The sequence below is a fragment of the Coffea arabica genome, chromosome 1c (assembly GCF_036785885.1).
Source record: "Coffea arabica cultivar ET-39 chromosome 1c, Coffea Arabica ET-39 HiFi, whole genome shotgun sequence".
NCBI lineage: Eukaryota > Viridiplantae > Streptophyta > Magnoliopsida > Gentianales > Rubiaceae > Coffea > Coffea arabica.
Genome location: NC_092310.1, coordinates 44,339,168 through 44,405,722, shown reverse-complemented (window position 1 = coordinate 44,405,722; position 66,555 = coordinate 44,339,168). Strand labels below are relative to the sequence as shown.

At 36.1% G+C, this 66,555-nt stretch overlaps 3 protein-coding genes across 12 annotated transcripts; 1 reads left to right on the top strand and 2 right to left on the bottom strand.

Annotated features, from left to right (window-relative positions):
* Positions 1-2,794: 2,794 nt before the first annotated feature.
* Positions 2,795-4,622, top strand: LOC113740061 (lysM domain receptor-like kinase 4). The gene has a single exon (XM_027267558.2). It carries the CDS (start codon positions 3,189-3,191, stop codon positions 4,317-4,319), a length of 1,131 nt encoding a protein of 376 aa, XP_027123359.1. The 5' UTR covers positions 2,795-3,188; the 3' UTR covers positions 4,320-4,622.
* A 16,227-nt stretch (positions 4,623-20,849) lies between these two features.
* Positions 20,850-25,234, bottom strand: LOC113724173 (uncharacterized). 4 transcript variants are annotated; one of them, XR_011824048.1, is made up of 4 exons: positions 24,918-25,234; positions 22,226-22,638; positions 21,590-21,826; positions 20,850-21,151 (listed from the first exon to the last, which is right to left on the bottom strand). XR_011824048.1 is itself a non-coding variant. In XM_072071490.1 (3 exons), exons 2-3 carry the CDS (start codon positions 22,560-22,562, stop codon positions 21,654-21,656), a joined length of 510 nt encoding a protein of 169 aa, XP_071927591.1. In that variant the 5' UTR covers positions 22,563-22,638; positions 24,918-25,234; the 3' UTR covers positions 21,472-21,653. The 4 variants fall into 4 exon arrangements, 1 of the variants encoding a protein (XP_071927591.1); XR_011824099.1 differs by having other exon boundaries at positions 20,850-21,143; XR_011824150.1 differs by lacking the exon at positions 20,850-21,151 and having other exon boundaries at positions 21,472-21,769; positions 24,918-25,231.
* Positions 25,235-29,476: 4,242 nt separating this feature from the next.
* On the bottom strand, positions 29,477-59,222 carry LOC113739189 (uncharacterized). Of its 7 annotated transcripts, none has more exons than XM_072071430.1 (32): positions 59,016-59,222; positions 55,332-55,425; positions 55,053-55,175; positions 53,639-53,796; positions 53,045-53,089; positions 51,955-52,033; positions 51,782-51,855; positions 51,215-51,321; positions 48,556-48,738; positions 46,760-46,963; positions 46,447-46,660; positions 46,281-46,355; positions 45,804-46,147; positions 45,170-45,356; positions 44,505-44,757; positions 44,093-44,429; positions 43,651-43,831; positions 43,400-43,540; positions 43,039-43,300; positions 42,489-42,944; positions 41,630-42,093; positions 40,837-40,961; positions 40,548-40,729; positions 40,111-40,470; positions 39,876-40,001; positions 38,423-38,488; positions 36,538-38,333; positions 36,156-36,435; positions 34,137-34,370; positions 32,192-32,695; positions 31,808-31,970; positions 29,477-30,184 (listed from the first exon to the last, which is right to left on the bottom strand). In XM_072071430.1, the coding sequence occupies exons 2-32, from the start codon at positions 55,398-55,400 to the stop codon at positions 29,928-29,930; spliced, it is 8,049 nt and encodes a 2,682-aa protein (XP_071927531.1). In that variant the 5' UTR covers positions 55,401-55,425; positions 59,016-59,222; the 3' UTR covers positions 29,477-29,927. The 7 variants fall into 7 exon arrangements, with proteins under 7 accessions (XP_071927531.1, XP_071927516.1, XP_071927577.1 ...); XM_072071415.1 differs by lacking the exon at positions 59,016-59,222 and adding an exon at positions 56,729-57,011; XM_072071476.1 differs by lacking the exon at positions 59,016-59,222 and adding an exon at positions 56,729-57,011 and having other exon boundaries at positions 45,170-45,347.
* Between the last annotated feature and the right edge of the window lie 7,333 nt (positions 59,223-66,555).

The following is a 66,555-nucleotide window of genomic DNA, read 5'->3' as shown; positions in this document are numbered from 1 at the left end:
GATAATCATCGTGTTCATACTTGATCATGGAATCTAACCAATGATAGTTACGCCATTAGATCTGAAATAAATGCAGACTTACTTTTGTAATGTGAATAGAGAGAGAGAGAGAGAGAGAGAGAGAGTTTTCCATTTTTTTGTCTTCTAAATTTTGTAAGTGGGATAAATTTTGTGTAGACTAGCTTTTGTACACTCTGTAATGTGAATAGAGAGATGGGAGAGAGAGAATTTTTTTTTCTTTTCTCTTTTTTTTTCTGATCTTCCAAATTTTGTAGGTGGGCAAGGTTTTGACTTTTGCGTGGGTGATGGTTAATTTATGTGGTAAAACAAATGATAATTTGTTTAAATATATATATTTTTTAAATAATATTTCGTTTGTATCATAAATATATTTTTAAATTTTTTTTAAATATTATAATAATTATTTTAAATAACTCTGTCCAAAACAGACCAAATTTATATGAATAAAAGGTTTCGAACCAAAATCTCTCATTTACAGTATTTCAATTCATATGTTCCAATCCATCTCTTTGCTACAAATGATAACGTGTGACTCACAAATGGAATTAGGTGAATTGGTCGTACGACTTAAACAACGCGAAGTACAATTGATTGGTGAAAGCATAAAGCAGTGAATTAGATAACAATTGGAATGGATGAGGTGGCGGTGCAACTAATGAGGAACGATGTATAATTCAAAGTCAAGTTGGACAGCTGAGTTGGCAAAATGGCTTGAGTCGGAGCAGAAGGGTAAACGTTGGTGGACGGCTAAACCAACGTACAATGGGATAGGCATATGGTACAACAGGAAAAGCTTGTTGACCATGACGTAAGCGGTAGGCAAAAGTTGGAAATATCTTCGGCAATGGACGAATCCTTTTGCTCTTTTGTAGGATTGTAACGGATGGATTTGTTTGCAAAGTCAACATTGGGAACTACAAACTCACGAAAGAAGGAAAACAATTGCAAACGTTTCTTTTCTTTGTCTCCGAAAGAGGTCAAATTGCTGATTTGGCAAGGAAAAATAAAACTAATTCAATTTGCACCATCGAAATACTAGTTTTCTCGCTTGAACCCCAAACTTTTACTTTGGAAGATGCGAATGGCATGGCATTCCTTTAATTGTTAATGGTACTTGTTCTATTCTCTCTTTGTTTATTTTTTTTTCATCACTGTTTTTAACTTGTGATTGAATAGTAATTATAAGCATAGATAGCTGCCTTGAGCAGCCAATTAATTTTTACCAAATATAGTATTCTTTTTACCATGATACTTTCTTCTTTAATTTTAGAAAAAAATGCAGTTTTAATACCCAAACTTTAATACACGAGCTATTTTAGTCTCCCAACTTTGAACGAAAATAAATCTGTAACTAATCTTACAACTTTTGAGCACATTTAGTACCTTTGACGGATTTTTTTCCAAATTGCTACTACAAAGAATCACCTGACAATCACATGTCTGGCAAGTATTTTGTAAAAATGTCAAAAAAAATCTAAATATCCTTCTGATACTAAATTCCAAGTTTAGCATGTGATTCAATCCTTTAAAAACAAAACAAATTTAACGTAAGAAAAAAACTCTTATAGGCAAATCACATACTGAAAAGGCAAATTTGCAAGGCTAAATTTCACCAATTTTCTTTTGATTTCACGGCTGAATTCATAAAGCGTCAATTGAAATATAGGTGTACAGGTTTTTTTTCATATGAGGATATGTGAAAAAGAAGAGGAGAGGAAAGAAGATGGGGAGTTTTCAATCTGTGATTTGCTTGTAAGAGTTATTTTCTTATATTAAATTTATTTTATTTTTAAACAACTAAATCATTTGCTATTATTAGTCTTTAAACTTGGGACTTAGTTTAAGAAGAATATTTTATGTTTTTTTCATATTTTTATAAAATAGTTGCGGGACATGTAACTATCACATGACTTTTTCTGGTAATAATTTGAAAAAATCCGTCAGATGTACTAAATGTGCCCAAAAGTTGTAAGACTGGGTATTAGATTTGTTTTCATTCAAAGTTTAGAAACTAAAACTACTCATGTATCAAAGTTTGGGTATTAAAACTGTATTTTCTCTTAATTTTAAATTTCTATCTAATGTGATTTTCAAAAGTGACCTTCAAAATCCTAAAAGTTTTTTTTTATTGGCAAAATCCTAAAAGTTGGAATCTTTTACCATGGCATTCTCCGTTACTATCAAGTAGTGTAATTAATTTTTTGTGAATAATTGTTTCTGGGGCAAAAAATGTATAACCCATTGAGGTTTCTCATTAAAATTAGAGAATAGACAGAGCAACACTTGGAGTAAGAAAAACATGGAGTGTGTTTGGAAAAGAAATTATTTAAAATATTATTTAGAATAATTATTGTAGCACTTTTTATAGGGTTAATTTCACTTTGTCCCCCCAAATTTTGGCCGATAACCCACTTCAATCCCTCAACTTCAAAATAGGACACTTAGTCCCTAAACTTATAAATATCTCTCAATTAAGGAAAATTGTTAACAGAATCCTGAATGCCGTTGGTGGTCGAAAAGCATGGCGAACACCAGCCTTTGACCGAGGGCAACAATGAAAATCCCATCCGGCCTTTTCCAATATTCACAAACCCCTTTTTCTTCTTCTTCATAATCAACAATCTCTCCGTCCAATATGGCTTCTAACCCCAGTTCTCTCCTCGGCCCACCAGAGATTTACGACCACCTCTTCCCACACTTCCCCCGCCTTCCTCCTCCTCTGCCAAATCCGAACCCTTCATGGACCTTATGGTCACCAACTTTAACACCCTCACTACCCTCCCCAACTGCCCCCTATGGCCTTCACCGAAAACAACTCGGTAACCTTTCTTTCCAGTGGCAACACTTGTTTGGATTTTTTCTTTCACGTGGAAAAGAAGATGCCTTCCAATGTTTGGCAACAGAGGAGAAGGAGGAAGGACAAGGGCTGCCCCTTTTTCCAGGAAGCCCAAGAGGAGTGGGAACAAGAAGGGCGCCCCTCCCAGGGAGGCCAGAATTCTGGCTAATCTACAACAAGTTGAGATGCAGAAACAAATGGCCAGGAATCAAAGAGAGGAGAAGAAGATTAAGCAGGCCAAAAAGGCCATTGAAAGGTATTGCCACGACCCAGATTACAGATTTTGCCGCTAGGGCATTGTTGCCACATGAGGTTATTGCGGCTTTAAATAATGGCAACGGTGGCAAAGTTGCTGACTAAGAATCAAGCCGACGACGGCGTCAAATATCTGTTGAGTTATTTAGTCACTTGGGGTCAATACGTTTCTGCGATTAGCTCAATGTTTGAGGTGGATACTGGGAAAACTCTCCAAGCCAACGGATTGTCTGAACAAAATTTTAATATTTATCCCTTTACGACTCTCTTTGTTCCTCTTCAGAACTCCCCATCCAGTTCCCAAACTGTGGAGCTGCCTCCGCCACCGTCGCAGCAGTCACCGCCAACTTCAATTGCCCCTCCTCCAACACAGAATTTTAGTCCTAGTAGTTTGATTGGTGGATCGGTTTACGGTGGTACAATCAAAGGGGATTATGCTGCAATTAAGAAAATGAACGGAGATGTGTCTAAGGAAATTAATCTACTGAACAAGATCAACCATTTGAATCTTTTCCGACTTTCCGGGGTTTGTTTCAGCGATGGGTATTGGTATCTTGTTTACGAGTATGATGCCAATGGAGCATTGAGCGATTGGCTCTATGAAAACCACGGCAAACAAAAGAAGAAGTGTCTGGATTGGAAGCAGAGATTACAGATTGGCTTGGATGTGGCCACGGGGCTTAATTATCTTCATAGCTACATTTCCCCTCCCCATGTGCACAAAAATCTAAAAAACAGCAATGTTCTTGTTGATGCTGATTTCAGGGCGAAGATCAGTAATTTTGGGCTAGCAAGATCAGCAGATGGGCAAGGAGGCCAGTTTGCCTTGACTAGGCACATTATTAGGACGAAAGGTTACATGGCTCCCGAGTATTTGGAGAATGGTCTGGTATCCACAATGCTTGATGTTTATTCATTTGGGGTTCTCCTACTAGACATTTTCACTGGCAAAGAAGTCACTATCTTGTATGAAGCTGTGAATGTGAACTTGGCAGAGATTCTGAGCCCTGTGCTTGACGAGAAAGACGGGATCGAGAACTTGAGCCAGATTATGGATTCTTCTCTCGAAGGAAACTATCCTTCCGAACTTGCAATTTTGCTCATCAGATTGATTGCTAGTTGCTTAAAGAAAGATCCATCTGCCGGCCCAACCATGCATGAGATTGTCCAGACTCTATCCACATCCGTCACTACCACAACATCTTGACATTTCAAACAAAGTGCCTAAAGCATATGCCTTCGGATAGATGAGTTGTTTTGGAGTTTTGTAGCTTCATCTTTTTGTCTATTTTTGGAGGATAATGGAGGATTGAACCCAGAGGCCGTTATGGAGGCTGCAATTTCTGGTGAGGAGTATAAGAAGCTAGTGGTGCTGGATTGAGATGGGCTGCTATGGAAAATATATTAGTATTAAATAGCAATAGTTACTTTTTTGACACGTGTACAAATTTTCAGTAACAACATTCCCCAATCTTCATTAACAGAACGTGTTTGCTACGCTCTTTGACCACCAACGGCAATCAGGATTCTGTCAATAATTTTCCTTAATTGGAAGATATTTATAAATTTAGGGACTTAAATGTCCCATTTTGAAGTTGAGGGACTGAAGTGGGTTATCAGCCAAAGTTTGAGGGGACAAAGTGGAATTAACCCCTTTTCATAATGTGATGTAAGCGAGATAAAAAAAAGGGTTGAAAAGATAAAAAAACTAATTGAAAAATGTACTTATGATGCAAGTAAATAATATTTTGCAAATAAGGCTCAATCCAAACAAAATTAATTTTCTTATTGATGTACTACAGTGTTACATACATAATTGTTCACATTTAGACAATTTTATAAACAAATAGCTTTTGTCCATTTTCAAGGCAACTAGGTCAAATGAATATCGACAGCTAAAATTATTAATGCTACCAATTTATCTTCATTATGAGATAGATAGCTGATCCAGATTGTTGAAGTACAAGACAATATGAATGTAGTTTGATTAAAGTAAACATCTTTCCCATACTTTAGTTGTCAAATTGGCGATATTGGTTGGTTAATTAGATAATCATGTAAAATTCTTTTGTGCTCCTCTATAAACCAAATAGTCAAATACAATTGAAAATTTTAGAGATATGAATAAGTTCCAAAACAAATATCATAAATTCTTTGTAATAAAAATTCAACCTAGAAGGCTTTTAGTTGTATTAAAATTAAAATGATAGAAGACCGTAATTACAAAACTACAAAGTTAGAAAAGTACGGTGCTAGGATTGGCAATACTTCATTTATTATTAATGATACTCCATTTCACATATATCTTTTTAACAAAAACAGATGAAGAAATTGGAGAGCCATTAATAAAAAGTAGAGTGCTAATAACACTAGCTTATTACTAAAGTTATTGTTACACTCTATCTCCTTCGTATTTTTTTACAAAAACACATGAAGGAAAGTGAAGTGCAATTATTGTCAACAAGTAAAGTGTCAATAGTCAAGAGAGGGGATGAATGATGGGTTGGGTGGTTTAAGGGGAGAAGTATAAGTGAAAGGTCTTGGGTTTGAATCCTTCTACTTACACTATACAAAAAAAAATGCCAATAATATTAGCTACTCTAATGCCTTTGTATTTTTCTACAAAAGCACATGAAGAAAGTGGAGTGCCATTAGCAAAAAGTATAGTTCCAACGATGTTAGCTAATTAACTAAACTTATTGTTAATGACATTGCATCTCCTTTATAGTTTTATAAAAATATATGAAAAATTGGAGTGCTGTTAAAAAAAAGTGGATGTGGAGATCATTAGTTAATCAACATAAGCTATTGTATATGACACTTAATCTCTTTTGTAATTTTTTTTTTTACAAGAACACATGAAGAAATGGAGAACTATGAATAAAAGGTAGAGTGCCAATAACAAGATTACTAAAAGCATATTTACGGTTTTTTGTTTACAAACATGGTGACATAAATTCTCATTATTCAAAATTTATAATTATGCTCTTATGGAAGATAATTATGGAATTGATAATAAAGGTATTTGATATTTAAGCAACGTATTGTCACTTAAGTAGATAATGAGGTTTACAAGATACGTATTAAATTTCTAAAAATGGTAGTCATTTGCTAATTAAATATTTATTCAATTAAAGCGAATCTTCTTTTGTAGCTGAAAACCAGTCAAAAAATACAATAAAATGTATGCAGTCTTTCTTTTTTTTTTTTTTATAGGTTACAAAAAAAACTTATTGTAATTAAAAAATCATAATTTCACATAATGATTCTTTGGACAATACCCATTCAAATCCAAATTTGAATTGTATTTTTTTTAATAATTATATTTTATTCATAATGAGGACCAAAAACAAGAACAGGAACACAATCTTCTAACCACATGACAAAACTTGCCCTCTCAGGACCTCTTCACTCTCCTAATAGCAGGAGTTCCCCATTTGTCAAGTCGAATTTCCCCTCTCGCCAACAAAGGATTTGCTGGAAGGTTGTCGTAGGTCCGAAGTGATTCTTGGGTGTGCGTGACTCTCTCATTGGCTAAGGCGTCCGTCACTTTGTTCATCTCTCGAAAGCAGTGTGAGAAACAATTCTCCCCCGCCACCAATTGCCATATCTCTTCCACCTCCATTCGAATATACCAAGGACAATGGAACCGTCGCTGAAGGATGCCCACTAAAGTCGCAGAGTCCAATTGAATAAAGGGTGGAGGCATCCCCCTTGCTTTGCACAAACGGAGGCCTACCAGCAATGCTAAAACCTCTGCCCGTAAACTAGTCTGATCACCCAGGAAGGCTGAGAACCCCACCACGAAATCACCGTTGGAATCTCGAAGCACTCCGCCACCACCACTAAGTCCCGGGTTGCCTTTGGAGCACCCATCCGTGTTCAAGGTCAATCGGTCAGTTGAGCTAGGCCTCTAACATACAATGAGAAAATCATACCTCTGGGGGCCAGCCATGGCGATGGTGTCATACATCTCCGGAAACATGCGAACATCCAACCGCTGTTGAAACTGAATCTCAAACGCTGCATTTACATCCTTGAAAATCACTGGGCAAACATCTCGGCCCTGCACCCGAATGCCCTTGAAAACCGCTTTATTTCTCGCCTTCCAAAGATGCCAACATATCCAGTTGGGCAACAAGGCCAACAGGAACTGCCGCTGAGATGACAACGAAGCTAGCTGCCACCAACCCAGTAAGCATGCTCTTAAGCCAGGGGGCTGAGGGTCTATACCACAGGTACCATTGAAGAAAGTCCATACCTCCACTGCTAGTTCTCCAGCGAAGAAAACCTGTTCAATAGTCTCCGCTGCAGGCGCTTCACAACAGAAACATTTGGAAGGCAATTGGAAGCCCATTCTACATAACACCTCATCCATGGATAACCGTCCCCGCAACAGACGAAGCATTAGAAATGAAACCATAAAGGGGAGATTCGGTTGCCAGATTTGAGAGTAGACAAAAGACGTATGTTGAACCTGTTTGACCTCTTGGAATGCCGAGGATAAGGTGAACTTTCCAGTTGAAGTCGACATCCAGACTGCCTCTGTGCCACTGTCCCCACTCGGTATTGCCAGCTTCAGGATGGAGGAAACGATGTTCGGGGTGAAGAACTGCCCCAGTCGCTGGGCATCCCATTGTCCCCGCACTATGAAGTCCTCAAAGGACAAGTTGGGCAGGTCATTAGCTGTTAAATACAATGCCCCAGTTCCTATCCAGTTATCATACCAAAAGTCACAAGGCCCCCTGTGAATCAACCATCGCATGGACAATTCCACATATCTATGAACATTGATCATGTGCCTCCAGACTGCAGACGCAGATGCCTTTATTTTTGCTTGACATGGATGAATTCCTTGGCAATACTTCGCGTGCAGAAACTTAGCCCAAAGGGACGACCTCGTAAGGAAGCTCCACCACAGCTTGTATGAAAATGCATTATAAACGTCCCTAAGCCTTCGAAAGCTAACTCCCCCTTCATTAACTGGATAACACAACTGAGACCAACGTACCCAATGTCGTTTGGGATCCCCCCCACTCGCCCCCCATAGGAACTCTGAGCAGGTCTTCTCGATGACCCTGAAAATTGTTTTTGGCATTACAGCGGCAGACAAGAGATGCATCGGGATCGCTGACAGTACGTGCTTGATGAGGACGATCCTCCCTCCAGGGGAGAGAAACCTCGACTTCCAAGAGAGGATTTTCCCTAGTATGGCCTGACACACTTCCCCATAATGCGCGGCCTTGCTCTTGCCAAAATACAAAGGAAATCCTAGATACCTAATGGGGAAGTATTGTCTTGAAAACCCAGTCAATCTCTCCACCACCCTCCGACGAGCAGGTGACGTGGACGGATGCATGAGGTACCCACACTTCTGGAGATTGACAAGTTGGCCAGAAGCTCTTTAATACCTGTCCAGCATATGCATAATTAGCTTCAAGGCCGCCGAAGACCCATTGACAAAAATTATCGCATCATCTGTGAACGCTAGGTGAGTGACCTGCTCACACCCCCTCGACATTGAAAACCCCCTAAATCCGAGTTGCATAACTAGGCTATTAAGACCCCGAGTCAGGACCTCAGCCGTAATCACAAACAGCGCAGGAGACGGAGGGTCCCCCTGCCGCAAACCTCTACTGGATTTAAAAAAGCCATGAGATCAGCCATTGATAAGCACAGAAAACCAAACATTTGACACCAGCCGCCACACCATATCAATAAACCGTTCTCCAAACCCAAATTTGCGCAAGACATTAACTAGGAAAATCCAGTCCACCCGATCGTAAGCTTTCGACATATCCAATTTTAACACAACATTACCCCCTTTAGCCTTTCTTCCAATACCCGTAATAATCTCTTGGGCAAGCAGAAAATTCTCTGTGATATTCCGATTCTTGATAAAGCCTGTTTGTTGAGAAGACACTATTTTGGGCAAAAGGTAGGCTATCCTATCAGCCAGGATGCATGACAACAACTTGTTAAAAAAATTACACAAGCTAATTGGGCGGAATTGGGAAAAGTCCTGAGGGTGTGACACCTTGGGGATGAGCACAATAGACGTAGAAGTCAGAAAACGAGGCAGCTCTGCCCCACATAAAAAACTTAGTACCCCATTATACACATCCTGAGCCAGAATATCCCACGTAAAAGTAAAGAACTTACCAGTAAATCCATCCGGGCCCGTTGCGCTATCCCCGTTCATCCTGAAAACTGCCCGTTTGACCTCCTCCATCGAAGGAGGCTCCTCCAAGGCCATATTATCCTCCCTTGTAATGAGACGAGGGATAAGATGTAGCAGCTCCACGTCCTCGGTATTTGAACCCGAAAACAAATCGGCGAAATAGCTGACGGCTGCATTTACGATGCCCTCATCATCCTCTATCCAATCCCCATTTATATCCCGCACGCGATGAATCGCCCCTTGGACCCTCCGTTGCCGAACCGCTGCATGAAAGTACTTGGAGTTGCCATCCCCGTATTGTAACCACTTCACCCGCGCCTTTTGACTCCAAAACTGCTCTTCAATTAAAAGAGCAATACGCAACCCTGCTTGAGCTTTGTTCAGCTCGATCTGTGCCTCTGCGGACTCATCATGCTCTACCGTTATCTCCGCGCGGAGGACATTCTCCTCCGCCGTGCGTACAGCCTCAAAAATGTTCCCAAAGGAATTTTTGTTCCATTCTCGTCAATATCGAGTTCGAGCCGAACTCGAACTAATTAAGTCGATCTCGAGTTCGAGCTCGAGTTCAAAAACATTAAACTCGTTGGCTCGCGAGCTCAATTATATATTTTTTTATTTTTTATTTTAATAGTAAAATTACATATATATCCCTAATATTTTATTATTTGTTAAAAAAATTATTATTTTATTCATTTTTAAAAATAAATATTTATTTTTTATTTTTTAAAAATAAAATAATAATAATTATTTTTTATTTTTTAAGCTCGAGCTCGAGCTTGATATTTTGATCTCATCGAGCTCGAGTTTGAGTTCGAGCTTCATAAAATTAACTCGAGCTTGGCTCGATTAGCCAAAACTCGACTCGAGTTCGGCTCGTTTGCACCCCTAAGTAGTACCTTCACCATCTCCAACATCATTAGTTGAAGAATGCAATAGAGAAATTGTTGGAATAATCTTAGTACTATGTATTCCAAATCTAAGTAGGGCACATGCATTTGGGTGAAAGTAATGCCATTAATGAGTGCATACCAAGACTTGCAAACATGCTTAAAGCATACCAATGACTTGCCTGGAAGCCTTAAGAGTATGTTCACCATTATGTCTGGTGGTAAATTGCCTTCTATGAGCATGTTCAAATGTATCTCACAATTTTCCTGTAAAAACTAATAAGACACCATGACAGAACTTAGAGATTTACAATGTATGGTCTATTTTATCATTTATAATAACATACAATTGGCCACAAGTAATATAGTGTTTTAGTTTATCATTTTCATGTAAAATATATACATTTTACTCAATAGAAATATATGTTGCAAATGAATTGACAAACCAAACCATGATACCTATTGTTTGGATTATTAAGTAAACAAAGATAAGAAACATAGTTTTTCAAATAAAGAAATAGTAATTGAACGTAAAGATTGTTTGAAGTGTCCAAAATTCTTCCAATTTTCAAACATCTATTTCCTCAAAAGAAAAATATTGTTCTCAAATCATTCATGCACGGAAAGTTTCTTTACTTTTCCAAATTGCTGAAAACCCTTTTAGCTTTTTATTTGAAGCCTTGAAAAAATCACTAATATATTGAATAAAAAGAATATATCTGAACGAATTTTATTATCACCATATCTATCCAAATGAGCAAAATAAAAACTGATATTCTAACTTACAAAATTCATAAATTTATACTAGTATAAAGTAGAAGGCTTCACCTAAACTCGATCGTGATTAAGCAACTCTATCCAAAAGATATGAGGGATAGTAATCGAGAAAAAATTGAATGACAACGGCTTGAAATGTATTTAATAAAATCATTATACTTATAGATCTAAATAAAATACCTGAGATAGAAAAGTCACCTATATCTCTCATATCACTTGAATATATGGCATTTGTTATCAAGCCACTTTTTGTTAATCCACCACGCCCTAAAACGGTAGATTATTCATTAAAAAAGCTTTCTTGATAAAGAGGTTATATAGTCAAGATAATGACTATAAAGAAGTACTTGTTGGGAGTCAACCCAACTATTTCTATACTTTCATGTCTTTTGAGAATGTTTTAAAGTATGTTTATGTCTACTTTATAGGTTTGAAGAATAAAGCAGAATAAGCACTGTCAATGGAGATTTGAAAAGCAACCAATGGCATGTGACCACTTCCTCGCAGCCCACACATTAGACCAAACATCGCCACTTGATTAGCTTCTTGCAAACAATGCACAGTATGGAGATTGGTCTCCTTTTAACTCCAAAACTCCTCAATCTCAAGCAAGATGGACCAAGGACACTTAAAGACTTTTCAGCAAAATCTGAACCAAAATCAAAGAATCTACCTCAATAAGGAGAATTCCCAAAAATCTATTTTATTTTCTAAAATATATCTTATTTATATCAGTAGTGAGACTTTACCTATTCATCAAAAATTGTACTTAACAATATGAATAAACTCCAAATTCATATAATGCAAGTAACCAAGGATGATTACAATGACATAATTCTAGACGTATAGTAATTTTTTTTTTTGTGGCAAAACCCTGATCACGGGATAGGGAACACTACAATAGAATTGGCCATTTACGGAATGCAGCACATAGCTAATTTGCCGCAATAAAGTGGTATTATTTTGATTATGCCGCAATAAAGTGGTATTTGGCTTTTCATGGCAAATTAACAGCACAACTAAATTCCACCACTAATTGTGCAACAAATGATGTTGTTGTTGTGAGTTATCCAAGTATTAAAAGAATAATTGCTGAACCATATTCATGGTAAGTAATCTTTCCATTTTCTGAGTCCTTCCACTTCTTCTCCCCTCTCAACTTTTCTAAATTTCTTCTATAGTCCGAGAACCCTATGCCCTAAATTTCTCTTCCAAAACTTTCGATTTTGCTTCTGCTCATCCCTAATTTCTCATTCTATCTCTCCATTTCTCATCCAACAGGTAATTACTTAATCCTTTAGCAAATTGACACTGAATGTTTTTATAATTAATAGTGTGAGGACTTGTAAAATCTCTTATATTTTTCTTAAAATCCCCTTGTATTTGGAAATTATTACTTTAGACTAGCCTTACTACTCAATCACCCCACAATAAGTGCAAATGAACATAGAATAAAGGGTTTTCCCTTTCGTTTTCAAGTTATCGCAAATTAGGGTTTTATGCCTTTTCGTAGTGTGACTATTCGGTACGGAGTGTGTAACAAATTTAGTGATTAAGAGTGAGTTTTAGATGATATTAAATGTGGGATTAGAAGTGATAAGAATAAGTTAGTGAATTATAAGATAAAACGCTAGTATACGCGATTTAAGGAAAATTGACTCGAACCGACGGGTATTGTTCACTACCGATTGAACATATCATTAGACCAACATTTTTAGCAAGTTAATCTCATTATTATTAGAGCCAAAATATCAGCTCTAAAGCTGATCAAGGGGGCCGAAATATTTGACCTTAAAAAACCAAAGGAAAAGAAAAAATTGAGATGTGATCTTGTGTGGACAAGTGGAGACCATCCAAGAACCTTTGACCCAAACTATGACTAAGCCTTAAAATCATCTTGAAGTGTTTTTCTTCTTCATTTTTTTAGCTTGTGGCCGAAACCTTGAGAGAGAAAACACAAGGAAAGGAAATTCCATTATCATCTTGTAGCTTAGTTTTTGTGAGTGAAAAACATGATTCTAAACCGATTAAATCGTTCTTTGAGGGCTTAGGAAGCTTGGAGAGCTAAACTTTGCAAGGAGAGGTGAAGGATATCCCTTGTAAGCCTATTATTGAGGTATATTGGCTGTCCATCATCTTTAGTTCCTTTATTCTTGCTTAAGTTGCTATACAATTCATATTTTTGGTTGATTCATAACTATGCAAGTAGTTGTGATGATTTTTGGAGAATTGGTAAGTTAGAGTTTTGTATTGTTCAGCCATACTTCTTCTTGTTTAGATGGAATATGCTATGAATAAGTGTAGACAAGGAGGTGAAGTGGTGTTTCAAGCTAGAATTGTGAAGATTAGCACTTGTATTCATGAATTTCAGTTTTCGGTTTTGTAATTCCCCTGTTCTGATTGGTTCTGTTTGACCATGAGGGAGGCCGAATTAAGCTTAGCACAAAACATGAAATTTGTAGGGAATGATGTATTATAGCTGTTTGTAAAATTTCAGCTCAATCTGAGCACTATAGCACATGAAAAGATAAAAATACCCCTGACTGCCATAGGTAAAACTTTGTGGACAGTGTTGACATCTCACCAATCTGACCGCATCTGTTCACCCTGATACGTACTAAATTAGCATTTGGCCAAAACAATAGAAGTTGTAGTGTTATGTCTTAGCTTTCCAACGGCCCTGAAAAAGCCTCAATCGGACTTCGGTAGCTTGAGTTATTGTCGTTTACGTATAGTGCGGTTAACTAGCATGATTGTGAGATTCTGGTTTTGTAATTTGAAATTTTGGCCTGGATACACTACGAACTGGACTGAGTGGTCTTCATCAAAATTGTAATCGAAACGGTATGAATTGCACACCAATTCAATAAGTGTAGTTTCGGTTGTGTCCGATACGCTAAGCGACGTCAAATCTGTCTTTTGTTTTATGACTTAAACTTCATTTTCGGACATTTTCCTAGCTTGAATTTTGTACTTGTGCGACATTGAACCTATTGAACGGCTATTGAAATGAGATTATTTTGTATGTGACTTTGGGACTGATTGAGAAAAGAATGAAGCCATAAATAGCTGAAAAATAGGTAAATACAAAGGGCGTGCTGTCTAAATTTGCGCTCGAGGGCTAGGTAGATATACTCGCGACTTGCGTAAGGATTTGAGAACGAATACCCCTTGAATTATCTAGAATATTTGCATCTTCTTTTATCAAGTTATATAAGTTAGAATTTGGCCGACCTTGTACCCTTGAAAAAATGAAATTTACGACTAAAAGAAATACATTTTCTCCATTTCTTCGACTCAAATGGTATTTCAAGTATAATTGTTTCAAAGTTTCAAAGTTTTAAGAGCGAGCATGAATTGTTCGGAATTTGATAAGTAACTTGAATACTACTTAAATGAGTTGCATTTACTTGATTTGCTTGAAGCGAAACTCCTATGTTTTGCACTCTAGAGAGTTTTACATTCGTAAATGATATTTTATCGCAGATTTGGACTCCAACCAAGGAGTTGGATCTGAACGTGACTTTTGAGAGGCACTAGACCTTTGATGAGTGCTTCCAGATACCTGATTGAACTGGACGCTTATTTTCAATATTTGATCAATGTGATTTAATGATATGTCATTTGTTTGATGGGACAAGAGTATACTTTATCGCACTTGCTCTAATATGAGATATACTTGTTTATTGTTGCAATGGATTTGATATATTTGTGTATATGATGCGCACTTCCTGGAATTCCAGAACCCTGTGGCGAGTTACTTGAGTCGAGCTGGCAAGGGTTTAATCGATTGGATAACGAACCCTGGGTCTTTTGTTTTTCGAATGGAGTGATATCTTCTCGACTAATCGGTATACTCGAGTATTACCACCAATATTTATTGAGGATTTTGGGCCCAGTAGGAGGTTTAAATAGTGGACGGAGAGTAGTTTAAGTGGTGATCTACTAGATTGGTTACTTACTTGAAAGTTGACGGAGTGTCAACTATTACTTGATCAAACTCTGGTGATGCAATGGAAATTTGGCTCTTGAGAGCCATCCGTATCCTTATAATTTGGAATGATTAGTACTTATCGTGTTATCGTTTCGTTTTAAAAGAAAACTTTATACTCGCTCATTTTGAGATTTGCTAATTGAAGTGTTATTGCCCACTTTTATGAACTTTTCATGCTCATTACTTTGCTACATTGAAACTTGTACTTGTAAACAATGGTTGATTTACTATTTGGAACATCACTGGGTTTTTAGCTCATTTTACGTCATTTATTTTTCTTACAGGGGGTACGAGTTAGGCGTGAGACATGTACAGACTAGCGTAGTCTAGTTGTTTTGAAATTTGAATTTGTACTCATGCTAGTACCCTACCAGGGTTGATTGTACTCGAATTGTAAACAGTTTGAAATATTTTGGTATGTTGAAGATTTGTATCTGGATTTGAGCATCAATATATATATATATAAAATTGAAGTGGATGTGTTATTTATTTTCTATGGATGTACGTTATTTTTCTTAAACTATGAGTGAGTGAGTCCTGGTGAGAGTTGGACAGACGACCTGCCGAACCCTGGGGTATGCCCTAGGGGGAGGTAGGCCCGTCACAGATGGTATCAGAACTCCTATCGAGCTCTTGCCGGGAGAAGGTTCTCGGACTGTAGGGATTGGCTTGATAAGTGTGGCACAAATGTCTATTGTTGGGGACCTTAGATATGTATGTTGGGTAGAAATTTCAAAAGTGATTGGTTTCCTCTTGAGCATAGCTAACTCGAGTGGGGAAATAATCATATTTTTGGATTCTTGTACCCGAATACCAAAGAGTGATATCTTTATGATAAGTCGATATTCCGAGTAATGTGAGAGTAAGTTTGAATAACCAAAACCAAGGCACGGGGGATGCGAATAGTCTGGATTTAGGATATATTGAAGATATTAGTGAGATTGGGAACCCTTATTCTTTACGCGTACGTACTTGGTTGTATTTCGTCAAGTCTTGATTAAGTGTGGTGCTTGAGCAATACCTAGGGTTAATATCCCATAGGATGTGTGAATTGTTATGATATGTATATAAAGAAAATATTTTATTTTCAATGTGTTATATTAGTTCTCATTTTATGATTTGAAAACGCTTTTATCGGCTTTTATAGCTATGTTATTTTGCTTATATTTATACTTATATAGGAAAAGAGGTATGGAGGGTAGACAGAGTCAAAGACGTGGAACTACCTGAGGACGTGGTTCTACCCGTGGCCGTGGGGCTAGACAGGCACAAGAACCAATACGGGAACCGAGAGAGGAGAAAGGTGAAATGGTTAAACCACAACTTGGACCCCGAGCTGAAGGGGGGGACCAAGTAGCAACGGCAATTCAACAAATGACCAATATACTTGCTTGACTAGTATAGCAGCAGGGTCAAACCCCTGTTAATCAACCCAGGGATCCTGAAATGGGACAAGATAGGGCCCTAGAGAGATTCCAAAAATTCTCTCCTCCTAAGTTTCTGGGAGGGTCGGACCCTGAAGCAGCTGAGAGGTGGTTAGAGTCGATGATCAATATTTTCGCTGCTTTAAACTATACAGAGGATAGGCAGGTACATTTCACTGTATTTCAGTTCGAAGGACCAGTTAGGGCCTGGTGGAATGTGATTCGAGCTAAATGGGAGAGAGAGGGAATTGCCTGGACCTGGTTAAATTTCGTGCGGGAGTTTAACGAGAAATATTTGCCGCCGATAGTTCAAGAGAAGAGGGAGGACGATTTTATTAAGTTTCATCAAGGAACTCTGAGTGTATTATAACCGAATATTAGAATCAATACAAGAAGTAAAGTGATAGGAGAAATGTCACTCTTGTCACATGAGTTCCAACCTCTCCATCTTCATCCTCATCTTTTTTTATATTTAGCTACTACAAGAGTGGATGGAAACTATACTACTCTATATTAAACTAATGAACTAATAAAAACTAGTAAAAATTACATTTTAGTAGTATTTCTAGCATTCGAAAGTTTTTGAAATAAGCCCTCCAAGGCCCCTATTTATAGAGGATTCAAACTGCAAATGAGTTGTTAAAGTTGATAAGAAATGCATCTTGAGATTCCCAAAATATGCTTTTACAATTTTTCACACTTTTCTTTATAGCTACAGCTGAAATTTTGAGCTGGAGATAAATTGAAAAAGCTATGTGAATGCAGAACAAGTTGATGTGCAAGTTGCAGGTTCGTTTGAAGAAAACACGGGCACTAAAATGCAAGAATGAGGTCGCATATTGCCCCCCCCCCCGGTTTTGCCTTATTGCAGGTTTCCTCATTTCTGATCAGTTTTCAACTTTACTCTATTTTGTATCAAATTCAACTATTATTTTCTTGATGATAGAGGCTAAACTAGCTTAAGTACAAAACATGAAAGTTGTAATCATTGAGTTAGCTTTCCAATGCTTCAATAATCATCTAATTTGAAGCTCTGTAGACTCATAAATGACCAAAATATCATTGATTTGTCAAAACTCTGTTTCAGCTTTTAACAACAAAAATGGTTGACTGTATTTCAACTTTTTTACTAGGAAACCTCATGAACTGGATTTCGACGTCCTTATAAGAAATGTAGAGCTATGTATTAGTTTGAAAATGGATTAAAAATCACCTCAATCCGATACTTTACCTCAAGATATTGCCAAAATACCAACATGTGTCAAAGCTGTCAAACTCCCTTTCTTTTATACTTGATTGCATTTCAATCTTTTGATCATTGTGTACTTCATATTCTCTTTAACTCATTTCAACTTATCAACAATCCTCCAAATATCTTCTTAATTTACTGCATTTGATGATTGAATAATTGAAACCTACAAATACATGAAATTTTCACCACTTTAGTCCATAAAAATGCAATGTTTCACACTTTGAACCACAAAATGTAAACTTCATTAGAAACCTAGTTAATTAGCTATAAAAATGAATAAAACATACCAAAACTAAGTAATAAAACATACTTAAATTACTCAAAATATACACTTATCAACCTAATCTATCCTATTCGATAGGAAGGGGAGGTTACAAAGGCTGTATAAGGGGTTAGCAGATATACATACCTGACTAGATCAAAAGAGTATTTTGACATCTTCTTTGGATGTTTTTCACTGCAGGTTATAGTGGCAGATTTAAGGTGGGGGCATTGGGGGTACAGGCCCCCACTGTAACCCTTAAATTCCTATAATACGTATAAAATTTCGATATAATTTCAAGTGTGCCCCCGGAGTTTTTTTACGAAGAAAGTGAAAGAATTACGTGGTTCTCTAAGTTAGTTCATGAACTAATATTTTAAAAGGATATATCGATTACAAAGTTCCATTTGAAGTAAGTTAAAAAAAAGGCTTCTCATTTCAACTTATTGGTGAATATTTTTTTTTTGCTTAAAAAGCTAAAAAAAGAGTAGGTAAAAAATTTTAATATTGCTTTTACCCCCATTGAAAATTTTTTCTAGCTCCGCCACTGGCAGATTGTATAATTTAATCTATCCTAATCTCCGTTCTTGTCACGTATTAAATTATTGATTGCAAAACCTTTTGTTTCCCATTGCAGAAGATTAGGGACTTAGTAAGATGCATCTTTCATCTAGTAGTGCTCGCAATACTTGTTTATATTTTCCTATGATAATTGCAGTGGTATTTAGTTTTTAGCTAGCTTTCCTGAAGGACCCAAAATGTGATGCCACAGTCAACTTCTTTTCTTTATGAGGCCTCAAGAACAACACAAAAATTGAATTGACTAGCTTGTTTCTTCTAGACCAAACACAAAAATAGTTGACATCTTTTCTATATAGATTCCTTTGGTTTTGAAATTTTATCCTTCTTTTCATGTCATTTATATGTTGGAACTTGAAAGTTAATTTTTTTTTAATTTTCATCACATTGTCGCTCCATGATAAGCATCTAATAACTACACTCATTATGTACATATCATAGGTTGGTGCATGGAGTATAAGAACTTTTTTGATACCCAAATTACAATTCTATTTAATAACTAGACTTGTTGCATATACATCTCAATTATGGTCCTAATTAAATGAATGATATATTCTCCATTGATAATATTAGTAATTAAGATTGAAAACTTCCCTACTTACAACTATTTGTCAAACCTTTGTTGCATGCTCAATTATTATTTGTACGAAAATTCGTGCTTATAACAATGACAAAAATGTTCATCAATGAGTAAGATTATAAAAAATATCAATGTAAAAAAGTAGATGCTCTAAAGACAAATGAGAAACATGAGAAAAAAAATAGTTCATATTCATTTAGATAATCCTAACAAGAAGATCACAAGTCATTTGCATAATTATGTACTTAATATTAATATTAAAAAAATCCAAAAATATCGATTCGTCAATCAAATTTCAATGAAAATCAAACAGACAATCTCAAATAATCAAAACACTATGTGTCATTAACTCTCTTATTATCTATAGGAGCACTAAAAGAAATACAAACAACTGAACTTCATTAAATAATACAGCTCAATATGATTCGACTTCATGAGAAAAACTACAAAAGTACAAACTAATATTGATAACTAATATTGGGTTTTTTTTATACTTTTTTTTCCATAGAGACAAGCAATAAGTTCCTCTTACATACGCCTAAATTTCCAAACATAAGGCATTCCTAATCTATCCAGTCTGATTGCCTCGCGGGCCAACCTCGGAAACATATGAAAGTAGTCATAGACTTTTACATGCTGCTCAGGATGAGATACACCCACATTGGACAACGCATCAGCTACTGTGTTAGCCTCCCTATAGCAGTGTGAGAATCGAGTAGGATCCTCGACTAACTGCCAAATCTGCCGGACCTCATGTCGGATCTGCCACGGGCTCTGAATTCGCCGCTGGAGAACCCCAATAGTGACTGTGAAAAAATGGTGATTGGCATTGTGAGGCTAAACAGTATCTTTTGTTTTTGTTGCCAAAAAAAAGATATTTTTTGTTATCACTTATTCTTATGTAGGTAGAATAATTTTGATACATGATAGTCTAGTACTTAGACCATTATGCATGAGACTATACGATGTCAAAATAATTCTGCAACCTAATTGATCGGGAGCACTGTAATGTTGATAGACTAATTGTTTCTCCTCATATTAAATTTTTTGGGCTAGAATGAGATTGATTACTTGCTTGTTCAGTTGAGTTTCAATCTCATTAAGAACGTTTTCTTATTCTTGGAAAAAAAGGAATGGAGGACTGACTTAAGGAGTATTTATGTGCATTTCACATTGCAGGTGCACATTTTCTTCACATATGAAAATGTAATGATCATGCGTAAATATCAAAACAATGCAAATTCTATGAAAAACAAAAGAGTCATTAAGTAACTAGTTAATGTGCCAAAAATAGTGGTAAACTAATGCTTTTCAAAGAAGTAAACTTTTCATAGTTCCTTGAGCATTGCTTGATAATCTAATAACTTAAATTAGTAAATGCCTCTTAAATGTAGGACTAATTTCCGATATGCACAAGAATGCCATAAATTAAACTTTGAAAATAGTGATGACCTAATTAAGCAAAAAATTAATTGACTTCACTACCTCGTTGAAAATTTAAAATTTTATTGAGAAACTAATAAAATGTTATGAAAGTTCAAGGTAAATGATATCTTCAACAATCAAAAGGTTCATATATTGGGTATTGTTAAATATGTTTCATAAACTATTATTTAAATATATAGTTCACATAATTAGTTAGTTGTCCTTGAAAAAGATATATAAATTGGTAATGAAAAAAAAATCTTGTTTAAAGTTCATGAATACAAGTTACAAGCTAAAATTTATTAAACAAAATAACCTTTTCTCATCTTATAAATTCTGCTACCTATTTTTTTTAATTCGTTTTGTTCCATCTTAATATTTGAATTGCAGCTCTACTTGTGAAAAACAAGAATCCTTTTTTTTTTTTTTAAACCATCCATTTTTATTCACTAGAAAATGCAGGAGCACATAGCAATTAAACTCTGAGGTAAGGGAAATTCATCCTATCCAGGCTAACAAAGCCTCTAACTCGTCCTGGCAAACTTCGAGGGCAGTAAGTGACCGATGAATAAGCTGCGCTTGCTTGACGAGCTAGGGCATCGGTTGCAGAATTCACCTCCCTGTAGTTGTGCTGTAGCTGAAAGTGTCCGTTCCAAACTATATTCCAGATCTGCCGAACTAAAGCATCAGAAAAACAAGAATCCTTATATATTGATATGGGCATGAAAAGAGACTTAAATACCATCAACATTAAGTTGGGCCTTATAGGGAACTTTGTAAATTGTCTTTTATTGAAAAAATCTCACTCTCAATTTTTTCCTTACATTTTAGATTCTTTGTTGGCTAAGTACATAAATAAATACATAACTACCTTACGTTAATAGTGTTATTTTACCAATGTAATAACTATACAGTGTCTATGTTCATCCAAAAGAGAAGAATCATGAGAGTTCTATTTAAACTTTGTTAGAATATATACTAAAGATGAAACGCTTCGATTTGCAATTGTCAACCAAGAAATTTTTTTTTTCTATTGAATTTATTCATTACAAACATGAATGTTTTTTTTTTTTTTTTACCATGAAAGCTGCTAGTTGTAGCATTTTTTGCACTTGCCTTTTATTCATGATCATCAGCTTCAGCTCTAGCTATGCTAGCCCTTCATACTTCTCATGGAATCTTAATTAACTCGCAATATGAAGGAATAGATGGGACGCACAGTAGAGCCATTCTCTATTGCATTACAAGTCCTTGTACTTATCAATGCACAACTCAGAGCTCCATCTCCCCCTCTTTCTGAAAGCAGCTTGAAAGTGACAATTGTCAGATCTTCGGCACATCCATCTGTTTTGTCTTCAAAAAGCATTACAACAAAGTAATCATTTCCTAAATCAACAAGATCAACAGCAACTCCACATGGCATGCCATCCAATAAAAGTGACATTTTTACTGCTTTCTCATCACAAATTTGAAAGGCACAGACAGGAGGATAGAAGGCAGGCATAGTGCACAACAAGATATTGTCTTTATATAGGATGGCTTTTTTCTCAAAAGGAAATGGAGGACCGCAACCATCTAGGTGTCGCACATATTGTTCGGCAGGTTGAAGCGGGAAATCAGAAAATAACTCACAAGCCTCCCACTCCCACTACACAGTGTCAAAAGCACACGCATATTCCCTAGTCAAAACACACAACCTTGAACCAATCACTACATATGCAAAGAAGCCCCTAAACATAGTGGAGTAACTACCTTTTTTGAGAAAAGGAGGAATCGACAGATCAACCCACCTATCCTCTAAAGGATAATAAACCTCAAAGCCGATGTCAACTATATCAAGAGATCCATAGCTAGGCAGGGGCCCAGATAGAACATAGATGCGACCATCAATTTCCTCTATAAGGGGGAAATACTTTGCCCCATGCATTGGGCACTTAATCTCTGCTCGAGAGTTTTCTAGAGGAGTTGAGAGAGAGATGCAACTGAATTCTCGGGGTAAGCTGCCTGGCTCATACAAGTGCCTCTCTTCCTCATTGCCCTTCACACCACCAACAGGATAGACCAAACTTCCAGCCTGAATCAAACTCATAGCAAAGTAATGTGGGGTGCATGCATCAGATGCATCCTTTATCTCACGCCAGACAAACTCCTCTTTCGGTTTAAGCCTGCTTGAAGAATGGTGAATCAATTTCCGAATTGAAAAAGACTTGAAAGAATAAAACATGGGATCCGCATAACCATCCATTTGCGTGAAGCACACCACGAGGTTTCCTGTTGTTTTTCTTTCATGCTTTCCAAAAATACAGCTAAAGGAAAGTTTCCCACTTCTCGCTTTCTCTGTTGTTCGCGACATGCTTAATCTCTAGTAAAGCGCTCGAGTTAGAACAGAAGAAAAAAGGGCGACGGCTACAAACAAACATGAATGTTTAATATTCTTGATGTTCAGTTAAATGCAATTTGTTTAAATTATAGTAATAAAAAAGGGAATGAACTGACAAGTATTTAAAGCTTGAATGATGCACAACTTGACACTATCTAACATAATTTTTATATTTTCAATGAGAACTAAAAATTATGTTAGATAGTGTCAAGTTGTGCATCATTCAAGCTTTAAATACTTGTCAGTTGATTCCCTTTTTTTCGTCTCTTTTTTACTCTAAAAAAAGTCGTGGATTTCACTCGAGGGAGAAGGATCTAGTAATGAGGTTATTTTTTATTAGTAACTATATGTACCTTCAATTTATAAGATTAAATTTATTCTTATTGCTTTGTTTAACATCTTTTTGGCCAAAAAAGAAAAAACTTTAAAATTTTATGACCAAAACTATTGGCTACTTTTTTGTTTTGATTTATCTCATCTCTATGTTGCTAATTTTCATTACATTTTGAAGGTACGTTGTTTTAATACCTAACTAACTTATATTATTGAAGGTTTTTCAAGAATTGACCATACCCAACTAAAGATGAGCAATAGCAATTGAGTAGACCTAAAGCTGTTATCCAACTAAATAAAATTTTGGTTTCATAACAAAAGAAACCAAATATAGGTATAATATTTTTTGAACTACATGTACTGTAAATTAATGGATTTTCTTATGTTGCTTTCACTTTGAATTATCTGGATGTGTTTTATCTTTACAAAGAAAAAAATGGAGAATGACGCACTTAGAGCAAAAACTTAGAAACTTTATATAGAGAATCATACATGCAAAAGTTTCAAAAAAAAGCCATAGTGGTGCAAAAGATAATCCTAGTCTTGTATACACCTTAGCAAAAGATAATCCTAGTCTTGTAATAATTGCCAAAACTAAAATATACACCTAGTGATGCACGGCTATGAACATTAGTGCTACTAGTTATTCGAGACACGTTATAGTGGATCAATTGTAAATTTAAAATGATTATGATGCATTGCAATAATTTTAGTAGAATCAATGATGCTTAAGACTATTCGTATTTGGGAACTGAAACTGTCACCAAAAGATCTGAAGGGGTTAATGGAGACAATGAAACAACCGTTTAGCCAGAGTGAAGTTAAGTGCCTCATGCTTCAGCTTCTTGAGGGTGTTAAGTATCTTCACGATAACTGGGTTTTGCGTAGAAATTTAAAGACATCAAATATACTTTTAAATAATTGTGGTGAGTTGAAGCACTGTGACTTTGGATTAGCACGTCAATATGGAAGCCCTTTGAAACCATATACTCACTTGGTGGTTACTTTGTGGTATAGGTGAGCGTAGTTTTAAGCACTATTGTCTTTTTTAGTTGAGATAATTAAAATCTTTTATCTGGTTCAGCGAAGCAGCCACTATTCAATGGGAAAACAGAAGTTGATCAACTTGACAAGGTTAACATTTTGACAACTTTCATCTGTCATGTTACTGTAGATTTTTGTATGGATTTCTTTACCAAACCGTCCTTCCACCTAAAACATAGACAGCCTCCACAAAGCACCAGTTACCCTTGTTAAATCTGCCACTTCTCCAACATTTTTCTTTGGGAATAAACTTTCAACCAAACCCCAAACCCCTGAAATACACCTGCAATTGAGCAAATATGTTTTTCAAAACTGAAATTCTATGCAATAATGATCTATTGCAAGTTAGGCGGCAGCATGGACTCCATATTTGTAGGGTTCCTATACTTTCAACAACCAAATTCATTGCAGAAATAAATTAATAAACTACTCCAGCTCCTTTAATCCTTCATTTACTATTTTTTTTCTATCCATCGTTTGCCTCTTTATCTTTTTTGTTTTTCCCTGATTTCCTATCTCTTTGGCACCGACTACTGTCTTATAAGATAGGAGAGGTAAAGGCCGAAGTAGCAGTGCTAGGGAAGGGGTCAAAGTGATGGCTGAAGGCGAGGGGACGGGAGGGAGCATAACCAAAACCCAGTAATCAACAACGAAAGGAAAAAAAAAAGGGAAAAAAGATAAACGAACCTGATATAAGCTTCAATTACAGAGTTTTTTTTGGCTTACAATTCCAGCGGTGAGTAGAAAAACTTCATGCTTCGGTGCTTCCTTTTTGCTGATTGCTATGGATCAAGATTGGAGTTTGGAGAAGGGATTAGGGTTGAGCCATTAAGGGGAGAAGGAAATAGAGATGGCAGGCATAAGGCAACTGGGCAAGGCAATTTCGGCAATTGCAGAGAGAGGAAGAAGGAGCCAGGAAGACCGAAGCGAAGGTTACAAAGTGCGAAGACTGAAGAGTGAACTGAAGATTAGGTTAATTTCGATCAAAATTGAACTGTGACTCAAAAATTGAAAAATCGCGGTTCACCATTCGATCCAATATTAACGGTTTGAACGATTTTTTACGGGTTTGACCGGTTCTTGGTCCAAATCAACACAAGCTATGAACCGGATCGAATACATGGCCAGATTGCGATCGAACCGGTCGAACCGTTCGGTCCGGCCCCCGTTTGAAAACATTGTTTAAGAGGTTAGCTAATTACCGACTTCAGAAGTTGAGATGAGGGTTTAAGGTTTTCAGTTTATTGTTATTCCTTTTTTACCTTTTTTTTGTTTTGATTTTTTGTCAGTTAACTTATTTATATATTTTTCCATCCGACATGGAAAATTAGGTTTTATTGAGTTTACTGACTTTAGGCAAATTAATAGAAATGGACTCTTCAAATCCGTACAAGTTCGGTCCTCTTTTGATCTTTGTTAAAATTTTGAAATTTACAAGCAGTTGGGCAAAGAAGGAATTACGTTTAATTTCAAAAATAATTATAAAAAAAAGATAATAACTATACTTTTTGTGAGGATTTTGTTCTATGTAAATAGATTAATCGTTTTTTCAAGTGAAAGGAATCAAGCATCTTCTACTTATAAATCTTCTTATTTAGTAGCAAAAAAGCCTAATCTAATAATGTGCAAAAAAAGACTAATCTAATTAAATACAAGCAGTATCAAGTATAAAAAAGCAATTCAACATCCAAAACTTTATAAGTAAATAACTTGAACTATAATTGGATATAAGATTTATTGAAAGAATATGTTGGATATAATTGGATATTTCAAAACACACTACTCTTACATACTTGATATTTGAAAAATATAAGATTATTTGAAATAATGCCATATAAGATTATTTAAAATAATGATGTGATATATGTAAAATAAAAAATTAGTTGAAAATTATATTTATGATGTAAGAGGATTTTTTTTTTGACAAAATTATATTGTCCAAAATATAATTGCCTAATTGGGAATGATTTTATAATTACGATAACTTTATGGGAGGTTAACGTAATTTTGTCAAATTGGAAAAGGTACAGAAACCTGTAAATAAGAAACCTGTAATAAGGTACATAAACCTTATTAGATTAGTCTTTTTTTTTGCTACTAAATAAGAAGATTTATAAGTAGAAGATGCTTGATTCCTTTCACTTAAGAAAACGATTAACCTATTTACATAGAACAAAATCCTCACAAAAAGTATAATTATTATCTTTTTTTTACAATTATTTTCGAAGCTAAACGTAATTCCTTCTTTGCCTAACTGCTTGTAAATTTCAAAATTTTAACAAAGATCAAAAGAGGACTGGACTTGTACGGATTTGAAGGGTCCATTTCTATTAATTTGCCTAAAGTCGGTAAAACCTCAATAAAACCTAATTTTTCATGTCGGATGGAAAAATATATGAATAAGTTAATTGACAAAAAATCAAAACAAAAAGAAAAAGGTCAAAAAGGAACAACAATAAACTAAAAACCTTAAATCCTCCTCTCAACTTCTGAAGTCGGTAGTTAGCTAACTTCTTAAAGTTGAACCCTCCCCCCTTCTCCCTCCCTTTTCCAGAGATTGAGCTTGGATAGAGGCATCAATGGCGATGCCCGCGGACGCTCGAGCCGTAAAGTCTCTAAACACAGGCAAGGGAAGCAAGAAATTTGTTGTAAGCTACCTATCTTTCTTAATATTTTTGTATGCATATGAAAAATTGCAGTTCCTTTTATTCAAGTTGTTCATTTTTTTTCCTTATTGGTTGATGAGAGTATTATGGAATTGTTTTTTTTTTAAATTCTAAAGTTTTTTTTGGGGTGGTGCAGTACAAGTCCAATGTTCAACAAATTGCAGAGATTGAAATTAATGTATACTGAAGTTTGGACCCTGTTAAAGCTGAGTCTTCTGAAGGGTCCACGTTTACTCTCCATTCAACTAGGCAATCGAGAAAAAACGTGGACCCTTCAGAAGGCTCAACTTTAATAGGGTCCAAATTTCGGTATACATTAAGTATAAAAGTAAGCTTGGTAATCTAGTACTCGGCTAGAAATAAGCTAATTAATGTTTCTAGATTCAGAACAAGGTAAAGACCATGAGAAATATATGGATAAACATGGAAAGGTATACGTTCTGACTTTTGCATTTCAACAGTTTTACATGGCCTATGGATTTCTCAAATTTTCAAGGTTGAAACAAGTGCTTACTGACTTTCCATCAATAATTGGATTTCACAATTGAAACATGCAAAATCCAGATACTACTCGATAAATGAGGAAACAGACGACATGTCTAGCAGCAGAGTCGATGATTAATAATATCCATGCCTAAAGAACACTATCACCAGCATCGTCTAGTTCATAACTTATTTCACTTTCCACCAAAAGGAAAATTAAAGGAACACAATAGGAACAAACATGGGAAGTGTATGAAGTTTACATACTATATTCTTGTGACTATTTTCAGTGTGCTAGACTTCAAATTCTCCACCTTAGTCCCTGAAAATATCGGCGTACCGTGCATGGGCTGTACTGGACTTCAGAGGTTTATAGAGCTTGCAACAGGTTTATAGAGCTTGCAACGATAAAAATGAATGCCAACTTCTATTATTATTGCTTCTAGCAAGGACTATGTGTTTTCTAAACCTTTGATTGTATAGGCGTCTTCTACAGATTGATAAGGGATTTAAAATCTCTCTTGCTATGAATAGAATATGAAGAAAGTGTCTGTCTTATATTCGTGATCTACAATCTGGAAGCCTAGCTTTTCATCATAATGAGTTATGGGACAACATAATTTGAAAAATGTTGCATACTTTTCTTGGATCTTGTTTAGTCCCTTTGGATTTAGTTTGGGTGAAAAGAGAAGGAATTAGAGTTGCTCATGCACTGAGCAGGCAAGCTAAGAATGTTGATTATCAAAGTGTAATTGGTGCTCATTGCGCCTAATTGCGTCCAACTTTCGTTTTTGGGTCATTCTTACAAACAAATCCTATTCTTTTCTCTCAAAAATTACAGAATTTAAAATAGGAAAATATTAGAAAATAAAATCTAAGTTTTTCTTTCAGATATATTATTTTACTTGCATAATAAATACATTTTTCAATCAATTTATTTATGTTTTCAACTATCTTTTCATCACACACACACACACACAAAAAGTGTTACAATAATCAGTTTGAATGATGTTTCAAATAACATACTATAATTCAATATAATGTCTTCTTGAGAAGAAGATTTTGAACTAAAAACAAGCAAATCTCACACAAAAGCGTTCAGGACCCTCCTAATCCCTCATATTCACATATCTTAATTTTTATTTTCTCATTTAATCAGTATATACCTTGACGGTTATCCTTATGTAGTGTCAATCTAATTTACTACTCCCTCCGTCCCACTTTGATAGTCCTATTTTCCCTTTTCGTCTGTCCCAAATTGTAGTCTACTTTCCAATTGAAAAATGTAGTTGTATTTTAAATTTCCTAACATACGGTTATTCAATATAAGTTGTCGTTAGTATAAACCTACCCCATTCAATGAGTTTATTCTTTTTTTACTATCAATTCAAATTCTCATAAAGTTGTACTCTAATTAATATGAAGGTATTTTAAGAAAATAGCTACCTAAATTGATTGTTCCAACAAAATTAACTACTTTTTCTTAAACCGTGTGAAAAAAGAACCAAGACTATTAAAGTGGGACGGAAGGAATATCATTTTTCTTTTCTAACTTTTAGGTCCTTGAGAATTTGGTCCGAGCACAATTAGGATGTCAGAACATACCTGTAAGATGATAGGAAACATTTTTCACTTTCTCCATTCTCATGGAATGTCTTTTGCTTGCATTTATCAATTTTTTTTAATACAAATTCAAGTACAACATTGTTATAAATGGTCCTGTACTGAAAAAAGGGGAATAAGGATGAATCTATCTAATTTATTGAAAGGCACGAAGGAGTAAAATAACCTTCGGCCAAACTAAAATCTAGATAGGAAACGCAATCAAGTAGTTGAACCCCTTGACTAGTGTCCAGTGAGGAGCTTTAGTTCCTTTTGGTGGCCGCTAGACCAAGAACCAGTAGTTGCATTTATCATGTAAAAACACAATGAAGAAATTAACTTGATATATTTCCTTCTGCATGCACTTAGTTGAGGCGACATAAGGTAGAAGAGATGTTTTAATATCTAACACAGACGAATCAGACAAATCATATGACCCTCCAATCAACTGTTGTAGTGCAATTGCTCGTGCCTTTGATCTCACTGCAGTAACTATTTAGTTAAGGATGTTGCTAAATATCATTACTACTATGAAAGTATCGAGGTTAACAAATGCATGATATCTAAAGATACATTTGCCCAAGTATGCTAAATTCTAAAAGATATTTCACTTTTTTACTAAACCCTAGTTGCATTTACCACAATTTACGCTACCAAAACTTTTTCTGTAAACTCAACATGGTCGTATAACGTATAACACTTGAAACCAGACGCCTGCATGATGCAGAAAATGTCTTCTCAGCTCATTTTACCTGAAATTGAAAATGTTCCGCCCCTGCAGGGCAATAAGCACCAGGCAACACTCCTCACGCCCATCCAAGCCAGTTGCTGGATACATGCCTTTGAGCCAGGAATTTTACAAAAGCATCTATTCCAAAAGTGATGGCACCAGTCCTGTGATTCAGATACGTCTGATCACCCGCATGTATGCCAGTCTTTACAGTTTTCAACGCATCCATCTTCCCATCTTCAAAGTCATTATTTTTCTTTTCTTGTTCGCACGATGCTTAGCTGCAATCCTCAGCTTTCTCTTAGCATTTCGAACAGGATTAACCACAGCCATGAGCTTTTCTTCGTGTTTCCTCCTATCCCTCTTTGCTTTGAGATCTTTCTGTATTTGACTGTAAACTTGAACAAAGTTCTGCATTCCCATGTTATCTCGAATGCTTTCACAAACCTCTTGTGCTAACTGCTTCATATCATCTGCCAGAGATTATTGAATAATGATGTAAAGATACTGTGTTTTAAGAACATCAGCGAGCAAAAGTGATTACAGATAACCTTGCAAGGTGAGATCCATTTACTTCATTTTCCCGTTGAACCAAAAAAACACATGCTTGTGAGAGTATATTTGAAGCCATCAAGATGCAGGGTAATATTTCTTTTTCTTCCCACAAAACCTTTTTGGTTTGTATGGCTTCCCAGCACAGGCATGATTTGATGCTTAAAGACTATCACAGGTACTAGACAAACTTGTTTCATTGTTAACTTTTTGAATAGAAAGCAATCTATTTCACAAAACAACGCCTTCCAATTAACCAGAACAAAATTTTTTCACACAGCAAATCTCCAATGCCTACTTTTGCACTCCCCATAGGTGAATTGAACGTTATTTGATAAACCACTGGAAGCAAGAAAACATTGAAAATACATCAGTTTAGAGAGAGTAGGAAAAATCTTTTCCGACCATATTGCACATTGAATTTCAAGTAGATAGTGTGTAACAATTGTCATGATTCATTCAAATACGGACTTTTAAGTAATTTCCATCTTTTAATTGTCCTGGTGCAGGGAAGATGACTTTATTAATCAGATTAAAAAGGGAAAAAAAAAGATATCGTCTAACATGAAACTAACACCTACAACCATCACTTTTCCCATATAAATTCGGACTCAAACAAATTAATTCTATTTAATGAATATCTTTGCTATTTTTAAGACAGAGATCCTCTTTCAAGTTTCAGGAGTCAATACCATGACATCCAGCTGTATGAAACAGAAAACAAGCAACATAACAACTGTTTATATTGCTACTCAGCACTTTATTACGAACCAATAAATTATGTCAACAACCATTATTTACAAGTCACGCAGTTTAATGAAAAGTTTGCTTCCCAAACACATCTAATCAACAAGAAATTCAATACCTAAAAAAAAAAAACTACTACAACTACTACAGACATTTGAAGGTAATCAAAGACGTGCAACTGGATGGATCCTAAACACAAGGAAAAATCCGTAAAGATTGAATACAACGATAAATCTGTAAGGCATAGGGGACCATTATGCCAATTCTTGAGTTCATCAAAATTTAACACTGGTGGAAAATTTTCCAGATAAAGGAAACCCATCATAAATCATACAGGAGTAAAATAATGCAAGACAATAGTAAAGAAAAAGACAGGAAAAAACTTAAGACTCATCAACCAGAAAAGATTGCTACCGCAAGAAAATCATTTCAATCAACTAGACAAAATTCACAATGAAGTACACAATGCACCTAAACAAGAAGAATATGATCAGACTAAGAACGTATATTTTGTTAGTCTTTTTATATCGAGGAACAATAATCTAGCTAGCAATTTGACAACTGCACTTCCTATATTTTTCACATGGCAAGAATAACATTGATTTTTTCTGAATATAAGTATCAGAATAATGCAAACAAGCTTCGGACTTGTAACCCTTGCAATTATAAGCAATAAAGAAACAGGGTAGAGATGGGGAGAAAGACAGACTGTGTAGAGTCATGGCATTTGGAGGGCAGGCAGGTGGGAAAAGATGGATAATGCACCTCTGTCAAGTAATGGTATCAGAAGAATTTACCTGAAACAACTCTACCGGCATATCCTTCAGAGACTTTGTATAGAGGTACCAGCATCTGGTAAGAATAATTTTGCCCACTATCCTCCAGGACCAGTGTTGTATTCTTGTATTCTCCAAGAAGTGTTGGTGAGATCAACTTGAAACAATGGAATACAACTTTCATCTGCACAAAAACATCACACGGAATTTAAAAATTTAAAAAAAAAAGGAATTCCAAGATACTGAAATTTGAAAACATGGTAATTTGACCTGAACAGACCCGTAATGCAAAAAGGTTCTCATAGATGTTCCATAAATGCTAAACACTACGCTCTTACAAATTCTACAAATACAAGAAGAATGCGAACATCATAAACAAATGAAGAGTTTTGAGATTCAGTGCACCTGTATAGTCTCCATTGCCAGAGATATCCTTCCCATTCTTTTGAGCAGATAAGAAACAATAAAGTATTGTTGGGGCTTATTTTTCTGTTCACTGTGTGGCACACCAAGGTCAGAGGTAAGATATGCTAATGTGCCCCTTCCCTTCCTTGAATCCAGCATATGGAAAGCTTTAAGAAAACAACCTTGCTCTTTATCTTCAAGCTGAGACCAGAACTTTGGAAAATCAACATATTCAATCTGTCGTAGGAGCGAATGCAAATGACAAATTGTAAAGACAAGGTTATGCGTAATCAAGGTGCTGGCAGCATCATCTGGTGGCTGTGTTTTCAGTTGGTAGCAAAGTGAGGCTGCTATGTGGAAAAGTCTAGTTGGTCTCATGAGAAAGCATGCTTCTCTGCAAGATTCAGTTACGTGTGTAAAGTACAATGTCACTAAACGACTTGATATGTTTCGCAACCACAAATGTGGGTGCAATAGGAACTCGCAGATCATCTCCCATATCTCCTGTAAGAAACCATATGTAGAAGACGTCTATAAGATCATCACCATAAAGGATAACGAAAACATAAAGGGAAACCTCAAAGATTCCTAATGTCAGCACAATTTGGCTATTGTCATCTTTAAAGAGGTTCAACTCAACTTCCTAATGGAAGCCATCGAGCATCTTCTGAGTATAATTCAATGGACAGAAAGGAAGTAAACAAGGAACTTTCTTTTGGGAACAGGAAAAGATAAATGTAGGGAAGAGAATACAGACAATAAAACTACAATGGAAAAGATAATGATAATATATCTAGCAGACAGATTAAATCAGTAATTTCACCAATCAAAAGTTGGCATTACAGAATAGGTCAAGCCAACAGGCCATTGGCTAACTTCATTTATCTTTACAAAGTTTACCTTTTGTTTCTCCATTACAAAAGCGGCAGCAGAGATAAAAATATATCGTCAAGTGCCTTCATTAAGACCTCTACGCAACAAGAGAAGATGTTCTTTACAAGTACTCCAATGAAAAATCTCATACTAGTCAGTATTAGGTGCCAGATACATGGTTCAACTTGCATGTCTGACACTTGCAGACATATTAAGATCTAAAACTGAACATACAACAAACACAAAATAGGAAAGTCATTGTGAGAGAGAAATTTTCAAATTCTCCCTTTTGGTCCTCCTCTTCTCTAGATGCAGACTAACATAAGGCATCCATGATCAAGGCTTAATAGACAAGGTAGTTATGGACTTGTTTCTCCAAAGAAAACCAGAAACATCTACAATCTTCAAAGTCTTGCAATTAATCTTAAAAATAAACAAAAAAGGAACCAGCATAGTAATAATTCAAATTCACTATGAGGGACAATGTCTGTTTGGTTCGACAATACTAGACACCAAAATTGCAGGTAGCATAAGGTCAAAGAAACCAAAATAGCTGTAATAACTGAACAAAGAAAAAAAAAGAAAACAAAAATCAGACATTCAAATAATCCACCTAAAAATTTCCTATGGCTTCATCGCCCAAAAGTTAACGGTTTCTTGGTATGATACTTGACGAAAAGAAAAACCTTAACATATAACTTATCATCCATCAGCTCGATAACAACACACTTTTTTAGAGTATGTTCTTTTATAGCTGCGAAGGATAAGAGAAATCTACAGAATCATCTTTTACCCCAAAAAAAAAAATCCTTACAAATTTGACATATTTTCAAGTTTCCAATGTGATAGACATACTAATTAACATCCATAGACTCCATAAAAAATTCTCAGGATGATATATCTCATGGTCTATGCAGTCAACTAGCAGGATGATAAAAGTTGTGCCCTGTGTTGTCGCTGTTCTTCTCACTATAAAAAGATTCAAGTGAATTTAAAGAGTTGTTCCCCGAAAACTGTTCACATAAACACACAAACTAACACACATCCTTGTGCATATTGAAGCAATATGTACCTCAAGATCCTTCTCAAAGCATAGTTTCTGGAATTGGTTCAGTATCTTCTCCAGTAAAACCAGTGAATAATAAGCTTCCTTCCACAAGGGAACCCCTGCTTCATTGGAGACATTCAGTTGGCTAATAGCAATATGATTGACAGCAGACTGAAGAATTCTTCTCATCATTGGCAGTACATCACTAATATGTTTCTGAAATCCTTGCTTCATAACTTCCACCAGTAACCCTAGTACCTACACAAGGGAGAAATGCAATCAGGCCGCGGGGGGGGGGGGGTAAAAAGAAATCTGAAAAGCATGTCAGCAAATACTTCAGGAAAGCTATCTAAGATACATTATATCTAAAGGAATTAAAAATATGTAACAGATTTCATAAAGACTTGAGCCCTTACACTGAAGGATTGCTATATGCAAAAAGGACAATATGTATATGGCTTGTTCATGAGTCCAACTAGACACAGGTAACCTGAAAGGGTCGAAGGCTGCCTGCTAAATGATGATGTTTAGAATTGAAACTTAGCCAATGCCCCCCATGCCAACAAGTTCCTCATTATGTTTTGTTGTGATTAACATGAGAGAGAGAAAGAGAGAGAGCTTCTGCCACCAGACAGTCACTGTCTTATTGCATGTGTCAAATTTGGCAGTCTAGTGAACTCTTTAACCAAGATGCATTCCAACTATGCAAGTCCGTAGTGAAAAGAATTTCATTCTTCTTAGTTCTCTCATATAGGACAAATTGGGTAACTTTAGTTCAGCAATTTTGACGCGAAGTAGGTTTGGAAAAGTATTGTGTCAGAAGTTCTCCAAATTATACATCGTAGTTTGACAAAGCAAGCTAGGAAAATCCTTTTGCTCCAACTTCACTTTTTTCCTGGAATATTTGAAGCAGTAACACAAAACATCCATTTGGTTCATGGGATGATGCAGGATTGGAATACCAACCCATGTCATCCATTTAGTTGGATTTATACACGGGATCAATCATCTTTGTTAGCCAGAATAATGCCATGTCCATGGGATAAAATAATCCATGGGGGAGGTGGTATTATTTATCCTAGGATGACAAATTGATGTGATAAGAAACATTATCATTTTTAAGCTATTTTGCACTAAAAAGGGTACCCACTGGATTAAAGCTACTCTCACCAAACATAAAATTGGACTTTTTATGGGATATCCAATGAATAATCCAATACTAACCAAAATAGAAATAATTATATGAGACATCCAAGTATGAATTATCCATGGAGAACTAATCTCGTTATCTCTTCCCTAATCCCATACATGAACCAAATAAGCCCCAAGGAATTCATCCTTTCAAGTGGTGCCTTTTTAAGATATCTCATAAATTTTCATTTCTATGCATAGAATTTTCAAGAAACTTTTTTTTACCCAATTAATTTGTTAATATGCCCCACTCACAAAAAGAAAATGTACAATTCAAATGTTGTGTTGTAAAAGAATTTCTTTCTACCTTGATATTGATAAAAAATATTAATATAAATATGTACCTATATTTGATCTGGTAACATTTTTAATAAAAGAATCAAGTACCACACATAATCCATCGCTTTAAAGATGTTTCAAAAACTACCTCAATAAATTAATAGTTTAGTTTACTCCTTACTGGTGATTTTTTTTAATACAGAAAAAATTCGTGTTCTACTTTAGTAGGTTCCTTACACCCCCTTGTCATTTTTAATAATAATGCATGCCGCTACTTCATATTTCTTACTATGTGTATTTGTTATTGCCCAATACAATTTGCAGAGCTTTGTTTTCATTGTGCCCCAACTGAAAATTTTCTGGCTCCGCCACTAGTCAGCAGATGGAACCAACTAAAGGTATTTCAACTAAGTATCCATATATTTCCACTGAGGTTTTCTCATTCTCTTAACTGTATCCCATCTCCACATCAATGAAATTTCTCCATTAAACAGACTCATAATTCCTGATAGCACAAAAAAAAAAAAAAAAAAAAAAAAAACTTCACCTATAGAACAGAGTCCACAACTTTACCTGTGCTGCAGCACTCCATAGATGCTGTTTTTCGCCCACATACCAGGAGACACTATACTCAAGAATGGATTTAAGTGAGCGAGAACTGACACGCCCAATAAGCAGCTTTATAGAAGCACCAGTCATGGAACGGACTTTGTTGTCATGGTCATTAGCCAAACAAACCACCAGACGCACAAATATCGTCTGTGACTGCTCATCAAGAATACTTGCTGGAAACTTCATTATAATGGCATGCAGCATTTCAAGTACAGCTTCTCTTCCAGAAGAATGTTCATATCTGCATCCAACACAAAATATCCGTATGAGAAGTCATAACAGAGTAACAACTCCAACAACAAATGACTCTGCCACAAACACTACAAGAATTCAATAAACTTGCCTGAGATTCGCAAGAAAGAAATCAAGATGCTGCTGCAAGCGTTTCTCTGACAGATGATAGTCAAGCAAAAATTGGAGTAAAATTTGACTACATTTCTTACGTATTGATTCCACTTGGCTGGTTATCATCAGCTCTGCAACCCTCTTGACGACATCATATATCTCAGGAACTACCAGCTTCCTATTCACTATTGATTTTAGAAGGGAAAGGGACACAATAGATGGATTTCTTTCTATGTCAACAAATAAAGGAAACTGAATTAACATGTGCAACTGATCTGCTGAAAGTGTAACACCAGTGTTATGAAGAAGCACAGTCAACAGCCTCAAACAAGACTCCACCAAAGGACTGCCAGCATTTGCTGAACGTTGAGCAATAAACAATAAAGAATTCTTTATCTTGTCAGACTGGGATTCAAGGGAGGGCAGAGGTAATCGTACCAGAGGAGAAAGGCATCTGAGTGCTGTCGTCACAATGTTCTCGTATTTTGAACTCAAGCAATCACCCAACAAGTGAACCAAAGGGTCTAACAGTGACAGCTGCTCCTCGTCTTTTCTGTTCAGTTTCATGCCCTTAATGTGATTTTGCAATAATCCAAGTGCAAAACCAGTAATTAAGTGAGAATATCTGGGCTCAAGATTTATTAACCTGTCTGAATTAATCATTTGACTATCCACCAAATCACAGTCTCCTTTCCCTGCCTCTGACATATATACGTGTTTGCGTTCATGATTTACATCATCTATGCCATCCTTAATGAGGCGATATACAAATATAAACAGTTCAGTTTGATCTACAGACGCATTAGACTGAATTCCATCAGCAATGTGATTCAACATATTCTCCAATTTCGATTTCTGTTTTGGAGATAGCTGCTTCTGTAGATGAGCTGTAACAAGAGAAAGGAGCTTCACAGCATGGGTTCTAAATGTGATGTTTTGCGCAACCAATTTGAGGGTTTCAAATGACTTCTGCTTCCGAGTCTCCTTCATTTTTGAAGCAATTTTGTCCACCTCTTTCTGCTCAGAAACATCTCCAAGTATATCAATCTCTATCACCGAAAAAAGATCTTCAAGACAAGAATCCAACTTCCCCCTAATGGGATTGATAAGAAACTTTGACAATATAAAATTCAGGGTATAACCAAGTGTGTGCAATTCAGATCCCCTTTTGAGGGTGCCCCTCAAGACTTTGACCATGAATTGTAGGTGCTCCAACCCTAGCTCCTTTAAACAAGCAGCCAAAGCCAATCTAGCCTCATCTCGAACACTCTCCAAGCGATGCTTAAGGAAGTTGGAGATGCGATGAACAATATTTGGAAGTTGCAAATTCATAATTTCACCAGGAAGTAATTTGAGTAACTTAAGGGCAACTAGACTGATGTTCACATTCACATTATCAGAATCAGATAGCAATTCTTGTATCTTGGGAAGCATTGTCTTCTGAATACACGTCTGTATATCAGAAAATTTAGCTGGCTGTGTGCATCTCCTCAATTCTCTAGAAGATATTCTCTCAAAAGCTTCGGCACGAAGGACACCCTCTGCAGGAGTTTCAGAGAAGTGAAAGTGGTCCAGAATACAGCATATTAATCGCAATATGACCTTCTGCTTCTCTCGTTTAGTCATTTCTCGAAAGCAGTTCATTAATAGTTCATAGTACTGTTTCCAGGTCATGCAACCAGCAATTGATGCAATAGCCTCCATACATGCACTTCTGACATTTTCACCCTTCCCCTCTTGTACACCAAATAACAAATTGAAAAAGAGTGGGATAAACACTTTGGTGCTAACAACCTGGAAGGCAACAGCAGCAAAGAAAATAAAGTCATGCAAATGCAGGAAAATGGTAGGATGTGATGCAGTATAGAGCATATAAGAATTACCTCAGAATGATTTCCTGTACTAATGAACTGCGAAAATCGAGAAAGTGCCCTGGCTCGCCTGTGTTTCTGCATGTAGGAAAGGTGAACATATCAGAAGACAATACGTTTAGATCTCTGAATTGCCTCAAATGAAACTAAAGATCAACCATGCATGTCATACAATCAACCGCACAGAGGTCCAAAGCTACCCATAAACAAGTAATTGCACACTTAACCTCCAAATAAATTACTTGTATCGAATAGTACCAATACTTTAAGATGTTGTCTAGCATGGCCAGAATATTACCGATAGCAAAACATAAGAACTACAAAGTAAGCTTAGAATTAGCATCCAAAAACTCCCTCACTGCAAATATTTCCCACTAGCTCCCTAAACTTTACAACTGACAATTAACCTAAGCCAGTTTGACAAAGCACCATGATAAGCCCTTTGCCAAGATAGTTTTAGTTAGCGATTATCAAATCCGTCGTCAAAGCAACTATAAGCAAAGTGATGGCAGATTTATAGACTAATTCCAACCAGGTAGCATAGACCCAGATGTGGAGTCACTACTGTTCCACCATCCAATTCAGAATCCAGGGGGAGGATGTCCCAATTAAGGGTCTATTCACTGACAATTCAAAAATCTGCCCAGTGGGTGATCCGAACAGGGCAGCAATATTCGAACTGTGACTTCAGATCCTACCAGTTTACAGCCATAAACAGCACCCCTTGGTGCAATGAATAGGTATCATCCCTCGCCATTGCTAACGTGCTATAGCTAGGCGATGTTTTTTAATCGTAAGCATTGGAACAATAATGATCAAATCTACAATGCAATAAATGATTTTAACTTGTACCAAGTTGTGGAAAAATCTAATTGCTCTGCCATAAACAAAAGACATATTCAAGTTGCATCTATGTTAGATCACTTATATTCAAAACTTCTCTCATTTTAGGTTTACTTCTTAAATGCTTTTCAATTTCCAATCTGGTATTGTCTCCTAAGCCAAAGATAACCAGCTATAACCATATATATGATGAGAAAAGATAGAAGAGACACAGTATACAGGACATCAATCAGTTATTTATACTTTAGACACTAAGGAAGGGAAGAACATGGTAGAACAGTTGAAGTGAATGCATAGAGAATAACAGCTTAGAACCCCCTCTATGGTGTTCATCTTGTGTATCTTCCTATGCTCATAAACTTTCACAAAAAAAAAAAGGAGGGGGGCGGGGGGAACAGCACTAGCAACATGTATTTTTCTCCTAAGAAGTGCGTTTAAATTTGACACCCTGTTTTTGCAACATTCTTACTCAAATATATATGTAATACACAAGAAATTTAGCCATACTATCAAAGGAAAGCTATTCATTTTCATAACAGAAAAGGAAAGACGCAAGAACCCAACACCAAGAATAAACTCTGACGTGCATATATTTCCCAGTTAAAACAAACTCATGAATTACCTGTAAATGAATAACATTATTGAAGAAATCCTGCTCTGGATCTTGACTGTACAAAGTTCCATAAGATTCGAGGTTTGCAACCTTTGGAAGCTTCAACACCATTTCTCGCAGTAAATCAATCCAAAGCTGAAACCAAACCCACAAATATTTTAAACAAATACTTCCATCTTATTAAGAAAAGAGACAGAGACAAGCACCCCCAAAAACAATTAACTTTTGACTTAAAGCTTTATACCTTTTGAACAGAAGTTTCCCTATTCATTGCATTTCCCATATGCTTCAAAAGAAAGCTAGTTACAATATGCTGAATAAGAGCTTCAGTCCAGCACCCTTGATCAGATTTATCCTTTGACTCAACAATTTCAGAGGCAAATTCAACAAAGCAGAGCAACAATCTATATGCACTCTGCCGGAAGATCAACTCTTCAGATGACATGTCATATGCAGACTGAGACAAAATGATCAGTGCATGCTCTTTCCCCACCGTGTGGAAAAACTCCCTGTTGATCTTTTCATATGCACCAATTATAGTGTCATAATCAAGGGACCCAATATCCATTGCGGAGGTTGCATTCATTTCATTCAGAAGCTTTGCCTAGACACAAGAAACTGGGGGTTTACTAAAGACAATGATAACCTTGTAACTGAACCAGAAAGAAAAATAAATATTACCACGACAAAGACAGAAGAATCATCTTTAGCAAGAGCATTAAGAACATCACAAATGGACTTCCTGACATCCAGCCCAGCAAATGTAAGCAAGGGAGATACTGAACTCAAAATTTTAGAATTATTTTCACTTCCCACAACTTCAACCACAGATTGAAGTATCTGTAAAATGACAACACAAGAATCTGCCAAGGAGAAATTTAAAGAAAAAATTGGTAGTCAGAATAGGAAGTTGTAAGGAAACAAAAATACATCAAGCAATTATAAGCAAAAGTTAGAAGCAATCTTCAACCAGAGTTTCGGAGTCTCTTTGCGAGAAGTGGAAGCAAGATATCAACAAATTTCTTGGCTGTTAAAGGCTCCGTTATGTACTTCGACAATAATTTGAACACAAAGAGCTCGTTATCTGCAGGATGCCTGACCACATAACAAACGGCATCCACCCCATGATTAGGCAAAAGAAAAAGTGATCTATCAAATATTAGAACATGTTTCATCTGTTTAACATGCAAATCTAAGCAATCTATACAACTTAATTGTGTCTGGTTAACCATCAATTTATTTAACCATAGAAGCAAGGGTTCTCCTATTGATGTTTCAGTGCTCATCACCCGAGCTGCAGTAGTACATTACCCTACAGAAGTTATTTCTTTAGCTTCTTCCACTTTACGGTGTAAATACATTTTCTTGTACTTCTTTTCCTACTCAGTGACAAATGTATCAGTGGCAACTAGATTAGGTGCTTAGAGCACCAAATAAAACCTTTTTCAAGCATTGACATAGAAATTCATGCTCTTTATCAAATCAGTAGTTACAACAAAATCCGGTGTCCAAAAATGCATAGCATACATCATTAAGATAGGTAGCAGCTATTTGTCAACTAACAGAGAGCTATTTGTTCATTAATACGACCAAAATAGAGGTAATAAGAAAACAGAAAGAACTATCATGCTAAAAGACACTTAAACATGAAAAACCTGAGACCTTTCCCTAGAAGCCAAAAGCAAATCAAATCAGAGCACAGGTTTATGAATCAACTAATAATACCTGCCCAAATAATAAATGGATTAGGCAAACTGTAGTACCTCTTTGTTCCACTATCAATAGTGAACAGACAGTGTAGACTATCTACAAGTACGTTGAGGTGAGGAAGCAACACTCTTTTGACAGAACCATCCTCAGTCCCCAGCTGACTGTCAAGATTTAGTAAGTTTTCAACAAACTTAAAAACACAAGATATGATCGCGTCAGATGCGGTCGTGATGGTAAACATCGAAAATATATCGGGAACAAGATTCTTCTTTCTACCCAACAGTGGCACAAACTTGATGCTTCTACTCATAGCAAGGAAGCAAGAGAATAGTGAACTTGGCTTCTCACTACTCGCACCTTCTTGCTTAAAACTGCCTATTAAAGGACTCGCTGCTGTAAAGAAAAGGTCCCAAAACTCGGAATGAAAATCATGATTCTCATACTTAGCAAGAGCAGAAGAAACAATCTTCAGGCATAAAGATCTCAATTCCTTGAATTGCTTCACAGCTGTGCTAGTCTGCAAACCAAGATTACAGGTGAGAACGACTCTCACGGATTACCTTCATAATTCTCCAACGATTAATCTACTCAAACCCAGCTAGGGGACAAAGATATAGTTAACAAATAATTACAAATTGAGCTGAAGCATTTCTTGTTCCTGAATGGAAAACTATAGATGGCAATGCAATTAACAATAATCCTGCTAAAACTCCCATATATGCACCACTGGTTCAGAGGTAGAGATTAGTAACCAAATTTCAAATTCATTTTTCCAATATTAGGTTCAAATACTGCATTAAAATACAAAGGAAAAAGTTTTTAAATTAGGTTCAAATAAGGCATTAAAGTACAAAGGAAAAAGTTCTTAATAAACATACTAACTGAACTAGTTAAGCACAGTTTCAAGCTTACCACAATATCTATTTCCCTGTCAACAATATCATAAGCTGCTGCCACATTGAAGCCAGAATCTGTTAGAGACGGTTCTTTGCATTTTGAGCTCTCTAAAGCAGCCGTGCAGCTTTCGAGTACCCGTACAACACAGCCCATTAGTAGATTAAGAAAAGGATTTATATGGTATTCATCAAAAACAGCTAAAATCTCTTCAATGACATGCAAGAAACCAAATTTCTTCTTCCAAGAAAGCCCCTTTAAGCCATCCACAGTAAATTGCTTCAAGATGCTAATTGAATCAAATTCATCCTTAACGCTCTCTGATGAACTCAAAAGACACTGTCTGCTCACATCAGCTGTTACTGAAGTACCTTGAAGAGGCTTTATCAACAAGAAAAAAAATAGAGGAAGCTCTTGAATGTCAAGCTCAGCTAAGAATCCAAGTATTGCCCTTCTCTGATGTACACTTGCATGCTGGGTTAAAAATAGTACAAAAATCATTAAACCAAATGACATATGTAACAACAGTTAAAAAAAAAAATAAGCATTCCAGAACAAACAAGAATACCTTTCGAGAAGCAAGAGTTTTTAGTTTCTTGACTTTTGGTACCAATATCCGAATGACAATAGGCACAATGAAATCCCTATGATGTTCATCGATTTCATTAGATTCCCTGGACAAGCTCCACGTCGTTAGCTCCTCTCTCAAATTCTTTGCATTGATCAGATCTTTCAGATGCTGACTGTAAGGAAGTAAGAATTCATCCTTCCAGTTTAAAAGGCAATCAAGAACCTTTAACTGTAACTCAGTATCTGTTTCATCCAGAAGCCTAGAAAATCCCAATAAAAACAGCATGAGTGTGAAAAAAATATAAAGTAAACAATACAAATCCAGCAAGCTCTAAAAGAAATTTTGAATAGGTGTAAACCTATATAGAAAAACATCCTTGATGAATTGGCTCTGATAAAAAGACTTTGGATTCCGCAGCAACCTAAACAAGTTTAACAACTCTTTAAGGGCCTCCTTCCACTCTCTGCCCTTGCAACAATGTACATTGTATAACTCAACACTGCATCATCAAACCAACGAATCAAACAAAAGCTTAAAAAAGCAATCTGGAAGAGAACAGGAAATGAGTATATCTCAAGTAGTCTTGCATAAAGCCCAATAAATGGTTACCTCAAAAGATCATCAACACTATATCCCAGAAACTTCAAGAACAAAGGCATTAATTGTCGTGACCGAGTTTCAGCTAGAAATGGAACTTTTTGCAGCGATTGAATCATTAATGAGAAAAGTGTTGCGCACGGCGTACTACCACATGGGGGATTGATAGACAAATTGAAGTATCCAACCAAATCTGAGAGAAATACAAGGCTAATGAACAACGCCTATAATTTACAGCCACAAATGGGAAGCAGGAAAAGAGGAACATCTCAGATCAAGACAACAAAAACTCAAAACCAACATGTTCTGTTGTAAGTAACAATCACCAGTAAGCCATCATCTTCAAAAATTTAAATTTCCATATTAAAATGAAAAGGAAACAAGGATTGCTCCTAGCAAAGATCATAGCATAACATTAGCTCCTAGAGTAAGTATAATACTGTCTGTCGCATACCACTTGACTGATTAAGTGATTTGGTACCACTTCTGCTAGATTGATCACAAGATATCAGAAACAATGACTGACAGTGGTCCAGATATTTCATGTACGGTTCCCATACAATTCCAAAGTTTTGGCTTATTAGAACAGCAAGACACTCCTTAGCTGGAATCCATAAGTTGCTAAGCCGAATGTGGAAGATGCCAATCAAGCCATATAACAGGGCTGGCACATAATTCTCATCTATCCTCCGGGCAGATACATTCACCTGGATCCGGGATAATAGAAGCTCAATTTTTCTATCAGTAGATGAAGGCTCAGTAGTTTCAACTGAAAGGAGAAGCTCTAGAACCTGACACACAAAGTAATCATAGGGTCAACCTACTGACAACATTAAGAAAGGAAGTAACAGAAAAACTGCTCATACATTATCACCACGAACATCAACATTAAAGGTCTGCATAATATCATTTCCAGCAGTTTTCTCATCTGGCTGTGTGTTAAAAGAAGATTCAAACTTCAAAGGTTCATAGTGGCACAAAATTCTGAGGGTCGACCGTCGAAGCATTTGATCACAGTTGCACAGATTTTCAGCCAATATGTCTAATGCATCGATTACATTCCTGGCTGCAAGATCTGGGTGATATCTTCTAAAGCTGGTGCACCCTTTAATCACAGATCTTCATTGCAAATTAAACAAAGTTAAGAAAAGCTGAAGACTTTATAAATCCAAAAGAGAAATAGCAAGGTATTAGAGATTATGGGCCTATTCTTCTTTTCTTCATATCCTTAAAGTTGCTTTAGGCAAAGTGCTGCCCAAAACTCATTAAGTCTAAAAGTGGAATTATGGTAGTGAAGGTCTTCAAAGGAAATAGTTCCTTCCAGTAGCACCTCCTGTGATGCTTTGCAAAACAACTTTTACCTCCAAAATAAGCCAAAAGCAGAAGTCAAAAGCAAACAAGACCACAAAAGTAGCCTTTAGAGGATTAAAAAAAAATTAGAATCAGCTAATTTATGCCACTGCTAACTGGTAGGATGAAACAAAAGCGGGTGTTATGGAGAAATAAATATTCAAAGTACACTTAGGCTTACCCAAAATGTGAATCCAAAATATCAGCTATGGGGGCTAATATTTGAGAAGATGAGTGGTATTTTTTTGCCAGATACAGGAATTTGCTTATTGCAGACTCTTCACATCCAGTTCCACTGCTGGAGAGCATTTCTTTATAAGAACCCAAAGCAGCACCAATTAGGCTCTGCCAAGTAAGATCTGCCAATCCTGTCAAGTGAAAATTTTCAAAATATCATTGATAGCAGACCTAATTCTTCCAACTCTATAGAATAGAAAGAGATTCCATTTCCTAACACATCCCAGGTAATTAAGTTACCAATAATTTTATTCTTCCTGTGATTAATCATGTGGCACAACATAATTAGGATAAAACCGATAGAGGTCTATTATTTAAAACAGAACCATCTCTTAAGGACTAAATCCACGGTATTATTTGTATACATTTCCTGCACAAAAATACCTACATGAGTAGGTTTAGAAGTTTGACATATATATATCTGATCTTAAAACATGTGGCATGGCATAAGTCTAAATGTGCTTGTACAAAGATTGTTTTACACTGAAAATGCACAAGAATTAAAGTGATGTCATGCACCATTGAATCTCTCATTGGCGTTGAATAAATGGAAATGAACAATAGAAGAAAATTTATACCAGATTCAGTCATCAGAAGCTCATCGATAGCATTTACAAGGTCCAACAGTAATGTCAGATTCTCCTGGCCATTGAACAAATAGGGATAGCATTTGACAGTCCCCCACAGGAGAGCCAGCCTGCTCTGTTCCAACTGAAGAGAAGATAAATCTCCATGTAACGAATTACTGATCATTCCTATCCAGTAACTGATGCTTTGCTGAACCAAATCATAAATTCTTGAAAGCTTGTCTTTTGAGATACCATCTAAGAACGAGAAGCTTGGCATTTTAAGATTCTCACACAATCTTAGCAGCAAATATACAGTTTCTTCTTCTGAAATGTTGGTTAAATCATTCAATGCACTGAAATCCAGTTGCACCATGTCAGAATCAACTAAATATAAGCTTCTCAATCATCATTAACTCAAGTCTATGAATAAGCAAGAACACAAAATACAAGATTCACTAAATTATTCAGAAGATGCATGAGTAATACCTTATAATATTAATCCTGAATATTTTGAGAACATTGGAGTCCCTTGACACAAGGTCTTTAAGAAAAGTCAGCAAACTGTAACCAAGTCAGGATTGTCAGACAGAGAGCTCTTTAGATGAAATAAATAGCACTAGAAGTACTAATCTGATAATATTAAAAGGATTACCCAGGATTCTTCAAACTAAATATGGGAACCAACTGACATGAAAAATCAGAGAGAGCTGACAGGTCATTAGCTTTGTGGAGGCCATCAACAATGAACAATGACAGCTGCAAGATTTTAATGACGATGTCTGTAGCTTGTTTTCCACCCTCCTCAGTAACAGGAGGAACATATGTCTGCACTAGCAACCTGACTAGCTTAAACATAGGCTGGTAATCTGCACGATAAAATGGAGTAGCCTCAGAGAAAAGAGTAAGCACCGCAAAGAAGCAGTAGAACAGAACAAGATAAAACCATAAAGCAAATTGTACTGCACCGGAAATTTTCTTCATAAAGCCATTCTCCACAATTAATACGAGTACGGAGAGAAGTCGACTGACGTGCATTGAGTGACCATTGGTTACTGATTCAATTATTTCACCATATAAGCAATCCCAAATCAAATTTAATTCCACAGGCCCTGCCTCATTGCTCAATCTCTGGAAAGTCGATATGACAATTTCAAGAAGGCAGTCTGGATCTGCAAAATGTAAATATCAAGAAAGAGATACGAGACATAAATAACAATAACTGGAAGTCAAGTAAAAAGGAAAATAAATTGTAAAATCACTTGATCTAGATGAATTTCAGGAACCTAACAAACTTTGAGAGATGGATCAGTTAAAAAACATGAAATGCAGAAAACTACGAGTCACATAACATTTATTTGAATCATAAGACAACCTGATACCAAGGATGCACTGTAGTGTCACATTATTAGATTGCCTGGTTGAAAAGAACATCGGGATTACACTCATACCCAATCAAAATGTTAACCCAACATGAATCATAGCAAATCAGGGTTCAAATTCTTGACACCAAAATTGATAATGAACATGACATCAGCATGATCTCAGGTAACACTTTGCCAAATAGATTGGTTTTCAAACGATTTAAGTCCATCAGTTAATAGAAATATCAAAGAAAATTGATCACTCATGTGAACTGCAGTAATGACCTCAAGTAAAGGAGTTGCATAGCTACACCATTTGACTTCACACAATTAAGTTGTGCTCTGAGAACAAGGTCATGCATCTAAATTCGAGAAGAACTAAAAATAAATAAACAAATGATTCAATAAATAAAAGTCTGGAAATAACCGAACTTCCTTTTTTCATGAGAAGGTAAACCGACACAAGAACTTGGGGGACAAGAAAATTGAAACTACAGAACATGCCAGCATATAACCTAAACAAATAGTAAAAAATCTCATATAACATGAATATATGAAACACAGCATATAACACTTCACGATGATGCCCACACTGATAACAGAATATCCTATCCACATAAAGAAAAAGTAATCAATCTCCATAGTTTTATTATTCAGTGCTCTTCACACTGCCACAATCTTAGATATGACAGGAGCAAACTTATTGGACGCCCTCCTGAGCAAGACTAAACCATCTTTAACACACAAATATTCACTCGAGTCTTCACAGAGAACAGTTGACGACACCTTTCAGCCAAGAATTCATAAAGCCATTCTACTGTATCATTTTTACAACCAATAGATTCCGCTTCACCTTTTAATATTTTCCCCTTTGAGGGGGACAGCTTCCTATCTTTTGCAGTCTAGAAGGATCTTCACTTTCAATCAGGATTATCTAAAGGCATTTAATATACAGGTGTAAAAGTAATTGGAAACGTGTTCCTTTCAAGTAAAATGGGTACATAAGTATCAATCTATTGGAGTAACTAAACAGCATTTCTGAAGCAATAACATCACATTTCAAAAGTTCATGAAAGACTATTGGAATATTAAATCAAACAACTAATAAAAAAAATGCACGCAATTCTAGATGCAGGTAAATTAGACAATAATGAGTTGCTTATAGTGATCTAGGAATCCTAAACAAAAATGACTCTTTAAGTGCACTATATCATATGCACTAGTATTATTTCTATCAGTACCAATATCCATACTAAGAGATGCATTAGCATAGAACACAATATATAGAAAGCATATTCAGAATAGTATTGAATAGCTCCAAAGGAAGCAGGATTCAAGCATATGAAGTGACAATACATTACTGAAAAATATGAATAACATGCGAAGGCTGAAAATGTCACCTTCCAAGAGTTGATCACCGATGCTGAATAAGGACTTGTCCAATAGAAGCTGCAACACTTGTGGGGCCCTTGAATGCAATGTTGATGACGAACCTCTTATCACATGCCACAATAATTCAGTAGCACCACTTTTCCTCTCAGCCAATGGATTCTTTACGACCTCAATCATGATTTTCCTAACACCTGCTGAGCTTAAGAAGTTAACCTATTTTTCTATTGTAAATGGAGAGTAAAAACCAACAGAAGACACTCATACGTAACAACATCATATTAGTTTGGCTCTCAACAACTAGGTAAGTAGAACCATTAAGTATAGAGACATGAATATGCCACTTCTGAAATTGATTTCTCATCAGAAGTCCAGTCAACAAAGGAGAAGGGCACATATGTTGAGATGAGAAATACTATTCCACTGATATATGTCAAAACTTGCAAGTGCTAACCAAGAGATAGAAAGCAAACTGGCCCCCAGGACAACAAAACAGGCAATTCACCCTACAAATGCCGTCACTCCTTTCTCAAAACCATAACATCCAAATTGGTAGGCCTGTTTGGACAGCTTGAGGTCTACCTTGGAACTAAAGTTTTAAATGATGCAAGGAAGCATATGACATTAAGAAACTGTAGTTTTCTGCCACAAATGATTTATGAAATAAGAAGTTAGTGCAATCTCTACATCACAGACAAATCAAAGCTTTTCATCCCTACAAAGAACGAGAAAACAAGATCAATATTGTTAAGAATCTGATAATTGAGCAACCAGAGTTCCAAAAAAAGCATCACAGGCAATATGGGAAGCAAAGTAAATCAAATTTATTTTTTTTCCTTTTTTTTTTGGGGGCTGGAGGGGGGGGGAGTTGGAAATGCAAAACGGAGAAGAAACGACATCATGTGGAGCATGATGAGCAGAGGACCGGTGCAGTAGTTGTGAAATATCAAGGTATAGAAGGAGAATCAGAAGAGAAAAAAAGGTGAAGGAAAGAGCAGTGTCTTCCAGAAGAAAGGAATAGCACTTGCCACCAGGGAAAATAGAGGAGGAAAGCCTTTACTTATACCCGATATGATGTCCAATTCTTGTGAAGGCATCTTCCAGTGCAACAAGGTCCATGATGAAGCACTACTACCCTAAAAAACTGAGCCTCATAAAAGTAGGAGCAGTAAGAAACTTCAGATTTGCATTATCTATTTTTCTTTTCTTTTCCCTCTTGTGAAATTTGGCTCAAGTCGAGTTCTGTCAAAGCATTCTGAAAAAGATCCCCTTCTACCCAGTATGGCTGACCTAAATAAGCAAGAGCTAAATGCCATGTCAAAGTATTTGAAGAAGGAACTCCAGCTTCTGATTGGGTGATTTAATCCTATTCATAGTACTAGTACACAACAAATATCTGCATATGCTCTAAACAAGTTCCCCAAAACACTTTGATGGAAGCTCATGACAGGTAGGGACTCAATGTGCAGGGTGTCTATAAGCATGTACACACGTTACAAAGAAAATCTCCAGGTTCTTCTCTAAGAAAAGCCTAAAACCTTTATATCAAAAAGCTTGTTCACAACCTCATAGTAAAGGAGTAATTTTTCCCAACGGTTTTTAACCATCCGAAAATCATCATCCCAAAATTTCATACTCTTGCACTTTGATATTTGTAACGCATCCAAATCATATGGCCTCAGTAGTTTTCATCCATTAGGAAACAAAAAAAAAGTCAAGGAAAAATGTCTATAAAGACCAGTATTTCATGAAAAATGCATCCCCTTAAAAACACTGAAAGCATAATCCTTGTCATATACAAAACTCAATAACAACATTCTTTAAACTATTTTTCATTTAGTTTGTCTTATCCAAATCTCTAGTATGCGACAATCATAAATTTATCGTCGTCATATTTAGACAGGAGAAATGCTTAGTAAACAAGCATAAGACTATTACTTGTGGAAAAAATCAGCTATTACTCGTGCAAGCAAGGAATGTAACAGATGTCACATCAAGCAAAGAGCATTCTTATTCCCAATGGAACATATTTGTTAAAAAAAAAGGAGAGAATTCCAAGTTCCTCTATTTAAGTAAGCCCAAAGGCAAAAGTTCAACAGAATGAAGCACAATAAGTAATTTGCAGAAAAAGACTAGCCATTCAGGTATATTGACATTTTTGTGCATAATCACTTGGCTATATGACCACTAAGACCTTTGGCATTCATAAACCTGTACTTCAGTTCTGCGTCGACTTTTCATAAAATACACCCTAGATACCCCAAAAAAAAAAAAAAGAACAGATCAGACTTAAGATAGTTCCACAATAACATTCTTAGAAGAAGTTGTTCTTATAAATTTATACCCTCCCCATTCAATAACCTTGTCAAACCTACTATACTGGGACATATAAAATCACGTTCACCTTTCCTAAAACATCACTCTAGTACCTTTCTTTTCCAATGTAGAAAACGTACAGAAACATGGCATTTGCTTGATTTGTAACTGGAAAGTGCAGCTCAAAGTTTCCATCCAGAACAACACAAGCCAGTACATGCATATTTCCAACAAGAATATTTGTATCAGTTAGACTATAGATTTTCACTTTTAAATTGTATATCTACAAAACTACTGAACCTGGCCAAGTCAAAAAACTGATAACTCTTTTAACATAATAATTAAAGACAATACCTTTTATAAGCTGCTCAACAGGTGCATTCCTGAGTAAGAAAGAGACGGACTCCGCCACAAATTTTTGTATGCTACCATGTGGATAGTATCTCAGTTTCACTGTTACTCTGTTATACACAGACAGATAGAGCAAGCGAGAGAGAGAGAGAGAGAGAAGAAACATTAGAATTTAAAGTATAGTTCGAGGAATTTTTCTACAAATCAAACCATTTACATGATAAATACAACAGGGAAGACACACTGAATGTGCACCAATAAATCAACAAAGCCAGTCAAGCTTCTTGATTTCCATAGATTTACTTCCAACCCATGTTTGAGTTTACTGTATTCTCTCAGATATAAGTGGATTTCTATAGATTTGTGGCAGCAATAGGTAGTACAAGAACAATTAACCTCAGTTTTCTATACTTTGTTGAGAAATACTCAAGAAATCAAACGAAGTTGTTTAAGAAGCAATTTAAAACCAAAATTTGGCATTCATATTCTCCTTACATCCAATAAAACACTTAACATACATGCACACACATATAAACATGGATAAAAGCAACTTCCATCATATGTACTTACTTTAGCACATGAATGACATCCTTTATCAGATATTTCTGCAGGAACATCATAATGTATGACCATGACGTAAAAATCTGAGGAAGCCAAATTCACAATTTCAGCATCTAGTATTCCGAATTAGATATTGCATCAGAATTCAAAACAAAATAACACAACAAGATACTTGGCTTGACCTGCTTAATTATGTCTGGATCCTTATCACCACCATTTTTCAGAAGAAATACTATAGCATTCACAATCCTCTGGAGAAAGCTGGGACACAGTCAAGGAAACACCCACAAAAAACAAGGACGCATTAGGAGTGACTTAGAAGACAATATTGCTGCGAAAGGGTAGGAATTAAGAATTACCACTGGTCCAGTCACTGAATATCATGCACTTCTAACAAAGACAAACATGCACAACAGGAGCCAGCATACAAGTTAAAATTGTTAAATTAATAAACGTACAAGCATGAGTTGTCCATATTTCTACATGGCCCCAGGAACCCCAGTGCCAAAAAAAATGCCAGAAAGGAGCAAAAGAGAGCTAATTGGGAAACTCTAACTGCTAACAAAAATTGCCTTAAATGTTAAGCGGAGGAAAACTTGGGTAACAGCAAATTCATTACAATTTTTAGCAATCTGCATGCAGAGCTCATGAACTCCATCACGCACATACTGCAACACAGGAGTGTAAGCCAAAAGATTTCTCAAGCACTTGAAAAAAATGAACATAAGACGGTAATGTGATGCAGAAGAAAAATTAGTTGGTATCTATGAGTTAAGGTTGATGAATCTGTATCTGCCATTACTGTAGCAATGTAGGTTTTTAGTTTTTTTCAGGGATTGATTCTCATCATGTTCTTCTCTTAGCTGACCTGGAACTGATTGAGGGACCCATTGGATTCAATTTTTGGGAGGAAAATTTTCTTTATCTAACCCTATACAGTTGGAAATCTATAAAGTACAATGCGTTTCACTAAGTCTTGTTTAATACAAAATGTGACTCTTATATATTTCCTTCTCATAGCACTAAAATATTATGCTAAATTCTGTTTTCCTTATTCTTTTCTCTTGCTTTGGGCTATGTCACGCGAGAAGTGACACTAGCCATAATTATTGATCTCTCATTCTCAGATTCTGAAAATCCCAAATACTGAAAGAAAGGCAACAGGAAAACCTCCACAAATATACATATGGATCTCACTACAAGCATAGTAAACTGTCAGGAAAGAGAAACTTAAAAAACATGAAAGCCTCAGATAACATATATGGAACTTACGGCAAAAAATCCTCCAGAAGATCCCTTGATAATGTGGCTACCAACCTGCCAGAAACAGAAAAGCCACATATGCACCCAGCAATGTTTAACAATAAACCGCAAGGGAATCAATACACACTTAATTAGGAGAATGACAATCTGTAACTAAACAATACTTTATGTCAAAAACTTCCATGGCAAACCAGCCATCCACCTTTACAGTTTACTGAGGTGAGAGTTGAACACGTTGCAATTAAATAAGAAATGAAATAAACTAGAAAACTAGAAAATCCACAAGTGCTTGCTTTTGCATCCGAGATATGATTCAGGATGTGATTAAACCCATTTCACTAACTCAGGCCTCTACAACTACATTAGTGTAGTTCTAAAAGGTATATATTCAGAATAAATCTTCACTCGAAAAATTTTAGTTCCAATATCGAGAACATATGCCTACAATGATCCAAGTTAAAACAACAGGAAACGCTAATAATATTAAAGAACCAAAAAAGAAAAAGGCCTTGAGCATTGATTTGTTTTTCCTTTCCACCATTTTCCAATCTCGATGAGACAATTCTTCAAAAACATACATAAACACCAAATTTGCAAGAATACCTGAGTATTGGCTCCAGTGATAGCCTGCTTTTTATTTGTAATCTAGAAAGCAGTTTTGAAACGATCAATTCCTTTTGCAATATAATTTGTGGTAGGGTTTGTACCAAGGGGAACATTTCTTGATAAAATGAAATAAAATCCTCAGCAGTATTTAATTCCTGCATTTGTCAAAAAAAAAAAGACAACAATATCAGCAGAATTTAAATGTGAGATGGAAGTGTACAAATTTTTGCTCTCTCAAAAAAGGTATAATCATATGAAGTTGGATAGAAAGGACAAAACAAACAGCAATCTAGAAATATCCAAGACACATAATAAATTCCTGACAAGTACACCCAGACAGAAGCAGACAGACCAACCATGCCATACATTAGATCCATAACCTTGTGGATAGTTTCCAGCACAGTAACATAGAGGCTGAAAACCAATATGGAACAATGCCAAGAATCTTCTTTAGACCTTCCTGCCTAGGCAAAAATACCAAAGGAAGAAAACAAGAACTTCCAGAAAATATTCAAAACAACCCTCACTAAACATGATTCTGATCATGTCACCTTCATAAATTACTTATCCTAACACAAACTCCTTTGCCTTGAAAACATTCTTTGGTGCATTAGAAGTAATAGCACTTCCTACGTCAAAAGGATGCCATTGATTTACTCCTCCTACCTCAAGCAAGATATGGACCACACCTTCATTTATTTCACATTAACTTTGTAGATTAAAGACAGTGCCAAAACTACTAAAACTAATCTGCCTGTATATGCCAGTAGATTAGTCCACAAAGCCAGAAGCGTCATCCTCATCTAGTCACTGTTACATCAAAACCACCAAGATTCTACACAGCAAAATCAACATCTCCAAAGCACATTGTCCAGCACCGCAAAACCCCCTGAAAAATCCCCCTTACCAATTGAAATTCCCAAACTAACACACTTAAAATAAAAATAATTTTCTAGCTTCTGAATAAAAAATGAACTTTTTGAAAGATATATGGCAGAAAAAAAGAAAGCCACAACTAGATTCCATGTATTGCTTATATTGCACAAATGGCTTCCTGAATCCTTTAAAAACATAAGCAGGCACCTATAACTGATGTTTAAAACCAAATAAGTCGGAACAAAGCAGATGAAAAAGCTTTTCTTGAAATGCTACCCACTTTTCATGTAAGCTTAGCAGTTTCTCCCGATGTGCAGACCATCAAATTCCAAAATCCAATAAAATATGTCTCATATTACTTTAATGTTTCCTACTTGTCGTCTAAAAATGAAATCTTTATCGTAAAAGAACAGCCAAAAAATGTACTGATATCCGCAATAAGAACCCTTGAGAAATAGCTGCACAAGTTACACCAAAAAAAAAACTACAATTCAAATCACAATTACTTCAGAAATAGAAGAATATTGAAACATACTCTCCATTCAACTAGGCAATCGCGAAAAAACGTGGACCCTTCAAAAGGCTCAGATTTAACAGGGTCCAAACTTCGGTATACATTAATATCAATCTCTGCAATTTGTTGAACATTGGACTTGTACTGCACCACCCCAAAAAAAAAACTTCAGAATTTAAAAAAAAAAACAATTCCATAATACTCTCATCAACCAATAAGGAAAAAAAATGAACAATTTGAATAAAAAGAACTGCAATTTTTTATTTGCATACAAAAAATTAAGAAAGATAGATAGCTTACAACAAATTTCTTGCTTCCCTCGCCTGTGTTTAGAGACTTTACGGCTCGAGCGTCCGCGGGCGTCGCCATTGGTGCATCTACCCAAGCTCAATCTCTGGAAAAGGGAGGGAGAAGGGGGGGAGGGTTTAACAATTGAACCGGTGAAGTGAAAGAGTCGAGGTTCAACCGGTAGGACCGGTTCAACCCCGATTCAATAAATAAATAAATAAATAATTATATATATATATAGACACACACACACCTATGCACAGAATAAGATATAAATGCTAAACCAAAATTAACATAAGTAGGGGTGGGCACGAGTCGGGTATCCGCCCCTAATGGTAAATGGCTGACCCGACCCTAATATGTCGGGTTACTATTTTTTTGATCCTAATCCGCTCCGCTTGTCCTCGGGTATGGTACCTGATCTTCAGATACCCGAAAAATAGGGGCGGGTCATAGGGTACCCGCCCCTATTTAAAGAATGCAAATTCCTGTATGAATGCAAATTCATAAGATGAACCTGCCGTACGTCCAGCCAAAGACATTCATGATTTAATAATCAATTAATCACAGATCATTAACTAGCTCTAATAGTTCACCAACAACTATGGATGGTAAGTGGAGTTTAAACTTTCATTTCCTACCTTTTATGGACCGTATCCATTAGGCAGAGAATGCTATTTTCGCACGGCAATATATTGGAATTGCTGGACTGCCAGAGCCTTTTAGCCTCTTTAACACACGAATGACAACAAACAACTCGGGGTGAGCATTCGGTGCAAATGCGGTAAATCGGTGCGCTGAATTCGGTTTTTTCGGTTATTGCAGGGCATTACCGAATTCATGCGGTACCCGATTTCAAATTCGAAAACGGTAATGAATTCGGTCTGAATTCGGTTAGACCGAATTCATCTATTATTTAAAAAAAAACCTGAAGCAAATTAAGAGAATATATAAACCAATCTTTATAGTTCAGCAACTACCAACCCCCGCAAGCCATTAGATGTTTCTCTTTTACACATTGCAGAAAATTCATATCCAGAATCCTAGGTACAACTTCTGGAGCCGTACTTTCACTAGATGTGCACCAGAGATTGAGAATCTCCACGGAAAAGGAGGTAAAATTTTCATTTTAGCAAGTTTTTTCCTTTTTAATTTTTCTAACGGGTAAAAGGTGGAATTTTTCCCCAAGGCCTTACCTTTTAAAGGCTGCACAACTGGAGAGAGCTTCTTGTGTATAAAATACAAAGCTTATGTTATATCACACCTAATCTAAACTACTACAACAGTTAGAGTTTGCAATTGGAAGCTCAGATTTCGTCCCCTTATCAATTCAGGATAACAAATTTCCTAGTCGATCTTGGCCCATTTTAATGCCAGAGACACAGAGCCAAAAACAGAGGAGCACTTACCTAAGTGAGCCAGAGATGAGCAGTGATGAACCAGCGATGAACTAGTGAGATCTTGGTGCTTCGTCTTCGACACTCGGCAGCGATGAACCAGCACGGCAGGACACAGCCGACAGGAGACGTAGAGCGCGGCGGACTGGCGGAGGCCGGAGAGGCAGAGAGCAGCTTCGATTTGGGAATTGGGACTTGGGACTTGGGAGTGTTAGTGCTGTGAAAGCCCTAGGTGACGGCAGTCACGGCACTATGCAATATTGCAAATTTGCAATGGTTGTTTTCTCACTTTTCAATTTTCATCAGCTGAAGATGAAATCCGACTTTTTCCGAATGAAGTGATTTTGTAATTTTTAATTTACAAATTGGGGCTCCTAAATTATAATACATTCATTATGCTCCTCAATGATTTAAAAATTATTACTAATTTGATCCCCAAATTTATTCATAATTGAACACATTACTTATGTTCAAATCATTTTGTGGTTTAATTGGCATTTATTTGATCACTTATACCTAAAATCCTTGGTATATGATTTAAAAAACACATAAAAAGTGATTAATTTAAATTAATTTAGTTAGTAGTTACAATGAATTTATAATTTACAATGATTAATAATAAGTAATATTAGTTACAAACTTACAAATTACAATGAATCAATGACCAGTGATAAATTACATTAGTTACAAACTTATAACTTATTTTAAATCAAAATAAAACTTATTTACTTGATTTGCAACTCACATGTATTCACTTACACTGTTTAGTTATTTTGTCTATACTTAAAGCCTTAAGATTAGTAAATAAATAATATAAACTTTTAACTTATTTGATCACTTATACCTACAATCCTTAGTTTATGATTTAAGGAACACATAAAAAGTGATTAATTTAAACTAGAATAAACCTTAGACTGTACAATGGTTAGTAATAAAACTAGAATAAACCTTAGACTGTACAATGGTTAGTAATAATTTATGAATTTATAATTTACAATGATTAATAATAAGTAATATTAGTTACAAACTTACAAATTACAATGATTAGTGATAAGTTATGTTAGTTACAAACTTACAATTTATTTCAAATCAAAATTAAACTTATTTATTTACATATGTTATTGTGAAAGTCAATACACTAATACATTGATTTGTAATTCATATACATTCACTTACACTACTTAGTTGTCTTATCTATATTTAAAACCTTAAAGATTAGTGAATATGTAATGTAAATTTAGAGTACACTAATACTTGCAAGTTATAGATTACGCATTCAAATATTCAATAATTCAAACATGAATGATGTATCAAATTACCAATATCTAAATTCTAATTACTAATTATGTTTATTATTTAATATTTAGTATGATACATATATGTATTAATTATTATCTAATTCTAGTCATGTTACTCATGTATAAAATAATAAGTATTATAGTTATCTTATATTGTAATGTATTACTATGCATTATTGTAATGGTATAACAATTAATAAATACTAAAATAATATAAATATATTGTACATCATTATATATTATTAGTATTATAAGTACATGATATGATGATAATACCATATACTAATTATTATTAATAACATTTACTTATATAATATAATAAAGTATTAGTAGTATATACTAATACTAAATAGCATTTATCTATATATTATATAATTTTATATATTAATTTGGTATTCGAATGCGGTAATGCGGTACCCGATTTCAATTACCAAATTTTGAATTCGAAATCGATTATTACCAAATTCATAATCTCATTACCTATTTTATACCATATTAGAATTCGGTGAATTTGGTATGCACCGAATTGGAACCAAATTACCAAATACCCGATTTCAAATTACCGAATTGAATTTGAAATCGGTTATGAATTCGGTACGAACCGAATCTGCTCACCCCTACAAACAACGGAACAAGACATACATATTCAACCGTTGGACTCAAAAGATACGGCCACTTTTGTTCCTTAAAAAGTTTAAACATTTGAAAAACAGAAACAAAAATGGTACTTTCGAGAGTGTTAATTCAACTGTTGCATCTAAATTGACAGCTTTTGGAATGTCAATTTAACCCAAGATTTATCAATGCTTCATTTCCCATTTAGAACCAGACTTGTTCTAGGCTAATATAATACAAGGGAAATGAAAGACCAGAAAACTAAAAGGAAAGTACAAGCCAAATCGCTTTTCAATGTTAAATGACTACATCAGGCAGGTTAAATTTACAGCAGAAAAGTTCGACATCAGGCAGGTCGGCGTTCTAAAAAAAACAAAAAAACAGACCTGCGAAGGTCGGCGTTCTACACGAAGCTTGAGGCTTGAGAAATCAAAATCGAAGGTCTCTATTGAATCTTCTGCTTGAGCCTTGAGCCTTGAGTTTTGAGAATCTTTTGCAACTTTCTTTGATTTCAACAAAATTGAAGAGATGGAGAAAGGAGTCGTCGAGAAAAAGGAGAAAGTGAACAGACTGTCGGCTGAATCTGAAGTAGCCTGATGGATTCATTTTAGGTTAGGATTAATAAGTTAACAATATTATACAATTACCCTTATATTTTTAATATTTATGTATTATACCCCCGATTCGGGTGCCCACGGGTTTTTATTTTTATGATCCGTATCCGTATCCTAATTATGAGGACTCGAAAATTCTATTATTTTTAAAATCCCTAATTTTGGCTAAATTAATTATTTATTTGGATTTTTGCCACGAATAATATTTTCTAACCTTATTAGATCTAAGTACATGGTTTTATAGTTTCGTTATATTTTTAAAGTGTCTCATTTCAAAAAATTTATTTTCTTAAAAGCTTGATTAGAAAAAAAAAAGTGTGAACGTGTCTAAACACTTTAGCCAATTGGAAGTGCAATAAGCTCAAAATTTTGAGATATATACAATGATTCTAAAATAGGCAATTTTAGGTTTAAAAACTCAAGTGATAGTTGGTAGTACGATTGTTATAAGAATTTCTCGAAAGTTTCATTTTATTGCGCCTACATTGGAAATACGTGTTTTCACGTGCGCGCTTAATTGAGGGACTTTGGACAATTATTTTGGGACAATTAAGAATGAATAATATTTATATGAATGTAAGTGCCCTAAAGATTTAGTGCACTAGTGCAACAAACTTAAGAAAAATCGAACACCAAATGCGCGCGTAGGCGCATTAGTTGCAATTGATTTTTACGTATTTAAAATATTACACGAGTAGCGTTCCTTATACGCCAAAGGATCAGCAAACTATTTCCTTTCTTCAAGCTCCTTGGACAGCTAGCAGCTGCAAAGAAACAACCAAAAACTTTCAACATTCCTTCTACAAATCTTACTCAATCTACCAAACTCTCTTAAAAATTCAACTACATCTACCTCAACACTTGGGAAGTCCATTTAGCTGCAAAAGGAAGGAGCTATCCACGGTTTTCTTCAAGCTTCAAAGGGCTGAAACTTCTGTCTTGACCAACCATCAAAGTAGGTAATGATCTAATACCTTAAACTTGTCCTATGGAAGTTAAATTACACTTATAAGCTTGAATTTGCATATGGGTTGTGGTTGATGTTGGAGAAATTGGAAAAGTGGACTCTATGAATTCCCACTCTTGGGTTGTTGCTGATTTTGTACTTGATGATATTTATAATGTCGGATTAGTGTTTAAGTTAGTGGTTTGTTGAAGGAAAATTGTTGGAAACTCACGTTGGGTGCAAAGGCCAAATCTGACCATTTTGTCCCTGCTTTGTTCGGCCACTTTAATGCAGAAATTTGAAGATTTAATGGCTTGATTGTGTTGTTTACATGTTGTAGAAGTTGTGTACAAATTTTCATTGAAAAATGTTGAGTTTTGGTTGATCAAAAGAATTTATTTCCCAAAGTTGGTAATCTGGAAACGGTTGCCGTCGTAACCAAACCAGTGTTCGTATTTCGTCCATAACTCCGTACTCCGACGTCGAAATCAAGTGTCGTTAGTGGCATTTGAAACTAGACATACCCATCTTTCCAACAGTATATAATGCATGTTCTGGTTCCGTGTGTGTGAACCGCACCACTCTTCTGAATTCAGTTGCCCTGTTTCTCCGTTCTGCCGAAATGATTTGATGATGCTGCAACTCTAGGCTTAATTTCGAGCCAGTTGCATGCTGAAACTTAAAATGATTTCTTCTGTGAAATTTTAGCCCTATGAATGTATTTTCTAACAGTATCAACCATGCCCAAATCCAAGTTAAATTGAATGAGTTATGATCAAAATACGGTGACTGCCTTGTTCTTGAAAACCTTAGATTTGGACAGATTAGATGTGAGATTTGTTGTGGCCTTACCAAATGAATTTTTTGGTGCTAAACACCTACCAAATGTACCATGTATACTCCTTAGACTTTTCTTGCACAAATGAACCATGGTTGGAGGTTTTCCTTAGCCGAATGTTTGGAAACGAAGAGAAAGAGAGCTAAAGGCAGTTTGGCCTTAGTAATTTCAAACTTTGATTGATTGGTTAACCACATTTCCGAAGGTATTTTTCCACGAAATTTGATAGATAGATACCCTTCATATAGGAGTATTATACTGCAAATTTTGGTATCAATCGAAGTCCATTTCAACACTTAACTAAAGGTCAAAAGTCGGAACCAAATCTGGAAATTTTGTTAACAGTCTTGAAATTTACCCAACTTTGAGCTACCATATCTTAGTACTCGAAACTCCGATTCTCGATCCGCTTGTTCTGTCCTAAACCTTACTTGCACCTCTAATTGAGTTATAAATTTCAAGGACTGGTTTGCAACGAGTAAATTCTCGAATTTTCAAAGTTAGCGAAAAATCAACCCCTGCTCAATTTTGGGTGATTTGGAACAGCAACTTTAAGCTCATTTTTTGAGCACTTTCCATTTCGATTCATGGAAAAGCGTCTTCTAAGAACTTGTAGTACTTTCTAAGAGATTTCCAACGATATAAAGTTTTCTAATTCTCGACTTATGCCGAGTGAGTTACGATTTTTCAAAAATTCATAACAAAACTGAAAATTTTCAACTTTCAAGGAAATAGAGTTTTTCAAGAACTCTTTATTCTTTTGATATTATCTAAACATTTTATCCCCGATTTCCTAGATAAAGGCTTAAATACTTTTGAATGTTATCAAACCCCTCTCGGATCTCGATTTACGAGTAATTGAGATTCATTTTCACGGAATCCCCTAGATTAATACTAGTGAACGAATTATTCCTCGATATTTGGGATTTGAATGATAATTCATTATTATTTGCTCAGGTGCACACGGGAACTTTCAAGAGGATCCCACGGTGGACGCTTGAACTTTCCTTGACCTTACTTACACCTAATACTTGATGAGTGTCAGGTGTATGTAAACTTGTTACATGTTTAATTGTTATTAATGATTGGAAATCTTGAAAGTGGAGTCGAGTGTGTACTTTACCACACTCGTTCTCATTAGAAATGAAATATTAATGGTTGAAATGTATTGAATGAATGATTGAAATGCATTGAATGAATGATTGAAATGTATTGAATGAATGAATGAAATGTAATGGTATGCTATAGTTGCCTACGTCGTTGGAGTGAATCTCCTCGACACACAAGTGCACATGGGGACGCCCAAATTTTATTGACCGACCTTGAACTCGAGCAGGCATGGGCTTGGTCGGGAACCTTGGTGAGCCATGAGATATATAAATTTGACCTAGTGAGAGGTCTTGTTTGGCATACTCGAGTAGTATCGCCACAAACAAATGACAGGCGGGCCCGATACAGGGGTATATAAGGTGAAAGGGGACAGGTTAAGTGAAGTTCTACGGACTAAACCTACCCGATTGACGGAGTGTCAATTCGTGGAGGTTATTGAATGTGCAAGTGGAATATAGCTCCTGAGGGCTCCAGTATCCTTAAATTGTTTTTGGTTATATTTTCAGTAAATTGTTAATTACTAAAATATGATTGTTTGACTTGTAAATTGAGATTGTTATTTGAGCAATGTGCTTGTATGTGTGTTCTTGGCCTCACGAGCGTTTTTGCTCACTCTGTAGATTTGTTTTCCTTAAAAGGATTGAACTTGGCGAGGTATCGAAGAAACCTTCTTGCTACGCTTTTGTTCAGGGTTTCTATTACTTTTGACTTTGTCTTGAATTTTGGGTTGTATTTTGGAATTCGAATGTAACTTTTGGAGCATGATATATATTTGGGATATATGATGGTTGTTGAACACCCGATGTGCGGGTTGGATATCAGATGATTTTTATTAAACTTGAACGCTTCCGCATTTATTGTATCTAAGTTATTGACTCGTATGGTGTGGTCCGGCAATAAGTTTAAATGGAATTGCTTGAGTCCTGGCGAGAGTTAGGCAGGCGTCCCGCGGATACCCTTTGGTTCGCCTTAGGGAGAAGTAGGGGCGTCACAGTTGGTATCAGAGCGCTAGATTAGAGATCTATATGGGAGACATATTGGATACTCTACTCTTAAAATCTGAGACCGGATAATTTAGTTATACCTTAAGAGGTATTTGGGGCATACTAGAACTTGGGTTAGGCATGCATAAACGACATCCGAATTAGATAGTGATTTAAATTTTTAACCCGAAAGGTGCTATTATTTTGCAGGGATGGAAAACGGAAATGGAGTTCCGGCAGCTAACGGGAATGGCCATGTGAATGGTCATGTAGTGCCTCCTAGACCTATCTACTACCGAGCTTTAGGTGGGGGAGCTCGTGCACGCTACTCGCTTGCTACTCGATACCCCCAATGTGCTTGTAGCGTCACCTTTGCTTACCCGAACTATCTCGTGCTTGCTCTGGACGACGAGCGTCGTCAACTAGTGGATCTTAATAGGGATCTTCAGGCAGAGGTGGACGAGTTTAGACAGATTGTTAGCGCTCAGGGTGAGCGGATTGCTGAGTTCGAGGAGGTGATCGAGGGTGAAGTGGCCACGTCTGCTGTGATCCGTGATGAGTTTCAGGGTACTAGGGTTCAGCTTACTAGGTTGAGGGAGGAGGTCCGTAATAGGGCTTCCGATATCGTAGCTGATGCCACTAGACTAGTGGAGAATGCGATGGAGGTAGCTCCTAGTCCTGAGGAGGAGGATCCTGAGGAGGAGGTTCCTCCTGATAGTCCTACTGTGGACTAGATCTAGGCAGTTTGACCACTCTCTGACTCTTTTGACTAGTATAGCTAGTTTTAGCAGGGGTGATGCTAAGTGCTGAGGCCATTGTATTTTGCATGGCTGTGTGGCCTATTTTTGGAAGCACTTGCTTTACTTTAGTATTCTGTGACTAAAAGTACTCTTGTGGCACATGTGTGCTATATTTTTGTGACTACTCCATGACTTGCTAATTGTATGAATTTGATATGTTAATGAATATAAATTATTGTTAATTTCAATGTTTTCTTGATTTGTTCCTACTCTTTACTTTGCATCGCATAATTTATTTATTCTTGCATTAGGCACGCCTAGGTTATGGAAGGACTAAGAGGTGGTCGAGACCGTGGTCAAGGCCGTGGTCGAGGTCGTGGGCGAGGGACTAGACAGGCCCAACCTCAAAGGGGTGACCAGGGATCGGCCACTGCATCGATCCAAGGTCAGGAAAATATTGAGGGTAATCAATTGGCTACTGCCATTAATAGGATGACTGATATCCTAGAGCGTTTGGCTGATAGACAAGACCTTGGACCGTTCAACCAACCTGGGGGTCAGGGAAGAGGAGAGGATAGAGTCTTAGAGAGGTTCTTGAAATTCAATCCGCCTAAGTTTCTTAGCGAACCTGATCCTGAGGTGGCGGAGAATTAGTTGGAAAGGATGACCAACATTTTCGTTGCTTTAGACTACACTGAGGATAGGCGAGTGAATTTCGCTACTTTTCAATTTGAGGGAGTAGCCCGTGCTTGGTGGGATCTGATAAAAGGAAAATGGGAGAGAACTCAAACCCTTTGGACTTGGGAGAATTTTACAAGGAAATTTAATGAAAAGTTTCTTCCGCCCTTAATCCAAGAGAAGAGGGAGGATGAATTTATCAAGCTGAAACAGGGAACTCTTAGTGTAGTAGAGTATGAAGGAAAATTCACTAAGCTTTCCAAGTATGCCCCTGAGCTAGTGATCAATGAACGAAAGAGGATTAGACGGTTTATTCAGGGACTTAATGTGGAGGTACAAGAGGGCTTGGCTGCAGCCCAAATCTCTACATTCACGGAGGCACTAGAGAAAGTTTAGAGGGTAGAAAATGCAAGGATGCAAGTGAGAGACTTCCACAGTAGAAAAAGAAACTTTCCTAGCCATACCTCTGGTCAAGCAAGTAAGAGTGCACAACCTTCCAAGATAGGAAGAGGAGTTGGAGGAGTGAAGTCTGTTGGAGCTTCTAGGGGAGCTCTAACTAGAGGGGGCCGTAGTAGAACAACTCAAGTTAGGGGAGCACCTCCTACTGGATCGGCTGTGATTTCTCAAGTTACATGTGGATACTGCGGTAAATCCAACTATTCTGAGAACGATTGCTGGAGAAAGTCGGGGAAATGTTTATTTTGTGGTAGTACTGAACATCAAGTCGCCAATTGTCCAAAATCACCAAAGACAGGGGGAAATGCTCAAAGGCCAGAAAAGTCAGCCTCTAAACAAACCAGTGCCGGAGGGAGTCGACCGAAAGTACCGGCCAGGGTTTATGCACTGGATTATCAACAAGTTCCTGAGGCAATTGAGGTGGTAGAAGGTACGATTCCAATCTTTCACCATTTAGCTAGGGTTTTAATTGATCCAGGTGCTACACATTCTTTTGTAAACCCTAATTTCATGAGTGGGATAGATTTGAAGCCAATTAATTTACCATATGATCTAGAGGTTAAAACGCCTACTGGGGATCAAAGTCTAATTGCTAATTTGGTGTATCAAGATTGTGAAGTCTGGATTGGGGAACGAAAATTATCGGCTGATTTGATGGGATTGATGATTAAGGGATACGATGTAATCTTAGGGATGGATTGGTTAGCCCGTTATAATGTTCAGCTAAACTGTAGGACGAAAGTTGTGGAGTTGCGTATTCCAAGAGAAGCAACCTTGAAACTGGATGTAAGGGGTAGATTAGCTTCGTCTGCACTTATTTCAGGAATTCGGGCTAGAAAATTATTAAATAAAGGAGGTCAAGGGTATTTGGCTTTTCTTATTAACACCCCTAGTGATAAGGTGAATTTGGAGGACATGTAAGGTAGCATGTGAACCCTAATAATTGAGCACATGCCACCTTTATTATATAAATAAAATAGATAGCTAAGTTTTGCATTCAGCACCATTGTGCAAGTAAGACAAACATCTTTAAAAAAAATTGAGAGAAGATCACTAAGGCAAGCAAAAAGTATGCTACATTTTCATACTCAATTTATAATTTTTGAAGACCAAACAAGCACGATTAGCAATCGATTTTATAGGATTATCAATCGATTTTTGTCTATTATATCATATATGTGTATGTTTATGTCTACTCTCAGTGGATTTCAATAAATTACATATCTATAAATGTTTTTTTTTCTTTCTGAAACTAAGCTTGTAAATCATTAACTATCAATGTTGTTTTAATAATAATGGTGAAAATTCAATTTATTACTTGTACATAAAGTCTTTACTTCTATGCTCATGAACTTATATGACATAGTGGTCGTAATCAAATAATAACATACATATTAAGATAATGTCATTTTAAGAGAACGTTTGATATGCTAAATGTTCAACTAATTTGAGTCAGTAATAAATCCTCCATAGCATTATTTTTAAAAAGTGTATAGAAGTGTAAAATATAAGCAAATGTAAATGGTCTTAGAAACTCATTTTGAGGTTTGAAATATGTATC

Coding starts and splice junctions, on each gene's coding strand:
- LOC113740061 (XM_027267558.2), top strand. CDS start 3,189: ATGGCAACGGTGGCAAAGTTGCTGACTAAGAATCAAGCCGACGACGGC.
- LOC113724173 (XM_072071490.1), bottom strand. CDS start 22,562: ATGAGTTTGATTCAGGCTGGAAGTTTGGTCTATCCTGTTGGTGGTGTG. Junction 21,827..22,225: donor TCCTCCTTTTCTCAAAAAAG/GTAGTTACTCCA, acceptor TGCTTTTTGAAG/ACAAAACAGATGGATGTGCC.
- LOC113739189 (XM_072071430.1), bottom strand. CDS start 55,400: ATGGCGACGCCCGCGGACGCTCGAGCCGTAAAGTCTCTAAACACAGGC. Junction 44,430..44,504: donor TTGATGTTCGTGGTGATAAT/GTATGAGCAGTT, acceptor TTTGTGTGTCAG/GTTCTAGAGCTTCTCCTTTC. Junction 30,185..31,807: donor TGCCGGTAGAGTTGTTTCAG/GTAAATTCTTCT, acceptor AATCTCTGGCAG/ATGATATGAAGCAGTTAGCA.